This window comes from Odocoileus virginianus, unplaced genomic scaffold, assembly GCF_023699985.2.
Source record: "Odocoileus virginianus isolate 20LAN1187 ecotype Illinois unplaced genomic scaffold, Ovbor_1.2 Unplaced_Scaffold_19, whole genome shotgun sequence".
Taxonomy (NCBI): Eukaryota; Metazoa; Chordata; class Mammalia; order Artiodactyla; family Cervidae; genus Odocoileus; species Odocoileus virginianus.
This window is the reverse complement of record NW_027224281.1, coordinates 142,492-194,169: the sequence shown is the minus strand read 5'-3', so window position 1 is coordinate 194,169 and position 51,678 is coordinate 142,492. Positions and strand designations below refer to the sequence as shown.

General features: G+C 38.2%; 3 protein-coding genes and 1 pseudogene across 3 annotated transcripts; 1 reads left to right on the top strand and 3 right to left on the bottom strand.

The window, feature by feature from the left end:
* Positions 1–6,308: 6,308 nt before the first annotated feature.
* On the bottom strand, positions 6,309–7,253 carry LOC110147737 (olfactory receptor 8B3). Its single transcript, XM_070463004.1, has one exon. The coding sequence runs from the start codon at positions 7,251–7,253 to the stop codon at positions 6,309–6,311; it is 945 nt and encodes a 314-aa protein (XP_070319105.1).
* Positions 7,254–11,145: 3,892 nt separating this feature from the next.
* Positions 11,146–12,090, bottom strand: LOC110147736 (olfactory receptor 8B3-like; annotated as a pseudogene).
* Positions 12,091–25,795: 13,705 nt separating this feature from the next.
* LOC110147728 (olfactory receptor 8B3-like) lies at positions 25,796–29,031 on the bottom strand. Its single transcript, XM_070463002.1, has 2 exons — positions 28,108–29,031; positions 25,796–25,899 (listed from the first exon to the last, which is right to left on the bottom strand). The coding sequence occupies exons 1-2, from the start codon at positions 29,017–29,019 to the stop codon at positions 25,825–25,827; spliced, it is 987 nt and encodes a 328-aa protein (XP_070319103.1). The 5' UTR covers positions 29,020–29,031; the 3' UTR covers positions 25,796–25,824.
* Positions 29,032–49,206: 20,175 nt separating this feature from the next.
* On the top strand, positions 49,207–50,136 carry LOC110147735 (olfactory receptor 8C8-like). The gene has a single exon (XM_020909407.2). The coding sequence runs from the start codon at positions 49,207–49,209 to the stop codon at positions 50,134–50,136; it is 930 nt and encodes a 309-aa protein (XP_020765066.2).
* Positions 50,137–51,678: the final 1,542 nt, after the last annotated feature.

Here is a 51,678-nt window from a genome sequence, read left to right as displayed (position 1 = left end):
TGATTTCAGTATTGACCATCTGGTGATGTCCATGTGTAGAGTCTTCTCTTGTGTTTTCAGAAGAGGGTGTTTGCTATGACCATTGAGTTCTCTGGGCAAAAGTCTGTTAGCCTTTGCCCTGCTTCATTCTGTACTTGAGGCCAAATTTGCCTGTTACTTTAGGTGTTTCTTGACTTCTTGATTTTACATTCCAGGCCCTTATAATGAAAAGGACTTCTTTTTTGGGTGTTAGTTCTAAAAGGTTTTTTGGTTGGGTTGTCTATTTTTCTGAGAGTGAGTTGTATGAGTTGCTTGTGCATTTTGAAGATTAATCTTTTGTCGGTTGTCTTATTTGCAATATTCTCTCCCATTCTGAGGGTTGTCTTTTCATTTTGTTTAGTTTTATTTGCTGTGCAAAAGCTTTTGCATGCTTAGCTGCTCAGTCATCTCTGACTCTTTGTAACCTCACAGACTGTAGCCTGGTCTGGAGCCTCCCAGGCTCCTCTCCATGGGACTTTCCAGGCAAGAATACCAGAGTGCAGTGCCATTTCCTTCCCCAAGGATCTTCCAGACACAGGGATCCATCCTGCAATTTCTTCAATGTCTCCTGCATTGTAGGCAGGTTCTTTACCTGCTGAGCCATCTGGGAAGCCCTAGTTTAATTAAATCCCATTTTTTTATATTTGTTTTTATTTCAATTACTCTAGGTGGTGGGTCAAAGAGGATCTTACTGTGATTTATGTTACGGTGTTCTGCCTACATTTTCTGAGTTTTATAGTTTCTGACCTTACATTTAGGTCTTTAACATTTTGAGTTTATTTTTGTGTGGTGTTAGGAAGTATTCTAATTTCATTTTTTACATGTAGCTGTCCAGTTTTCCCAGCACCACTAATTGAAGAAACTGTCTTTTCTCCACTGTATAGTATATTCTTGCCTTTTTTGTCAAAGATAAGGTTCCCATAGGTGTGTCAGTTTATCTCTGGGCTTTCTGTCTTGATCCACTGGTCTATATTTCTCTTTTTGTGCCAGTACCATACTGTCTTGATTACTCTGGCTTTGTAGTATGTTATGAAAGCAAGAAGGTTGATTCCTCCGGTTCTATTTTTCTTTCTTGAGACTACTTTGGCTATTTGCAGTCTTTTGTGTTCCCATAAACTTGTGAAATTTTTTGTCATAGTTCTGTGAAAAATGTCATTGGTAATTTGATAGGATTGCATTGACTCTATAGACTGCTTTAAGTAGTATATTAATTTCTACAATATTGACTCTTCCAATCCAAGAACATGATACATCTTTTCATCTGCTTTGTGTCCTCTTTCATCGGTATCTTGTAGTTTTCTGCATACAGGTCTTTTGTCTCCTTAGGTAGGTTTATTCCGAGGTATTTTATTCTTTTTGTTGCAATGGTGAGTAGGGTTTTTTCCCTTAATTTTTCTTTATGATTTTTTGTTATTAGTGTATAGGAATGCAAGGGATTTTTGTGTATTGATTTTGCATCCTGTGACTTTACTAAATTTATTAGTATTAGTACTAGTACTAGATTAGTACTAAATTATTATTGATTAGCTCTAGTAATCTTATGATGGTATCTTTAGGGTTTTCTATGTACAGTGTATCACCTGCAAAGAATGAGAGTTTTACTTCTTCTTTTCCAATGTAGATTTCTTTTATTTATTTTTCTTTGATTGCCATGGGTGGACTTCCAAAACTTTTTGAATAACAGTGGTGAAATTGGCTATTAATTGTAATTGTTTTGTCTTGTTCTTGATCTTAGGAGAAATGTTTCCAGTTTTTTTACCATTGAGAATAATGTTTGCTGTTTTTTAATATTACTTTTTAAAGAATTTTATGAAGTCATTTTAACAGAGAAAAACAAATCAAAGGGAAAATCCATCATCCCACCACCACCACCAAAAAAGAAAAGAAAAACCCTCAACACTAAAATAATCATTGCATATGTATTATTAGATATTCCAGATATAACAGAAGCATTTGGGAAAGTCCCCAGTTTCAAAAGTTGTTTACTAGTAAGCAAACCCTGCTGGATCTTCTTATTGGCTCCTTCAGATCCCCACTCCATCCTTCTGCAACTTTCTCTGGACCCCTCCCTGAAGGCTGGCTTTTATGGGCTACATCAGTGGCTCCCTGGTTACCTGGTGTCTACTTGGGAACTGTCAGGGCAGGCACGAGCTGAGAGGGAAGGAGGGAGGGGCAAATTATATGCATGGGACTAAGACATACAAACTACTAGGTAAAACAGATAAGCAACAAGAATATATTGTATAGTAATTATGACTATTTATTAATTGTAATAATTTTTAACAGAGTACAGCATATGAAAGTATCAACATACCATGCTATACATATGAAATTAATATGAATATGTAAATCAACTATACATCAATAGAATAGGTAGGGACAGAGTTTGGGCAATGAATTGAGGGAAGACAGAATAATTGCTAAAGGACTATTGTCCAGCTACTGATGAAAGGTTGTTGCTGAAAGATTAAGACGTGGGATTCTTGGCCTCCAGAGGAGACGAATTCAATCCGGGGCCAGAGATGAGGCTGGATCGCTCAGAGCTTTTGTGTAATAAAGTTTTATTAAAGTATAAAGGAGATAGAGAAAGCTTCTGACATAGGCATCAGAAGGGGGCAAAAGAGTACCCCCCCCCCCCAGTCTTTTAGCTGTATGTTATATAGTCACTCACAATCTGTTACTGAAAAGAAAGGCATGTCATAAAATTTAGAATGGCACCAGATAATTCATCCCTGGCCATAAAACGATTCAGAAGGGCAGAATACCAACAAATAGTTTCATTTACATAGATTAGGGGAACAATACCTGAGTAAGTAATTTAGGCTGTTTGGTGGAACCAACTTGAAGATAGAGTCTGGGGTTCATTAACATAGCTTAAGACAACATTTCCATACGAAAAAGAAATGTATTGGTTAACTCGAGGTTTGAGAGTAGCTAGCTTCAGGTGAGACCAAGTGTCATGGCCACACCGCATGTTAAGGAAAGACATATCGCTGGTTTGTTTCTTCCTGCCACTTAAGAGAGATAAAAATGTCTGGCACCTGCAGCCTCTTTTTTCCATTTGGAGACCCCTGGCCTTCCTGCCTGTTACCCTCTCACTGAGTATACATCTAAGGGGCTGCACCAAGTTAAGCATATTTCCATGTGCTTATTGGCCATTTACACATGCCATTTACACACACGGATGTGTCTTTCAAATGATTTGCAAATATATGAAACTGTATTTTATCATTGAAATATATCTTAGTTATTAAATTGCCATGTATTTTGGATAGAATAAATTTATCAAATCTATGTACTGCAAATATTTTCCCAGTATATGGTTTGCTTATGAATATTTTTGATAGGTATTCTAATTTGAAAGAAGTTTATCTTTTTTCTCTTCTTTGGGATCTTCTGTTTAAGAAATGTCTAAGAAATCTATGCCTACAGGAAGACATTTTCTTACGTTTTCTTTTAGAAGACACATTTAAGTTTTGTGTTTATTGTTTTGATCCACTTTAATTTTTGTGTATGCTGTTAAATAGAGATCAAATTTAATAGTTTTCTCATGAAAAGTTAATATTTCCAAGCATCAGGTTCTTAGTTTTTCTTTCTCTCTGGAATTGTCTTATCACTTGGTTAAAAAAAACAATTAACTGTATTGATGAGGATCTTTTTCTGAATATTCTATCTGTTATTCATTTGTCTGTTTTATAACAAAAAACTCAATCTTTATTTGAACATTACACTAAGCTTTAAAATCAGTAAGTTCTTTGTGTCACTTAAAGTTCTCCAAGAAGCAAATGCCAAGAAATATTAGACTTGCAAGACATTTATTACTTCCCTGATAGTTCAGTTGGTAAAGAATCTGCCTGCAATGCAGGAGACCCTGGTTCAATTCCTGAGTCCAGAAGATCCGCTGGAGAAGGGATAGGCTACCTACTCCCATATTCTTGGGCTTCCCTTGTTGCTCAGCTGGTAAAGAATCTTACTGGAATGTGGGAGACCTGGGTTCGATCCCTGGGCTGGGAAGGTCCCCTGGAGAAGGGAACAGTTACCCACTCCAGTATTCTGGCCTGGAGAATTCCAGGGACTGTATAGTTCATGGGGTCGCAAAGAGTTGGACACGACTGAAGGACTTTCACTATCTTTCACTTTTAAGACACTTACTATAAAAAAGTCTATGAAGGCTAAAATAGGGGGCTGAAAGTCCATGAGAAAGGCCTTCAGACCGCAATGAAAATCTGACATCTAAGAAGGAGACAATAGAGGATGAGATGGCTGGATGGCATCACCGACTCATTGGACATGAGTTTGAGTAAACTCCGGGAGTTGGTGATGGACAAGGAGGCCTGGCGTGCTGCAATTCATGGGGTCGCAAACAGTCAGACACGACTGAGCGACTGAACTGAACTGAGCTGAACCGAAGAAAGGAGAGAGAGAAGGAAAATCCCAGGCCACAGTGCAGTTCTATAATTCTCATTAATAATGATAGAAAGTCCCTAACCAAAGACTGTCTATCAGGAGATGCATGTATAATATATAATGTATAAAATGGCCAGCTCCTGTGTGACCCACCATGCCAAACTGTTGGCTGAGGACATCTCAAGTAAGCATGGACTCTGCCTGAACACTATGGTGGATCCAAAGTAGTATAAGCTACAGACAGTGACTGATGCTCCCCACAGCTACTTATCTTGCCTGGGAGCTGAGCAGCATGTCTAGAGCTGTGATAGTCCACCCTCAAAGAAATAAATGATACCCCAAAGTTCTTTCTGATTTATTTATTTATTTACTAGTATTTGTATTTACTATAATATTCCCTTAATTATTATTTACAGCAATAAAATTTATTATTGTTGTTACTCAAACAAGATAACACAACTTAACAAGTATTTCTTATCCTCCAAATACACCTGATATTCCAAATATACAAACTGAAAAGGCACTGGAGAAATAGGAAACTTACAGAAAACAGAAACTACTTTAAATCTGTAAATTACCTTATCAGTGAGACAAGGTGCTACAATCAAATGTTGAAATCCTAACCCCCCCCCAATGATAATGATATTAGAAGAAGGGACCCTCAAGAGGTACATAAGTCATGAAGATGGAACCCTCACAATTCAGATGAGTGCATTGAAAAAGACATTTCACAGAAATCACTAGCCCCTTCCACCAAGTAAGCATAGAATGAGAAGGGTGTAGCCCAGAAAAGTGCCCTCACTCTTTATGCTGGTATCCTGATCCTAGACTTCCAACCTTCAGAACTGTGAGAAATAAATTTCTGTTGTTTATAAGTCATTGAGTCTGTGGTGTTTTGTTACACTAGCCTGAATGCACTGAAACAGGTTTAAATAAGCTCAAGAACCGTTGAAAGGAATATAGTTTATTATCATTAGCATATGACTTTTTTCATGATAAATCTCATTAGATGAATAAAACAATGTCTAACATATTTCTCCTAACCTAATGTGCAATATTTTCCTTTACAGTGATAAATAACACTCTGCAGTAAGAACTATATGCTCTTTTTCAAAACATTTTATATCATTTTATATAATAACAAATGCAAGTTCTATAATAAAGCAGCCAGTCCCCTTACTGGGATCCTAAGGTACATGTGTATTATTCCTTTAATTGTATTCTGTTAATGCCTTCTTTGGCAATAAAAGATGGAACTACATATATTCTCTTTAGTATTACATGACCTGGGCTTATGGAGGCTCTCAAAATCAGGTGATACTATGGTACAAATTTTGCAATTTGCCAAGGGAATAAGAAAGGACAAAACTAAAAAGTAAGTTGATAAGAAACATAGAACAAAAGGAACAGATCAGAGAATATGATAGCACTTTAAGCTATATACTAGTTCATATTAAGACAATTTATTGAATCCTGTTGCTTATACCAGCAATATTATCAACAAGCATGAAAATGCTTCTATAGTATTTGGCACTTCTGTGTTTAGATAGGCAAAGTGTAATTTTAAATTTCTATGATTTATACTTCCTCACATTTGTACAGAGTAGGAATAACACAGAAGACCAAAGTATAAAAAATTATATTTAAAAAGGTCAACATATTTGTTTTTTTTATAAACAAGTTGCTATTCAGTAAACTGATATGAGGTACAAGAAATACAGGGGACAAATATGAGATAAGACCAGAAGTAATAAGACAAGTCTATTATTCCAAATATAACACAATCTGTGGAAGTAACATGGTGATAAACAAAGACTCTTCTTGAAAAATACCAATAAAAACTAATAAAAACTTGAATTGCTTTACAATATTGCCTCTTCAAATTAGAACATAGCTCTCCTCGGGGTTTTAAACAGGGATTTCCTCAGTGTCACTTTGATATCCTTGTTCCTCAAACTGTAAATCAAAGGATTGAGCATGGGCACCACATTAGTATAAAAAACAGAAGAAATTTTTCCCAGGTCCATAGATCCAGGAGAAGAATATTTAAGGTACATGAATGCCGCTGAACCAAAAAAAAGAGAAAGAGCAATCATGTGGGAACTACAGGTACTGAAGGCTTTTGACCTTCCTTGAGAAGATTTTATATGAAAAATACTAGTGAGGATGAAGATGTAAGAAATTAGGATGGTGAAACTGGGTACTGTGATGTTAATACCCACAACAATGAGAACTACCACCTCATTGACATAGGTGCTGGTACAAGAAAGTTGGAGGAGTGGGAGGATGTCACACAAGTAATGGTTGATGACATTAACACTGCAGAAGGTTAGTCTAAGCATGCACCCTGTGTGGGCAGAAGCTCCAGCAAATCCCATCACATATGCAGCCAAAGAGAGCACCAAACAGACCTGATGGGACATGGAGACCTTATACAGCAAGGGATTACAGATGGCCACATAGCGATCATAGGCCATTGAGGTCAACATATAGCACTCAGAGATGACAAAAAAGAGAAAGAAAAACAGCTGAGTCATGCACCCCACATAAGAGATGGTATTCTCCCTGAAGACAAAGTTCATCAGCATCTTGGGGGTGAAAACAGAAGAGTAACAGAGATCAATGAAGGACAGGTTGAAGAGGAAATAGTACATGGGGGTGTGGAGGTGAGAATTTAGACCAATAAGAATGATCAAGCCCAGGTTGCCCACCACGGTGACAACATAGATCGCTAGAAACAGGTAAAAGAGGGGTTGCTGGAGCTCTGGACGGTCTGTGAATCCAGCGAGAATAAATTCAGTCACTAAGGAGTCATTTCCAGCCAGCATTCTATTCTCGACTTCAGAAATCTGTGAGAACAGAAGAAAAGTTCATTAGTAGGGAACACAGCTCTGTCCTTACAAAATCACTTTTATATGAATTTTATTTATGAGACAGAGTCTCAGACTGGCAGAAATCATGTACGCCCTCCCCTGCTTCATAGTGTTTGGAGGCATGCACATCTCAACATTTAAATCACTCTTTTTTATTAAATTTATTTATTTTTAATTGAAGGATAATTGCTTTACCATATTGCATTGGTTTCTACCAAGCATCAATATGAATCAGCCATAGGTTTACCTATGTCCCCTCCCATGTCTTATGCTTTCATGAGTTGCATGGGACAAATCATGGCTCTAACTTTATTTTTACTAAAAGATAAAGGGATGGGGCAGCTGAGAAACAAATCTACCTGTTGACAAGTTTCAGTGGTGGGAATGAATACCCATCTCTCTAACCTACTCATCTGACTGGTCACTTTTTCATTCCTATTCAAGTTTCCATCACTCTACTAGATATCTCAGTTTCCCTATGATGACCTTCAAAAAAGAGGGAATTCCATACAGCAGAGGCCACACCAATATTCTGCTTCCTGGAAGGAAATTGTTAAGAGTCTATAGGAGTTACAGACACTTTACCACAAGATATCATGAACAACAATTGGTAACAGGTATGGAGGAGAACCTTGGTGGCCTAAACATATACTCCATTGTTTCTACACATCCTCCTGCTCTATTCCATCCTAGAAGAACAGAGAATGAATAAAACGAGGTGGATGTGCTTTACCATGTTTTGTAGGATGGCATGAAAGAGAAATAAATTAATTTGGGTGCTGATTAAATTAGGTGTTAAGTTAGTGAAAACAAACCAAGCTGTATTATTATAATGACATGTAAAGTTGTATAATACATATATTTCAACAAAAAAAGTCTTAGGAGAAAAATATTTTCTTCTTCTGATATTGCTATGTTCTGGATTTGTCACTTGGAATTGCTATAGTTCCCCTGCTACCAGAATGAGGACAAAGCCAACACAGAGGATATGCTCAGAACAATACAAGCAGTTGAGTCAGAGATCCAGACCTTGGAGTTTCTTGTTATTCAATATAAATACTTTTCCTCATTTTTTAGCAACAGAGAAAAAAAGAAACTTGGTTAGCTCACATTCCTTTCATTGAGGAAACTCAGTGCCAAGTAACTTCGTATGTATTTCACCTCCACTGTTCTAGAAGAACTGGCTTTGGAGATATCGACACTGAGCAGATGCAGTCACAGAATCTTCTCCCTGTGTTGGCAAGAGTCAGAGCATTGATACAGCAGTCGGAATGTTACAGAAGTTAATCTAAGGTTCAGACTAAAGTTGTAGCTATAAATCTATTAGGAGTCTGTAAAGGGAAACCACAGACTAGGCAGCTACAGCTATGTTGTAGATTTCATGGCATTTGCTTAAGGCTTGTAATTTTTTTATACCGGATTAGCAATCCAGGAATAAGTCTCCCCTAAGACCTTCCCATTGTGACAAGCTCTGCAAGCAAAAAATTGGTGTCTATTTTTACACCCTAATCATGACAATAAATGTTAGTTTTCCTTCAGGGAACGTACATCTCCTGGGACACAGAAAAAGATCCTCTCTGTTCTTCATTAAAAATGAAAATAACTAATGTCACTGAAAATTTCATTAACTGTCATTCCAGGTAACATATTAATTTTTTTAGAAATTTATAAATGCTTCAGTAAACATTATTTATTTGCTTTGTAAAATAGTTTATCTTTAAATATTTATGAACATTTTATAGACATATAGTAAAAGGATATTTTTATTGCTTTTAGACATTATTATTGCATTTAGACATTATTGTTTCAGTAAAATGCTATTAGATATAATTCTAATCCAATATTCCATGAAAATTTAGTTTGGGCTGTTCTGACTCATATGTCTTTGCTTTTAATAAATTAAGTCTATAAGAAAATCAGAGGCTTCCTTGGTAGATCAGCTGGTAAAGAATCCGCTGGAATCCAGAAGACCCTGGTTCAATTCCTGGGTCAGGAAGATCCCCTGGAGAAGGGATAGGCTACCCACTCCAGTATTCTTGGGCTTCCTTGGTGGCTCAGCTGGTAAAGAATCCACCTGCAATGTGGGAGACCTGGGTTCAATCCCTGGGTTGGGAAGATCCCCTGGAGGAGGGCATGGCAACCCACTCCAGTATTCTTGCCTGGAGAATCCCCATGGACAGAGGAGCCTGGTGGGCTACAGTCCATGGGGTCGCAAAGAGTCAGACATGACTGAGTGACTAAGCATAGAGCATATAAGAAAATCACTGTTCAAAGACTTCTATTTCAAGAAAATATGACTTTAGAATTCCTAGATATGTATTAACTTCTATTCATGCTTATGAGCAGCTAACATTTATTTTGAAATAAGTATAGATCCACAGGGAGTTGCGAAAATAATGTAGAGTCCCTTGAACGCCATGTAGCTTCCTATCATGATGACATCTTTCACAATTGTTGTGTAACAGTAAAACCAGGAAATGAACACTGGTTTAGTAATGGTAACAAGACTTCAGGACTGCAGACAGTGAGAAGTGAGATTTTAGCAGTTTTATATGCACTGAGTGTTTACACTGTGTGTGTGTACATGTGTGTAGATCTACACAATTCGATTCTTTGTATATATTCATGTACAACACCAAGACTGGATACAGAACTGTTTCACTACCTTTAGAAATTCTTATGCTACTCTTTTATAGTCACACCCATCCCCTTCCACCTTCATTTCTGTTTTGTCCATCTCTATCTCTTTTATCTCCACCTCCATAGTCAAGGAGGATAATAAATGAAATCAAACAACATGCAATCTCTGAGATTGGCTTTTTTTACTAGCCATGATGCCTTAAAAGTTCATCCCATTTGTTGCATGTATCAATAGCCATTTCCCTTACTATTGAGTAGCATTCCATTTTTTACAATTTAAGTTTATTCCACCTTCAGCAGTAATTTAAATATTACTGTATTCTTGTATTTATACAAAAGTAAATCTGTTTTATTTATGGAAAATGTTTCAGGGACAGAGGCTAGAAATCACAGTTGAAGCTGGTTCTTCTCTGAATCCTCTTTAAGCCAATCTGAGTCAAGGCTCTCATTCTTCTTTCTCTACGAATAAAGACTGAGACATCCAGATTCTCAGCAGGTTTTTAATAACCAGTCAAAGACAAGGGGAAAGCAAGGAATGCCCTACCACTACACTTTGTGAGAGTGTACAGCATCATTATCAGTCATAAGCAACTTAGTCAGGAAAAGGCATTTGGTTATAACAAAATTTCTATTATCTGAATTTATTATCATTCATTCAATCCCAGTACACATGTGATAGTTTCAGAATTGCAAATCAATACCAGTGTAAGAAATACATTTACCATCTGGAGTACATTGCTTGTACACAGTTTATTTTTCCTCCTTTTCTCCTTACAATGTATAGTCAAACAAGTAGGTAACACCATCAAAGAAAGAATTTACAGATACACAAAAGGGAAAGTCTACCATGAATCCTATGATGCTAGATTAGAGTCAGAGATAACATGTTTCTATCAAATATATATTAAGATTCATTGTTATTCAGTCACTAAGTCATATCTGATTCTTTGAAACCCCAAAGATTTGCAGCACACCATAGGAGCCACAGTTTTAGGGAACGGCCACACTTTCTTGGATTTTACCTCCAAAACACCCCAGCAGGTTCTCACAGTGAAGATCTGAGAAAGAACCACCTTGGCTCTCACAGGGGAGGGAAAGAGTAATATTTGTAACAATTACTAGTAACAAATAGTACTAATTATTGGTAACAAATACTATTAATTACTAGTAACAAATAGTACTAACAAATAGTACAAAAAATTTTCACTCAGAACACCCTTTTCCTCAAAGTCTTAACCAGTGCAACTTGGACATCTTTGTTCCTCAAACTGTAGATGAAAGGATTCACCATTGGCCCCACAATGGTGTAAAAAACTGTGGACACTTTATCTTCATCCAGAGACCCAGCAGGAAAAGGCTTGAGATACATGAATGCAGACGATCCAAAGAAAATGGAAACCACGATTATGTGGGAGCTGCAGGTGCTGAAGGCTTTGGACCTGCCCTCTGCAGAACGGATGTGGAGGATGTTGGAGAGGATCAAGGTGTAAGAAACGGAGATGGTGACACTGGGCACTATGACATTGACACCCACCACAATGAAAACCACCAGCTCATTGATGGAGGTGCTTGTGCAGGAGAGCTGGAGGAGAGGAGGAATGTCACACATGTAGTGATTGATGATGTTTCCATCACAGAAGGAGAGCCGCAGCATGCACCCAGTGTGGGCCATGGCACCCACAAGCCCCATGGCGTATACACCCACCGTCAGCATGAGGCAGACCTGATGGGACATGGAGACCTTGTAAAGCAGGGGCTTACAGATGGCCACGTATCGGTCATAGGCCATTGACGTCAAAATATAGCACTCATCAATAACAAAGAAGGAGAAGAAGCAGAGCTGAGTCATGCACTCTGCATAAGAGATGATGTTCTGGCTCACAAAACTCATCAGCATTTTAGGGGTAATGACAGAGGAGTGGCAGAGATCAATGAAGGAAAGGTTGAAGAGAAAGTAGTACATGGGAGTGTGCAGGTGAGGGTTCAGACCAATAAGAATAATCAAGCCAACGTTCCCCACCACAGTGACCACATAAATTGCTAAGAAAATGAAAAAGAGAGGCAGCTGGAGTTCTGGCTTCTGTGTTAAACCCAGCAGGATGAACTCGGTCACTGAAGAGTCATTCCCTGGGGCCATTCTTCCCTAGGACATACCTGGAGAGCAGGACAGAGGGTGACGTTAAAATGAGTGCCCCGCTCTCTCCACCCAGCCCCACTCTAATGAGAGAGACCCAGAACGCGAGAAGGAACCCAGCTCACCCTTCTGTGTGCCTTGGTTTTCTCCTCTGTATAAAGGCTGAGGGAATTTTTAAAGACGTGAATTAAAAACACTAATGGGCAAGTTCTACAGGGGTAAGATTCAGTAACCCTGTGACCTCGTGACAGTAGCCTCTCTGCTCCACTTCTGCTCTGACAGTTACCAGGCCCACCCGATGATCAGTGGTCATCTCAGCAGAGAGAAGACGTGTCATTTCAGGGAGTCCCAGGCTTCCACAGATGAGGTGTGGAAGACGAGTAACACGACAGATAAAATTCAACACTCACCTCATGAGGACCTCAGTCCTGCTGGGTTAATTGAGCTCAGAGAAATAAAGTCACTTTCATCCTTCCCGAATGTCAGGTAAAGGACTTCTACAAGCTCTCAGAAAGGTCCTAATGTCTCTCCTTGCTAAATTCAGCACAGAATCAGATCCAAAGTCAGATTTGGATCAGTTTTGGAAGCTTCTAAATGACAAAATCATGGTCAGCTCACCTTATTAATTAATTCTTCTTCATTATTTGCATGGAAGGGCAAGTGGCTTTGATGAATTTTGAGGGAGAACAACATAAAACAGAGTTTTCTGTTGTTTTGTTTTCAGTGAGTTTTAGACTGATGAAGCCAGAGCACAGACCTCAGTAGCTCTGGCTCTGAGGTGCCACGAGTTACAAGTCATGTTTCCTGATGGTGGCTCTGCAGAGTGTCCCTCTCCAGACTAGAGGGTGTAAATAGCATCTGCTGGTGCCCAGGGAGCCACCTGCTAATATGACTCACGGGTTTTTATGAATTGGGAAATCCTAGGAACCTGATTAAAAATTAAAAGACCTATGTTTTCTTAGTGTTTTCCCCAGAGGTCAGACTTTGAGGCAAAAAGAAATTACGTACTTTGCATATTCAGCCTAGTTCATGAAGTATACCATTTTACTTACTTTTTGGAAGTATACCATTTTACAGATCTTTTAGTTTCTTACAAAACAGGACACATCCCCAAATAGAAAAGCAGAATCTCCCCTCCATCCACATGGTTTCTTTCTAGCATCTATCACTATATGAAATACTATACATTTATTTGTTCCCTGCATGTTCCCACCACACATAAACACACATTTATGTACTCACAAATGTTTGAATCTAAGCTATATTTTTTTCTATTTTCTTCAGAGTTATTTCTGCAGCACCTCAGAGCAATACTCGACACATAATAGGCACCCAATAAGTATTTGTATAATAAAAGAATAAAGGAATGAGGATCACTTTCCCATCTTTCCTGGAACCTATGTTGGACACCACAACAAAATTCTTGCCCTGCAGGCAAAGGCTTATGTAGTGCTGGTGTTTTTCTTGGCAGACCTGAGTGTAAGACAGGAAAGACATCAGTAAGGCATGTAAGGTCACTGCTAAACTCTTAGATCTCATCTAAGAGCACTTCAGATCAAAGCTGCTGAATTCAGAGAAAATAATGTAATTTCCATCTTCCCTGAATGTCACAAAGAGGATTTCTACAAATTCTCAGAAATGTCTCAATGTCTCTCCCTGACAGCATAGATCAAAAGGCAGATTTGGGTCAATAGAAGAAGCTTTCAAATGCCAAAATCAAGGTCAGCTCACTATCGGAAGCCATTAGGAACCATTCGAGATTTTTATTTCTTTTTTGACATGGCATTGAAATCATTTAAGTGCAAGCTTAGAAAGATTAATATGGCAACAGCTGGTAGAATGGCCTGGCATAAGAGAGACTGGAGACAAGGTGACTCACAAGAGGCAATTAAACTGGTCAATGAATGATAAAAATGCCCTGAATTAACTATGCTACTGTGAATAATTCCAAGGAACAAACACATGCAAGAGATACTGAAAGGAAAGTCAGTAGAGCTTCTCACAAATGGGATAGAAATAGACAAAAATCCCAAAGATATTAGCCTAGGTGCTAGGTTAAACTGTGATGTTACTACAAACAGAAAATTCAGAAAGAGTAGAATGTTCATAAACATTATGTATTCAGTTGTGAACATGCTGATCTTGAGTTCCCAGCTGGACAAGCAGGTAGAAGTATGGGAACAGACTGCAGTATTTTTGCCTGAAAAATCCCATGAACAGAGAAGCCTGGTGGGTTTCATAGTCCATGGGGTCACAAAGAGTTGGACAAAACTGAGCAACTAAAAAGAAGTATACAACCCAAATAAGGCTAACTAATGCTCAAGAGGAAGACAAGAATCTGATAAAAAAAAAAGATCTGGGGACCATTTCCACAGAGGTTAATGTCATGGAGTCAGGGGACCTCAATGAGAAAGAATAAAGAGAGCAGAGACACAAAAAAAAATTTGTAAAATCTTTCATATGGATTACACATAGGACATTTGAAAACCCAATCATTACTAAAATGAGTCACAACTATTATTACCAGATCCTTAGAAATAACAAGAGTACCAAAAATTACTCAGGACAAAATTGAAATGTGTCCCACAAGATAGACATTTTTGGGCTAGTCTTGATGAGGACCTTAGAGATTCATTAAAACATGTGTTTTCTATGAAAATGTTAGAAGTCTTATTTATATTATGCAGGAAACAGAAACACTCTTTCCAAGTTTATATTACATGAAGTCACATTACAAGAAAGTTTATGGCAAAGTGCTAAGCTATGGCAAAGTTAAAGGTCATTCTTTCATCTTTAATACAACCAGTGTAAATACAGGCAGAGAAATGATTGTAGAGATACTCAGCTCATTCGTAACATTGCAAAACTAACTCATTACCCTTCTTTCTTCTATCTACATAATGGTCACAGTAGCCTGATTTAGTTATAACAAAACCCATCAAACAGTTATCCTTTTCACTGAGCTATATCTTTTGCTAATTCCTGGTTCCTTTTTTTAACTCAAGCCCAATATGTTCTAACTTAACAAAGTCAGCAGTAGATTAAGTTTCATACTAGTGAAAGAAGAGAGTGAAAAAGTTGGCTTAAAGCTCAACATTCAGAAAACTAAGATCATGGCATCTGGTCCCATCACTTCATGGCAAATAGATGGGGAAACAGTGGAAACAGTGGCTGACTATTTTGGGGGGCTCCAAAATCACTGCAGATGGTGACTGCAGCCATGAAATTAAAAGACACTTACTTCTTGGAAGGAAAGTTATGACCAACCTAAATAGCATATTAAAAAGCAGAGGCATTACTTTACCAACAAAAGTCCGTCTAGTCAAGGCTATGGTTTTTCCAGTGGTCATGCATGGATGTGAGTTGGACTGTGAAGAAAGCTGAGTGCAGAAGAATTGATGCTTTTGAACTGTGGTGTTGGAGAAGACTCTTGAGAGTCCCTTGGACTGCAAGGAGATCCAACCAGTCCATCCTAAAGGAGATCAGCCCTGGGTGTTCATCTGGAAGGACTGATGCTGAAGCTGAAACTCCAGTACTTTGGCCACCTCATGCGAAGAGTTGACTCACTGGAAAAGACCCTGATGCTGGGAGGGATTGGGGGCAGGAGGAGAAGGGGACGACAGAGGATGAGATGGCTGGATGGCATCACCAACTCAATGGACATGAGTTTGAGTAAACTCCGGGAGTTGGTGATGGACAGAGAGGCCTGGCATGCTGCAGTTCATGGGATCGCAAAGAGTCAGACACGACTGAGCAACTGAACTGAACTGATACTATCATAAAAGTGCATAAAATGTAAATATTTATTAACTAAATAGCATTTTAATTTGCAGTATTATGTCACACTAAGCTAAGCTGCTGCAAAAATCCAGAATCATTGGCTAATATACTTTCAAATGTAACTCTGTAATAAAAAGAAAATTAACTCTACAAGTGCCAGAAAGGAAATGGGAAGGCAAACTCTAATTCAGCAGATCTGAGGTGGGGTTCTAGAATCTTTTTTTTTTTTTTTAAGGTGTAAAGTCTAGTCTAAATTCATGTTTTTGCATAGGGACATCTGGTCTTTCTAGCACCAATTGTTATGAAGACTATCATTTTTCCATTGATTGCTTTTGCTCTTTTGTCAAAGATCAGTTGACTATATTATGTAGGTCTACTTCAGATTCTCTCTTTTAATCCACTGTCTTTTCCTTCAACACCACACTGACTTGTTGTCTACAGTTTTATAGCGAGTCTTGGGCTTCCCAGGTGGCGCTAGTGGTAAAGAACCCAACTGCCAATGCAGGAGACATAAGAGATGCAGGTTCATTCCCTGGGTGGGGAAGATCCCCTGGAGGAGGGCATGGCAACCCACTCTAGTATTCTTGCCTGGAAAATTCCATGGACAGAGGAGCTTGGTGGTCCTCGGTCCATAGGGTCGCAAAGAGTCTGACATGGCTGAACTGAATTAACATGCGCACACACACATAGAATCTTAAAATTGGACAGTCTCTCTCCTATAACTCTCTTCTTCAGTACTGTATTTGATATTCTGGGGCTTTTGCCTTTCTATATAAACTTTAGAATCAGTTCCTTTTTTATTTCTTGATTTTATTTATTTGGTTGCTCCAGGTCTTAGTTGCTGCATTGTTGTTGTTTAGTCGATAAGTCATGTCCAACTCTTTTGTGACCCCAGGCACTGTACCCCACCAGGCTCCTCTGTTCATGGGATTTCCCAGGCAAGAGTAATGGAGTGGGTTGCCATTTCCTTCTCCAGAGGAGCTTCCCATCCAGGAAGCAAACCCACATCACCTGCATTGCAGGCGGATTCTTTACCACTGAGCCACCTTTTGTTCATTTGTTTGTTTGGTAGTTATTGCTGTCAATTTTGAGGGACTGTCTACAGAGATAATCATGTCATCTAAGAACAGAGGCAGCTGTATTTCTTTTTTTCCAGTATGTATTTAAAAACTATTTAAAGTTATCATTCCAAGACAGGCTCAAATATTAATATGTTTGAAAAAATGTACCTCAGCATCCTTTGTCCCAAGGAAAATCAAATCAAAATTATAATGAGATACCACTGCATATACACTAGAATGGTTAAAATTAATAAAACTGTCTACACCAAGTGTACATTTGGATGTGGCACTTCTGGAGCTTTCATATACTGCTGTTGGAAGAGAAAAATTGGATTGTTACTTTAGAAAGCAAACTGATATTTTCTAATAAAGTTGCACACATATGTATGCAACACACAGCATCTGATCCAGACATTCCACCACTCTTATACATCATCCAGAAAAATTAGTGCATGTAAAAAAAATACTTGTACAAGAATGTTTACCGAGGTTTTACTTTATAGCCAAATTTCCATCAAGATGAGAATATAATAGATAATAAAATTGTAGAAAATACATTCAATGAGCTATTTCTCAGAAAAAAAAAAAGCCCTATCACATGTGCCAATGTGCTTGAAATACAAAAATCATTATGCTGAATAAAGACAGAAGACCCAGAAAGAGTATAAACAGTATGATTTTATTCATACAATTTTTAAGAACAGGAAAAATTACTCTGAAGTGACAGAAATCAGAGCAATTGTTACCTCAACTGGTGCATGGGAGTTGGCTATTGATTAGAAAGTGACATAAGGGAAATTTCTGTGGTCATGGAAATGTTCCATATCTTTTTCTGGGTGGTGATTAAATAACTTTATACTTAGGCAAAAAGTCTAATCTGTATATCTCATATTTTTATATTTTATTATATGTAAATTAGATCTCATAAATGACAATTTGAAATGCTTTTGTAAAACTTAATAAGTAAAATTTGTGTAAAAACTTATGGAGCTTAATATTTTAAACAATATATTGTTCAGTAGACCACTAAGTAATTATTATGGAAGACTAGTCTGTGTTTCAGTAATACATCTCTAATCTCTAATATCAGTATGAGGTAGACTCATCCACTGCTTTCCATACCACCCTTAGAGACACTGCTGTACCAGATGGGTCAGTAGTCTTACACGGGATTTGGCTTGGGTGTTTCCATAAAGGATATTCTGACTTATATTGAATCCATGTCCCAGACCTGAGGAAATTCAGTGAAGTTGACATAAAGCAAGAAACCTTGGGAAAAGAAATAATCAGACTCAACTGGGACATTAATTTCTTCCCATTTAAGCTTGTGCTCCATGAGCTCTGCCAAATGTCATAGTTTGTTTGCATTTCTATCACCAAGAGTGACAGTCAAGCTTGTCTCTTTAAAAAAAAAAATTACAAATAATTTTAGTTTAAAAATATGGCAACCTTAATGTTTAACAGGAAATCTAACTGAAAACTAGCTTAAAACCAAGTGTGCAAAAAGCAGGAAAGCTCAATCCAATGAGGAAAAACCTGAATCTGTAGAAACATGCTAAAAATAGCATATATTTTAAAGTTAATAGACAAGAAAAAAAGAGCTGTTATTAATATATGTTATACATTCAAGGAAAAATTTGCATGTTAAGGAAAGACACAAAGATATGAAAAAAAAAATGCTGATTTCCATGATCTGAAAAATACAATCTATGAAATGGAAAAATGTTCCAAATCCAAAAAACAATACATAATACCAAAATAATCATGAGAGAAACACTAGAAATCCCAGTTGAGGGATATTCTACAAAATGTTGGTGTTATTTAGTCGCTCAGTCTTGTCTGACTCTTTGTGACCCCGTGGACTGTAGCTCGCCAGACTTCTCTGTCCATGGAATTTTCCAGGCAAGAATACTGGAGTGGGTTGCCATTTCCTTCTCCAGGGGATCTTCCTGACCTAGGATGGAACCTACATCTCCTGTGTCTCCTGCATTGCAGGCAGGTTCTTTTACTGCTGAGCCACCAGGGAAGCCCATTCTACAAAATAACTAATACTCTTCAAAACTGTCAAACTCATCCAAAATACGGGAGGTCTGAGCAAATGTGACAGCCAAGAGGAATCCAAGGAGACATAATTAATCAATGCACTGCAGTATTCTGAATGGGATCTTAGGACGGAAAAAGAACATTAGATAAAAACTAAGAAAATTGGGATAAAGTATGGACTTTACTAATAGTGTGTCACTACTGGTTCATTAACTGATAAATGTATCACACTGCTGAACCATTAAGGAAGCCTGATGTAAGACAGCAAGAGGAACCAAACTCTGTACTACATTAACAATTTTTCTCTAAATTTAAAACAATTCCAAAATTTAAAAATGTGTGTAAAAATAAACGTGTTGAATGCAGTTAACACCACATCAGAAGAAATGATGAGCTGATGAGTAAACTTAAAGAAGAGCAATAGAAACTACCCAAAATGAAATCCAGAGAGAAAAAAAGAACAACAAAAATATCAACACAGCATCAATGAGCCCTAAGACATCAAGCAACCTCGTATGTATGTAATTGGAGTTTCAGGCCACAGGGAGGAGGAGTGGGAGAAAATTACTTGAAGATGTTAACAGCTGAAGACATTCACCTAAAGTATACAGTGAATACCCCCAACCACCTAATCTAATTTGAGAACAAAGTTGACTAAATAAGCTATTTAACAATTGTCATTTCTGGTATTGTTGGGCTAGGTTATTGGATCTACCACCTACCCAAAACCAGCTAAAAATACTGAAAAAAATATTGTATTTTATGACTGGCTTTTGATCACATAAATTTTGTATTATTTATTAATTATAAATGCATGTTTTTAGGAACTATTTAGGGTCATATTTGATGGTAAAATCAGAAAAATCAGTATATTCATTATATGCTATAGTAACATAAATTAATCAAAAAACCAAAAACATCTCTTAAATGAAATGTATGATTTTTTATTAAATAAGAAACCCAAATAAAATATATTCATAATTCTAAATAAAAATCTGTACTTGCTTTCAGAATATATTTTTGTATCAGGCTTTGTACTTGAAATAGTCATTTGCAATTCTTGATCAATAATTTTTAATTTCTTCTAAAACCATCTATGAGAAACTTTGTATGTGTAAGAGACAGAGTTTAAATCATTCTTATCACCATTGAAAACTTTGCCATCAAAATTATATTTAAATAATATGAGTTATTTTCTTTTTACTTACAAATTTAATGTTCAACAAATTTAGAACTAATTTCATTTTTTCATTTCCAATATTTCAAAATAACAAGTCTAACTTTCAGAAGGCTATGCATTCTTAGAGCAGTCACACTGCATCTAGTTTGCTGCTGCTGCTAAGTTGCTTCAGTCGTGTCTGACTCTGTGCGACCCCATAGATGGCAGCCCACCAGGCTCCGCCATCCCTGGGATTCTCCAGGCAAGAACACTGGAGTGAGCTGCCATTTCCTTACATGCCATTAAAAGGACAAATTGGCTGGAGATAGATGGAAGTATCTGACATGGGAGACAGAGACTGCGGCACCTACTTGGAGAAGGAATCCCAAGCATCAGGATTCCCTGCCCAGCCTCCCACCACCACAAGTCTGAGCACCTGAAACAAACACCCCCAGCAGCTCTGTGGAACTCCTGACCACAGCAGGCACTGCCCCCTTTGTGTATGACTGTCCTAGCTGGTGACCAGGTGGTGGAGTACCTCTTTGGTTGAGCTGTTGAAATAGAGCAGAGAACGCCTCACTTGGCTAACCACGCTTGTCGCTGAACAGAGAATGGTGTATGCCATCACATCAGACACACTCTATTCTTACCCTTCTGAGAGCATCTATCTAGCATATACTTTAGGCTCTGTTCATCTAGGGATTCCATATGAATAAAACAAATTTTTTTTCCCCCAAAAAAATAGTATACATGAAGCATATACAGAAGGACAATAAAGTCATATATGACATTACCTGTATCTTCAAGAAATTCATCAATTTACAGACATGATACTTCCAAATATCCTAAATGCTTAATATATTGAAATAATTTTTGCATCAAATTCTATAGTTATAATTATTTCTAAAACACTACATTTAAAGCCTTAAGCATTTTAGTTTTATATGAGTTGTGATTTTAATATTTTTAAATGATCATTTTGGACAGGTTGATCTAGAGAATATAAAGTCATCCTGCAAAGTAAGCCTGCTGATTCACAGACCGGGCCAGGCATTTGCTGACTCATACTTCCAGCAGCGTGTTCTGGGTACTTGGATATCACATTCAGACTCCAAGCCATGTGTCATTCCTGCAACTATATTTTGCCTAGATAAACCAACATACTCCCCAAAAGTGTGTGAAACTGGTAAGCCACAAATATACATGGCCTTTTATTTGGTTGGACAGGGCCAACCACTCATGGAGGTGTGTCTCTCCCCCGATGTTCTATTTGCTTGGTTCTACTACAACCTCAGCTAATCTCTCCCATGCAGTGAAAATAGGACTACCAGAATACTTAGATTTAATCTTACCAATTCAGCAACTTCAAAGATAAAAGCCTGTTTAAACAATTTTGGCAGAAAAGACTATAGCCAAATAACTGTTCCTGATTAATCACTGTCATCAAGGTTAGGCTGGATATGCTTTGTGAGAGGGTCAAGTCAGTCCAACACAATCACATAAAATGTGTTCCCTGCATCAAATTCCAGTCAAAAAAAAAAAAAATAGCATACTACATACTTCCTACAGAGGACATTTTTTAAAAAGAGAACTGGGTCTATAGACATAGAGTATAGTAAGCAGCAGGGGAAAATATAAAGACTAATATCCTATTAAAAAATAGCTACTACTTCCAGGACTGATGGAACAAAAAGAAAGACTAAGAAGCATTACCAAATTCTAGAATCTCAGAGGAGAAGCTCTACAGGATTGCTGCTTGGATTAATGGAGGGTTTGAAGATGCCCCACAGCTGGTGCCTGGACCTCTGAAATAGAGACTCCACCAAGAGGTTGCAAGGTCTAACGTGGAGGGATACCCTGAAGAAGACCTGACAAGTGCTTGAACCACTCAAGGGGAAGTCTGGACAATGATGTGAGGGAGCATAGCACAGCTGGTAAGGGACTGTTGAACAGCTATCTACCATACGTAAGGGGTTCACCAAGTTAAGCACATTTCCATCTGCTTATTGGCCATTTACACAATTTGAAAATATATGGCATGGTCTTTTTATCACTGAGATAAACTAATTAAGTTGTTACATATCCTAGATATAATAACTTTATCACACATACATATTGCAAATATTCTTCCAATCTGTGGCCTGCCTCTAAATATTTTTTGATACATAGATGCTCTAATTTAAACGAAATTCATTTTATTTTTTTTTCTTTTAGGTTTAGTGTTTTCCAGAATATGTCTAAGAAATGTGTGCCTATATTAACATATTTTCTATGTTTTCTTCTAGAAGCTTCATGACAGTTTTATGTATATAGTTTTGATCCATTTAAAATTAATTTTGTGTATGATGTGAGGTAGAAATCAAAGTTTATTTTTCCTCGTGATTAATTAGCATTTTCAGCATCAATTGCTTAGATTTTTCTTTACCTCAAGATTAATGTAGTTGCTTGGTTAAAAATCAGTAAACTGTGTAAGTAAGGATCTGTTTCTAAATATTCTGTTGTGTCCCATGGATTTATTTGTCTATATTTATAATAAAACCAATCTGTTTTGATTACCATATCCTAAAACTAAGTTTTAAAATCAGTTAGTGTTATGTTATTTTGAGTTCTCCAAGAAACAGATGCTAAGAAATGATTAGACTTCCAAGACATTTACTGTGGTAAGTGCCTGTGAAAGATAAAATGGGAAGGAGTGGGTGTCAGTGAAAAAGCTTTCAGACCAGAATGAAAGTGTGACACCTACGAAAGGAGAGAGAGAAGGAAGAATTTGGTAGAAAAACCTCAGATTACAGTGTAGTTAAAAAAAAAAAAATCTCAAGTAGTATGATAAGTCCCTAAGCAAAGACTGCCTATCAGAAGAGATCTATGTTACAAAGATAATGGCCAGCTCTGTTATGACCCACCAAGCTAAGTCAATGGTTGAGGACATCTTGGAGGAAACATGGACTCTGCCTAAACACGATGTTGGATCCAAGGGAATATCAGTTACAGACAGTCAGTGATGCTCCCCACAAATGGTTCTACTGAAAAGTGGTGAATGGCACCTAGTCATGGCTGCCACATTTCACTTCCCAAAAGAAATTATACCTCAAAGTTATTTCTGATTTCTTATTACTATAATTTATTATTATATTCTATTATTATTTATAGCATTAAATTTATTCTTATTATCCAAACAAGATAATCCAATTAACAAGAATTTTGTGACCCACCACTACATATGATACTCTAAATATATGAATGGGAAAACATTGTAGGAAAAAACTATAGGGAGAAACATCTAGGTAAACATATTTATTATCTCATTGGTGAAACAATGTTTAAGTAATTTCAGAAAATGTTGACATGGCTTATTGTATTAATACACACCTTTGATGAAACTTCAGTGGATAAGTGAAACATAGCTAAAATGTTTCTCCTAACACTATGTGTAGTATTTACTAATGTGATGATGAAATTTAGAGTAAAACCATATGCCTTTTTTCAAAATATTTTGTGTTGAGTAGATAGTAATAAATTTGTATTTGATAACAAACTGCCCATCATACGTATTGGGATCCTGAGATACATATGTATTATTCCTCTAATCACCCTCTCTTAATGCTATGTTTGGAAATAAGTGGTAGAATTATATATATCCTCTTGAGTACTAAATGTATTTGCCTGATAGAGATTCTCAGAAGCAGGTGGCAGGTGAAACAGATTTTTGTCATTTTAAAAGAGAACAAGAAAAGCAAGATCAAAGGAAGTGTTACAAAAAATAGAACAAAATGACAACATCAGGTGGATCTGTTTCTACATTAAGCTGTTAATAATTTGCAATGAAGACATTTCTTTATTTTTTTTTCCATTTATTTTTATTAGTTGGAGGCTAATTACTTTACATCATTACAGTAGTTTTTGTCATACATTGAAATGAATTAGCCATGGATTTACATGTATTCCCCATCCCGGTCCCCCCTCCCACCTCCCTCTCCACCCGATCCCTCTGGGTCTTCCCAGTGCACCAGGCCCAAGCACTTGTCTCATGCATCCAACCTGGGCTGGTGATCTGTTTCACCCTAGATAATATACATGTTTCAATGCTGTTCTCTTGAAACATCCCACCCTCGCCTTCTCCCAGAGTCCAAAAGTCTGTTCTATACATCTGTGTCTCTTTTTCTGTTTTGCATATAGGGTTAACATTACCATCTTTCTACAGTCCATATATATGTGCTAGTATACTGTAATGGTCTTTATCTTTCTGGCTTACTTCACTCTGTATAATGGGCTCCAGTTTCATCCATCTCATTAGAACTGATTCAAATGAATTCTTCTTAATGGCTGAGTAATATTCCATGGTGTATATGTACCACAGCTTCCTCATCCATTCATCTGCTGATGGGCATCTAGGTTGCTTCCATGTCCTGGCTATGATAAACAGTGCTGTGATGAACATTGGGGTGCACGTGTCTCTTTCAGATCTGGTTTCCTTGGTGTGTATGCCCAGAAGTGGGATTGCTGGGTCATATGGCAGTTCTATTTCCAGCTTTTTAAGAAATCTCCACACTGTTTTCCATAGCGGCTGTACTAGTTTGTGTTCCCACCAACAGTGTAAGAGGGTTCCCTTTTCTCCACACCCTCTCCAGCATTTATTGCTTGTAGACGTTTGGATAGCAGCCATCCTGACTGGCGTGTAATGGTACCTCATTGTGGTTTTAATTTGCATTTCTCTGATAATGAGTGATGTTGAGCATCTTTTCATCTGTTTGTTAGCCATCTGTATGTCTTCCTTGGAGAAATGTCTGTTTAATTCTTTGGCCCATTTTTGGATTGGGTCATTTATTTTTCTGGAGTTGAGCTGGAGGAATTGCTTGTATATTTTTGAGATTAATCCTTTGTCTGTTACTTCGTTTGCTATTATTTTCTCCCAATCTGAGGGCTGTCTTTTCACCTTGTTTATAGTTTCTTTTGTTGTGCAAAAGCTTTTAAGTTTCATTAGGTCCCATTTGTTTACTTTTGCTTTTATTTCTAAAATTCTGGGATGTGGGTCATAGAGGATCCTGCTGTGATTAAGACATTTCTTTAAATCCCTCTGACTATCAGTTCAGTTCAGCCACTCAGTCATGTCCAACTCTTTGTGACCCCATGGACTGCAGCACACCAGGCTTCCCTGTCCATCACCAACTCCCGGAGCTTGCTCAAACTCATGTCCATTGAGTTGGTGATGCCATCCAACCATCTCATCCTCTGTCGTCCCCTTCTCCTCCTGCCTTCAATCTTGCCCAGCATCAGGGTCTTTTCTAATGAGTCAGTCTTCACATCAGTTGGCCAAAGTACTGGAGTTTCAGCTTCAGCATCAGTCCTTCCAATGAATATTCAGGACTGATTTCCTTTAGGATTCACTGGTTTGAATTGCTTGCAGTCCAAGGAACTCATGAGTCTTCTACAACACCACAGTTCAAAAGCAAAAATTCTTTGGTGCTCAGCTTTCTTTATACTCCAACTCTCACATCCACACATGAGTATGAGAAAAACCATAGCTTTGACAAGATGGATCTTTGTCTGCAAAGTAATGTCTGCTTTTTAATATATTGTCTAGGTTGGTCACAGCTTTTCTTCCAAGGAGCAAGTATCTTTTAATTTCATGGCTTCAGTCACCATCTGCAGTGATTTTGGGAGCCCAAGAAAATAGCCTGTCACTGTTTCCATTGTTTCCCCATCTATTTGTCAAGAAGTGACGGAACCCAAAGGCATGATCTTATTTTTTTGAATGTTGAGTTTTAAGCTAGCTTTTTCACTCACCTTTTTCACTTTTGTCAAGAGGCTCTTTAGTTCCTCTTCGCTTTCTGTCATAAGGGGTGGTGTCATCTGCATATCTGAGGTTATTGATATTTCTCCCAGCAATCTTGATTCCAGCTTGTGCTTCATCCAGCCTGGCATTTTGCATGATGTACTCTGCACAGAAGTTAAATAAGCAGGGTGACAATATACAGCCTTGATATACTCCTTTCCCAATTTGGAACCAGTCCATTGTTCCATGTCCGGTTCTAACTGTTGCTTCTTGACCTGCATACAGATTTCTCAGGAGGCAGGTCAGGTGGTCTGGTATTCCCATCTGTTGAAGAATTTTCCACAGTTTATTGTGATCGACATAGTCAATGGTTTTGGGGTAGTCAATGAAACAGAAGTAAATGCTTTTCTGGAACTCTCTTACTTTTTCTGTGATCCAACGGATGTTGGCAATTTGATCTCTGGTTCCTCTGCCTTTTCTAAATCCAACTTGAATATCTGGAAGTTCTCAGTTCACGTACTGTTGAAGCCTAGCTTGGAGAATTTTGAGCATTACTTTACTAGCGTGTGAGATGAGTGCAATTGTGCGGTAGTTTGAACATTCTTTGGCATTGCCTTTCTTTGGGATTGGAATGAAAACTGACCTTTTCCAGTCCTGTGGCCACTGCTGAGTTTTCCAAATTTGCTGACATATTAAGTGCAGCACTTTAATAGCATCATCTTTTAGGATTTAAAATAGCTCAGCTGGTTTTGCACAACAAAAGAAACTATAAGCAAGGTGAAAAGACAGCCCTCAGATTGGGAGAAAATAATAGCAAATGAAGCAACAGACAAAGGATTAATCTCAAAAATATACAAGCAACTCCTCCAGCTCAACTCCAGAAAAATAAATGACCCAATCCAAAAATGGGCCAAAGAACTAAACAGACATTTCTCCAAGGAAGACATACAGATGGCTAACAGATGAAAAGATGCTCAAAATCACTCATTATCAGAGAAATGCAAATCAAAACCACAATGAGGTACCATTACACGCCAGTCAGGATGGCTGCTATTCAAAAGTCTACAAGCAATAAATGCTGGAGAGGGTGTGGAGAAAAGGGAACCCTCTTACACTGTTGGTGGGAATGCAAACTAGTACAGCCACTATGAAAACAGTGTGGAGATTTCTTAAAAAGCTGGAAATAGAACTGACATATGACCCAGCAATCCCACTTCTGAGCATACACACCGAGGAAACCAGATTTGAAAGAGACACATGCACCCCAATGTTCATCACAGCACTGTTTATAATAGCCAGGACATGGAAGCAACCTAGATGCCCATCAGCAGATGAATGGATGAGGAACTGTGGTACATATACACCATGGAATATTACTCAGCCATTAAAAAGAATTCATTTGAATCAGTTCTAATGAGATGGATGAAACTGGAGACCATGATACAGAGTGAAGTAAGCCAGAAAGATAAAGACCATTACAGTAAATAGCTCAGCTGGAATTCCAACACCTCTACTAGCTTCCATGATGCCTGGTTCTTAGGTGAGTGATTATACCATTGTGGTTATCTGGGTCATGAAGATCTTTTTTGTATAGTTTTTCTGTGTATTCTTGCCACTTCTTCTTAATATCTTCTGCTTCTGTTAGATCCATACCATTTCTGTTCTTTATTGAACCCATCTTTTGTATGAAATGTTCCCTTGATATCTCTAATTTTCTTGAAGAGATCTCTAGTCTTTCCCACTCTATTGTTTTCCTCTATTTCTTTTCGTTGATCACTGAGGAAGGCCTTCTGACTATACCAGTAACAATATTGTTTCATAAGAGAATTACTCTGTAGTGTTTGGCACTTTTGTGTCTAGATCAGCAAACTAACTTTATGTTTATGTATTTAATAAACACCACACTTGTTCAATTTGGAATAGCCCAAAAGTCAAAGGTAGTTTAAAAAAAATCAATTCATATTTTCCTTTTATAAAGATCCCATTAGTTGTTTACTAAAACTGTTACAAGTTACAAGAGATATGTAGGAAAAATGAGACAAGAAGAGCTACAAGAGAAATGATAACATAAGTCTACTATACCACACATAATATAAGAAGTAATGAAATTTTGAACAAATCTCATCATGATAGATAATAAAAATTAAGTACAAAATTGAATGTCTTTACATTATTGCTGTTACTAATTAGAACATGTTTCTCCTCTGGATTTCAAATACGGATCTCCTCAATGCAATTTTGACATCCTTGTTTCTCAAACTGTAAATCAAAGGATTGAGCATGGGCACCACATTAGTATAAAAAACAGAAGAAATTTTTCCCTGCTCCATAGATCCAGGAGAAGAATATTTAAGGTACATGAATGCCGCTGAACCAAAAAAAAGAGAAAGAGCAATCATGTGGGAACTACAGGTACTGAAGGCTTTTGACCTTCCTTGAGTGGATTTGATATGAAGAATGCTAGTGAGGATGAAGATGTAAGAAATTAGGATGGTGAAACTGGGTACTGTGATGTTAATACCCACGACAATGAGAACCACCACCTCATTGATATAGGTGCTGGTACAAGAGAGTTGGAGGAGTGGGAGGATGTCACACAAGTAATGGTTGATGACATTAACACTGCAGAAGGTTAGTCTAAGCATGCATCCTGTGTGGGCAGACGCTCCAGCAAATCCCATCACATATGCAGCCAAAGAGAGCACCAAACAGACGTGATGGGACATGGAGACCTTATACAGCAAGGGATTACAGATGGCCACATAGCGATCATAGGCCATTGAGGTCAACATATAGCACTCAGAGATGACAAAAAAGAGAAAGAAAAACAGCTGAGTCATGCACCCCACATAAGAGATGGTATTCTCCCTGAAGACAAAGTTCATCAGCATCTTGGGGGTGAAAACAGAAGAGTAACAGAGATCAATGAAGGACAGGTTGAAGAGGAAATAGTACATGGGGTTGTGGAGGTGAGAATTTAAACCAATAAGAATGATCAAGCCCAGGTTGCCCACCACGGTGACAACATAGATCATTAGAAACAGGTAAAAGAGGGGTTGCTGGAGCTCTGGACGGTCTGTGAATCCAGCGAGAATAAATTCAGTCACTAAGGAGTCATTTCCAGCCAGCATTCTATTCTCGACTTCAGAAATCTGTGAGAACAGAAGAAAAGTTCATTAGTAGGGAACACAGCTCTGTCCTTACAAAATCACTTTTACATGAGTTTTATTTATGAGACAGAGTCTCAGACTGGCAGAAATCATGTAAACACTTCTTTGGCTTATAGTGTCTTGAAGGCACACACTTCTCAACATTTAAATCACTGTCTTTTGAACAAACTGCATATGACAAACAACTGTGCTCTATCTTCACTAGAAAATAGAGGGATACACTAGCTGAGGAACAAGCTTACTTGCTACTGGACTTTAGGAGCGGGAAGGTATGCCCAGTTCTCTCCATATTCATCTGATTTACCACTTCCTATTTTCAACTCATGTTTCCATCATCCTACTACATACTGAAGGTTCCTTCAAGAAGAGATTCCTACAGGGAAGAGACCATATAGTATTCTGCAACCAGGAAGTCTCTTATAGTCTCTAAAGTTTCAGATACTTCAAGAATCCAGGAAGTCAATAATTGATAACACATATTGAGGTGAACCTTGATATCTTAAATTTTATAATTAACCATACATTTCAGGGTTTCCACACATACTGCCCTCCTCTGTTCTATCCTAGTTGTACAGAGAATAAATAAAGGAATGTGGATGTGCTTTCCTGGGTTTTGTAGGATGACAAGAATGAGAAATAGAATTCATTTGAGTGCTGATTAAGTTAGTCATTAAGTTTGTGAAAACATTTCAAGCTGTATACTTACTAGCAAAAGATAACTTGTTATAATTCAGTGAAAAGGATAACTGTTTGACACATTTTGTTATAACTAAATCAGGGTACTGTGACTATTACATAGATAGGAGAAAGGAAGGTAATGAGTTAGTTTTGCAATGTAAGAATAAACTGAGCATCTCTACACTCATTCTCTGCCTGTATTTATACTGGTTGTATTAAAAATGAAAGAATGACCTTTAACTCTAGCTTAGTACCTTGCCATAAACTTTCTTGTAATGTTGACTTCATGTAACATAAACTTAGAGGGAGTGTTTTTGTTTCATGTATCACCTAAATAAGAGTTCTTAACATTTTCACAGAAAACACATGTTTTAATGAATCTCTAAGGTCCTCATCAAGACTAAGCCCAAGAATGTCAACTTATTATGAGTATTATGTGTATTTCCTATGTGTATAACTGTTGTTGTTCAGTCACCAAGTCATATCTGACTTTTCGTGTATAGTGCATCTCAATAAAAAATTTTTTAGAAAAAAACCCAAATCTCTTCTGATATTGCTATGTTCTGGATTCGTCACTTGGAATTGCTATAGTTCCCTTGCTACCAGAATGAAGATAATGCCAACACAGAGGGTACGCTGAGAACAATATAGGCAGTAGAGTCAGAGGTCCTGACTTAGGACTTCTCAGTTATTCAATATAAATACTTTCCTCATTTTTGGCAACAGAGGAATTTAGCAAAATACGGAAACTTGGTTAACTCACTCTCCATGCATTGAAAGAACTCAGTGCTGACCCTTTATGCATGTTTCACCTCCACTGTCCTGGAAGAACTGGCCTAGGGGATATCAAGGCGAAGCAGATGTACCCACAGAATATTCTTCCTTCACAGGCAAAGAATCATAGCATAAATCTCACAGTCTCAATGTTCCAAGAGTCAGTCTATGATTTAAATCAAACTTGTAGCTATAAATTTACCAAGAGATTGTGCAAGGAAACCACAGGCAGACAGCCGAACCACCAGGTCATAGAGCACATAGCATTTGCATAAGGTTTATAATTCTTTTGAACCTGGTTAGAAATACAGGTACAGGTGCCCCCAAGGGCCTTCCCATCATGATAAACTCTGCAGGGAAGAAATCAGTGTGTATGTTTACACTCTATCTGTGACAGTAAATGTTAATTTCCCATCACAAATTATACACTCCCCAGAGCATAAAAGAAATGATTATCTGCCCTCCCTTATAAAGATGCAAATAATTAATGTCATTGAAAATTCACCAATTATAATTCTAGGTAACATTAGTTTTAAGAATTTTAGTTCATATAGATATACGAACATTTAAGGAAAGATTACTTACTATGGCCCCTTACAAACTCCCTGGTGGATCAGCTGGTAAAGAATCTGCCCGCAGTGTGGGAGACCTGGGTTCGATCCCCAGGTTGGGAAGATCCCCTGGAGAAGGGAAGGGCTACCCACTCCAGAATTCTGGCCTGGAGAATTCCACAGACTGTAGAGTCCATGGAGTCGCAAAGAGTCAGACACGACTGAGCCACTAATAATTGAGTCTCTTTAAATAATCAGTTTATGAAAACTTTATAGACATAAACCAAAGGATTTTTTAATTGATTTCAGAGGTTATTGTTTAATAAAACACTATTTACTATAAGAATAATCCTATGGAAATTTACTTTAAGATATTCTGACTCAATATGTGTTTGCTTTTAATAGATTAGATCTATGAGAAAAATCCCTGTAAATAAGCCTCATTATAAAGAAGTATGACTAAAATTCCCAAGTATGTATTAGCTTACAATTATGCTTGTGAGGCCCTGAAGAAGGAAATGGCAATCCACTCCAGTATTCTTGCCTGGAGAATCCCATGGGCAGAGGAGCCTGGTGCGCTACAATCCACGGGGTCACAAAGAGTCTGACACGACTAAGCAACTAAAACACACATACACACATACACACTTGTGAGAAGAAATCTAATTTTTTATTTAGAAATTATTATACAGTCCCAAGAAATTGAAAAAATAATGAATAGATTTCTTTGAAATCCACCCAGCTTCCTACCACAGCAATACTGCAGTACAAAAGCAAAACTATAGATTTTATTTAGCTTTGAGCAATTTTATATGCAGTACATGTTTCTGTCTGACCTTTTATAGATTCATGTAGCTACCACCACAATCATACACAGAACTCATTTACTAACATAAAGGAACTCCCTTAAACTACGCTTTTACAGTCACACCTATCCCCTCCCACCTTCATCTCTGTCTTCCGATAACCACTAACTTACTTGTTCTTCATCTCTATAGTTGGGTTGTTAAAACAACAAATGAAACTATACAACATATAACTTCTGATATTGGCCTTTTCCCCTAAGCATGATGCTCTTAAGTCCATCCTAATTGTTGTATCAACAGCCTGTCCTTTTACTGCTGAGTGGTATTCCATTTTATACAACCCACATTTATTCAAACTTCTGTAGTAAGTTAAAAATTACTAGACTCTGGTTTAATAGAAAACTAAATCTGTTTTATTTATGGAAAATGTTTCAGGGGCAGGGGATATAAGATGTTCAGACTGGTTCTTCTTGTAATATTCTTTTTTTAATTAGTTTTATGGTGGAATAATTTAGATACAATAACACGCTCTCATTTTAAGAATACAGTTCAATGATTTTCAAAAGAATACAGTCACATTAAAGACCACCATGGTCAAGATCTAGAGCATTTCCATCACTCCCAAAAGTTCCCTTATCCCCCTTAACAATCCATCCCCTGTCATTTTTTAATCATGAAAGAATGTTGAAATTTCTCAAATGTGTTTGCTACAGTTATTGAAATATTATATGATTTTTATCTTTCATTATATTAATCTGATATAGCACATTTCTTGATTAGTGTATGTTGAACCACTCTAGAATTCCATGGTTAAATCCCACTTGATCATAGTGCATGATTTTTTAATGTGCTATTGAACTGGTCTGTCAGAATTCTGTTGAGAATTTTTGCATCTATATTCATCAGACACATTGACTTGTAGTTTTCTTTTCTTACAGTGTCTTTACCTGGTGTTGGTGAGAGGGTAATTCTGGTTGTAAAGTGATTTTTAGAGTGTTCTTTCTTACACTTGGGAAAAGTTTGAGAAGTTGTGGTATTTATTTTTATTTAAACGTTTGACAGGATTCACCAGTAATACCATCTAGTTTCTGGTCCTGGGGTTTTCTTTGTTGGGAGGTTTCTGATTATTGATTCAATCTCCTTACTTGTTATTGATCTGTTTAGATTTTTTCTGTTTCTTTGTAATTCAGTCTCAGTAGACTGTTTCTAAGAATTTATCCATGACTTCTAGGCTATTCAATTTGTCCGACTATAACTGTTCATAATAATCTGATCCTTAGTATTATTGTGGTATCAGCTGTAATGTTTCCTCTTCATCATGGTATCATTACCATCTCTGTCTCATTACAATTGTTGAGCTAAAGTTTATTTTGTCTGATATAAGTATGGTTACTGCTGTTGTTTTCTGGTTTCCACTTGCAGAGAACACCGTTTCTCATCCCCTCACTTTCAGTCTGTGTGTGTCCTTAATGCTGAAGTAAATCTCTTGTGGAAAGCACATAATTGGGTCTGGGCTTTTTGTTTTGTTTTAATCCATCCAGCAACTCTACTTCTTTTGATTGGAGAATTTGAATCACTTACACTTAAAATAATGATTGACAGGTAAGGAATAATGCCCTCCTAATTGTTCTCTGGCTGTTTTGTAACTCCCTTGTTCTTTTCTTTCTCTCTTGCTGTCTTCTTTTATGATTTGATGATTTTCTATAATGGTATGTTTCTATTCCCTTCTCTTTATTCTTTTGTATTAATGTAGGCTTTTGCTTTGTGATTACCATGAGACTTACATAAGATAATCTAAGTGTTATCTTAATGTGGTATGTGTTATCTTAAGGTGATAACAATTTGATAACACACAAAAACACTATGTTACTCCTTTCCCACATTTTATGTTTTGATATCACAATTTATCTCTTTTTATATTGTGTATCCATTAGCAAGTTACTGTAGTTATAGCTATTTTTAAATAGTTCTGTCCTTTAATCTTTACTAGAGTTGACTAGTTAACACATCACCATCCTACAGTATGTATTCTGAATTTGACTTTATTTTTATACTTGCCAATATTTTGTATATTTTATGTTTCATGTTACTAATTAGTGTCCTTTGTTTCAGCTTGAAGAACTCCTTTCATTAACTCTTATGAAGTCAAGTGCTAATTAATTCTCTCAGTTGTTCTTTGGGAAAGTCTTTACCTCATTTTCATCTTTGAAAGATAACTTTGATTGGCAGGGCAGCTTTTTCTTTCAACACTTTGAGTATATTGTCTCACTCTATCCTAGGCTGCAAGGTTTCTCTTGAGAAATCTCCTGGCAGTCTAATGAGGGCTCCTTTGTTTTTCCTCTGGATTTTCTTAAATTCTTTGATATCAGACTGCTTAATTATGTGTCTTAGAGAATACCATTTTGAGTTGAAATATTAGGGTGACCTATTAACTTTATAAGTTGGATGTCTAAATATCTCCCCATATTTGGGAAGTTCTTAGTCATTATTCCTTTAAGAATGCTTTCCATTCTCCATTCTTCTCCCTCTGGGACTCTAATACTGTCTATAATAGTCCTCTTGATGGCATCCCACATTTCACATAAACTTTCTTCACTCTTTTTCATTTTTTTTCTTTGTTCTCTACTTACTGCATAATTTCAGATGTCCTATCCTCTACCTCACAGACCTTCTGCTTGATCTAATCTGCTGCTGCTCTTATCATATTTTTTCACTTTATTCACTGCATTATTAAGCTCCAGGATTTCTTTCTTTCTTATGATTTCTATCAGTACCTCTTTATTAAGCTTTTCATTTTGTTTTCTGTTTCCAAGATTTCACTGCACTGTCTTTCTGTTTTCCTGTAGCTCACTGAGCTTCCTTAAAACAGCTATTTTAAATTCTTCATCAGGCAAATCACATATCTTCATTTCCTTGGACTTTGTCTCTAGAAAATTACTGTGACCTTTGTTGATGTCATGTTATATTGACTTTTCAAAATCCTTTAATATTTTGTTACTATCTTTGAAACTGAACAGTCACATCCCTCTGGTCCTTCTGACTAGCTTCAGGAGAGAATCACCTTCTGGCAGTCCTGCTAGTAAGTCTGAAGCTTTCTCAGATCTTTTTTACACGATACCTGCTATACATTTCTCATTTCAACTTATAGCAGAATTCTTAAGCTTGTATGCATTCTTTCAACCCTGCAAAGCTCGTTCAGTTGCTGATAGCCTCCTTTGTGCTTTCCCTAGGCTGGTGCTGCATGATCAAGTCTATGGTTTTTCCCAGACCTACACAGTTGGGCCAGAATTTGAGTTGGTCTCATAATTGGTCAAAGACAGGATATTCCCAATTATTAACTTTCTATAAAAATGCACATCATCACTTGTGTGTGTGTGCACCCTGTCAACAACAAAATGGGCAGAATCACAGTTTAGGCGATGTCTTATGATGCAAGATGTAGGAAGATGCAGACAAGAGGCTCTCAAGACCTTGACTGGGCTCCAAGTAAATGGCCTCTCCATGGGCAGAATGCTCCACTGCCTGTTACAGTTCTCCCTTAGCAACAGGTCTGGAATGGTCTGCTCAAAACAGTGACACACCAAGCTACATGAAAACAAAATGGCAGCAAGCACATTAAGGTCAAAAAACACTCAAGGTCACCTAGCACCCGGTGAGCTTTCCCACCTGAACAAAACCCCCTGCTGCCGCCACTCAGTGGGCAGTGGCACTGGTGAACAAAGAGCTGTCAGAGAACAAAAGTGCCCCCAAGCCCCACCACTCTCCCTCCTCCATGCTGGGAGACAGAACTGTGCTTTGACTCAGTGGCCTTGTTTCTTAACTTTTCTTTCTTGGGATTTCTTATAACTAAAATTAAAAAAAAAAATCTATAATGAAACAGCAGAAACTGTATTTTCACAGTGCTAGCACCTACGCGGCTGCAGTTGCGGCGGGGTGGGGGAGGGGGGGGTCTGTTTCCTAAACATTTGGTACCAAAAGGTATCATTCCAAATCAAAGTTATTCTCTGGAGGTGGAAAAAAAAAACACAAGAAAGGTAAGAGGACAGATTTTGTAAGTTGTTAACAAAGAGGAAAGGCTCCAAAAACAGGGTGGAGTTGGGATCTGCCAGGCACTTGTAAAAGCAAGGACCACTCCCACCTCCTGGGGTGCCAGGACCCCTCCTAGCAGTGTGCTGGGGCTCAGCAGTCAGCATTCTCTGCCTTCACCTATTCAACAACAAGTGCTCCACATTCAGCCCCTTTCCAGGCATGGCTGGGGGTGGTATCTGTGCGTCTGTGTGGCATGCCAGGGACTCTTCATGGGCTGGGACATCATCTATGCAGACCAGGTTTGATTGTGTGCAAAGCCTGATGCATCCACTCCTCACAACATACTGGCCAGAGCCTCGGGGGAGGAGCCCGCCAGGTGTCTTCATTTGGCCTGGACAGGGCAACCCCTTAATAAGCCCCTACTCCCTTGCCGAAGACCAGTCCTATTGTAATTCCCAAGAAAGGCATTTTCTAGTCTGGCTCCACCCCTCCCTCACAAACTGCCTGAAACAAGCTCTGCTTCTCACAGCAAAAGAATAAGCCATCAGGAAAGGAAATTAGAAACAACTGCTTCTAGGCAGGAACACTATGGCAAACCTAGGCAGTGTGTTAAAAAGCAAAAACATCACTTTCCCAACAAAGTTCTGTATAGTCAAGTCTATGGTCTTCCAGTAGGCATGAATGATTTTGAGAGCTGGACCATAAAAAAGGCAGAGAAAGAAAGCAACAAGAATTGATGGTTTCAAACTAGCTAGAGAAAACCCTCATTCAGAGTCCCTTGAATAACAAGGAGATAAAACCAATCAATCTTAAAGGAAATCAACCCTGACTGGAAGGACTTCCAATTTATTGGAAGGACTGATGCTGAAACCAATATTTTGGCCAGCTGATGTGAAGAGCAGACTCACTGGAAAAACCCTGACACTGGGAAAGATTGAAGGCAGAAGGAGAAATGGGTGACAGAGATGGTTGGATGGCATCACTGATGCAATGGACATAAACTTGAGCAAACTCCAAGAGATGCTGGGGGACAGTGAAGCCTTGTGTGCTGCAGTCCATGAGGTCACAGAAGAGTCAGACACGACTTGGCGACTGAACAACAAGCAGGAAAGGTGCCTGCACTCAGGCTGTAGACAGTGAGGAAATGGGAACACAAGCAGGACAGGAAGTGAGTCCTCGCTGCCTAAGATGCAAGTGGGAGAGAAAGGGCCTGAGGAGGTGGGAGGTCGCAACACAGAGGATGGTGGCTGCTAGAGACACCAAAAACACAAAGAAGAGCGAAAAAGCTGCAGAGTCAGTAAGTCACGAGCACAGGGAAACCTGAGAACACACAAACCTCAAAAAGGCGGCCTTGAGAGAATGGGGGACGGAAGTACAGAAAGGTGACCCGTACAAAATGGCGTACTGAGACACAAAGAGATGGGATCCTGAAGTGAAAGACGGCCCAAAAGGTGGCCTGAAGCCCAAAGATACGGTGGAGGCACACGCGTGTTAATGGGAGGCTGAGAGCCCAGACACTTGGGTGTGAAAAGAGACCAGAGCTGGGGCAGCAAGGCCTGGGGCAGTGAGGCTCAGACCCGCCAGACCAGAGAGGCCAAGGCCAAGGGCAGGGCATCCACTGGGTGGGCCCCAAGGGGAGCCACGGTCTGGCCGTGCTCAGCAGCTTCCAGGATCTTGCGTGTGAACTCACTCACCTTATGGTTCCTCGTGTCCTCCTCAGCCACGTCCTCTGGCCGGCCCGGGCCTTGCACCTGCATTTTGCAGAATCCCCCAGATGGCTGTGGGCGGGCTTCTCGTGCGCATGCTCCGTTCGACACCACATGGGGGTCCTCCCAGCTGGGCAGCCATGAGCAGATCAGCTGGCCTGGGATCCCCAGGCTCCACAGCATACGATGCACCTTTGTCCTTGTGAGACACGCCAGGGGCCAGGCTGCCAGCAGCCGGTGGGCGGTCTAGCTTGAGGTTGCTGTTGGCCATGGCGGATGGCGCTAGCTGCTGATCTGCCCGAGTCTCTTCTGTGCCATCCATCTCGCAGTTGCTGCCGTACAAGGCCTCGGTGGTGGCCCAGGTCATGCGTGCCCATAGGCCCCCACTCGTCTCCTTTGGAAGTCTTCTTGGGGTCACCCCTGTCCAGCTGGCCACCCAGAGCCTTCAGGCTGCTTCCTTTAGGGCCCAGCCCATGCCAGAGACCAGGGAGCTCTCACTCAGGACTGAACCAGGCCTCCAGCTGCTTCCTGCACCGTCCAGGTCTTCGGACACTCTCCAGAGAAGATAAGAGTGAGGCTGCCCCTGTGCTAAGACACAGGTCTCCGGGGGAGGATGTGGTGGGGCCTTGGGACTGCTTCTTGAGTTTTGGGAGGTTGTGATGTAGCCCCCTTGGCTCTCGCGCCGTGTCTAGCTGCGGCAAGCCTAAAGCTGAAGCAGCAGTGGTGACTGGTGGGTGGAGTCAGGCAGATGGAGCATGTGTCCCTTACTTCTCATAATATTATTCATCATAAGCGAATCAGCTAGGAAAAGGCATTTGAGTACAACATTGAGTACAATTTGAGATTTTTATTATCCATCATTTATTATTGTTCCATCAATCCCAGTACATATGGAATAAGGTTTCAGATTTGCAAACATTGTGAGAAACGAATTCAGCAATTAGAGTACAGTATTTAAACATGGTTATTTTATCTTTAACCTTAAAATACCCAGTCAAAATTTGGCACTGGGAGGAGTCCTTTGTAAAATATCACAGTTCAGTTCAGTTCAGTTCAGTCGCTCAGTCGTATCCGACTCTTTGCAACCCCATGAATCGCAGCACGCCCGCCAGGCCTCCCTATCACCAGCTCCCAGAGTTTACTCAAACTCATGCCCATCGAGTCGGTGAGGCCATCCAGCCATCTTATCCTCTGTCGTCCCCTTCTCCTCCTGCCCCAAATCCCTCCCAGCATCAGAGTCTTTTCCAATGAGTCAGCTCTTCGCATGAGGTGGCCAAAGTATTGGAGTTTCAGCTTCAGCATTAGTCCTTCCAATGAACACCCAGGACTGATCTCCTTTAGGATGGACTGGTTGGATCTCCTTGCAGTCCAAGGGACTCTCAAGAGTCTTCTCCAACACCACAGTTCAAAAGCATCAATTTTTCGGCACTCAGCTTTCTTCACAGTCCAACTCTCACATCCATACATGACCACTGGAAAAACCATAGACTTGACCAGACGGACCTTTGTTGGCAAAGTAATGTCTCTGCTTTTTAATATGCTATCTAGGTTGGTCATAACTTTCCTTCCAAGGAGTAAGTGTCTTTTAATTCACGGCTGCAGTCACCATCACAGACTCCCTTTATTCTTACATAAACTTAAACACTTTCTAATGCATCAGCATTTCTGATTGTTGTGTGCATTGGTTGATTTCCAGAATGTTGGAATCATTATGTTTGCCAATTGTGTCCAAATTTATAGATGTGCTGTGGGGATTTACTGACCTGCCCATTCAGCTATAACTGGACATTCCACTGAAGAAGGTCCTTTTGATTTAACTTACCTATCATATTCAAAAAATATAAACTGTATTTGCAACTTCTGATATTTTTGGTGGAAAAATCCAAATTCATTTGTTGCGAATGAATTTATGTTACATGAAACAGAACTTCTGGGGAAAACCACTAGTGACATTGTTTGCCAAAGAAGAAACTAGAGCCTTCTCTTTTGAGAAGTGAGGTACAAAGATTACACAAATTTCAGTGATTGATTAAAACTGAGAGAATTTTGGAAGAATTAAAACTTCCGAAAATCTTATATTGCAAAGTTTATTCATATTTCTAACTTCGAATTTAACCCATTTGACAGCTAAGTGTTTTGTCAGTTCATATTTTGGCTTGTATATGTAAGGAAAAAATATTGTATTAGAGTTTATGTGGATAAATAGTAGAAAGTGACTCTTTTTTCCTTTGAGAATAATTTTATTATTTTTTTTTCATTTATTTAAAAACCACTACAATATTGTAAAGTAGAAAGTGACTCTTAATGCACTACTGTATGTCAACTATATCTCAAAAGTAGAAAAAAATGACTAGCTCTTTTAAATAGAGTTAATTAAAAGAAGATGGGAATTCAGACAATTGGTTTGAGATTATAAAACCAGGATTGGAGAACAGAGCATCTTACAGATGTGGACACCAGGTTGGTAGACAGAGGTTCTGCAAGTGTGGGGCAAGCCAAAGGACTAGCAGCTGTGCTGCTACTGACAAAGGATGTTCACCCAGTTCTGAGCAGTTGGCCACAGTTATATCATGTAGTGTAGTTGTGAATATGTTTTGCCCTCACTGTCAGGAGAACAAAGGGAGTCAATGGTTCTACTCCCTGAAGTTTTGACTTGTGGGAAGACATTTAAAAGAAGAGACTGTCAAATCAGATGATCTGAAATTTAAATCCAGATTGAGTCTCCACTTTCTAATTGTGAGATTTTAGACAATTTATGTGACCTCTTTCACCCTTGGTATCCACATCTGTAACATGTTAGTAATTGTCCTTTGCGTTAAATAACTTACTACATGTAAAATAATGAAACACTGCCTGAATCATAGAAAGAGCCTGACAAGTATTTGCTCTCCTTCTGCTCATTCATATTCACCAGTATGTATCACCTGAACCTGTCCCCCACCTGCCTCCTGAACAATTCTGTTTTATGTCTATTTCTGTGCCTCAAGTTAAAGTGCCCCAAACTGCATTCAACATTTACTTGTGATTCTCAAATGCTGCTCCTCCTCTGGTCATCATTTTCTAAGCTTTTTTCACCCCTAGGCAACAAACTAAATTCATAAACTAAATGTAGACATATTCGTCTCACTCAACTTTATCCAGCCTCCAGTCCCAGAGAACATATTTCTTTGAAATCCTGGTCTGGCTTTCCCTCTCAGTTACATTGATTTGATAAGCTTCTTGTCTCAAGTTTAAATTACTCTAATAGGGATAGGCTACCCACTCCAGTATTCTTGGGTTTCCCTGGTAGCTCAGACAGTAAAAAATCTGCCTGCAATGTGGGAGACCTGGGTTTGATCCCTGGGTTGAGAAGATGCCCTGGAGAAGGAAATGGCAACCCATTTCAGTATTCTTGCCTGGAGAATCCCCATGGACAGAGGAGCCTGGTGGGCTACAGTCCAAGAGGTCGCAAAGAGTCAAACACAACACAACTGAACGACTAAACCACACAATAGTTTCCAGTGTGAGTTCCTATGGAATCTTTTTCACCTCACTCTCAGCAGACACACATACACACCCACACTCTCCTTATTGCAACATGGTTATAATTAAATTTTTAGGTAAATATTGGCAGTTAACATTATTAAGACAATTTTAAACACTATTTACAGAGGTACATCAAATATAATTATTACTTTCATTTGATTTGTTGTTTTCCTTGAAGGGAATATTTTTAGATGCTTTCATTTGCTTAATATTCCACAGATTTCTCTGATTTATCCCTTTTGTACAGCTCTCCTTTCAGTATATTCAGCTGCAGCTATATGATGTTAGCGGCTGTTCTTAAAATGTTGCCTTCCTTAAGAAGTCTTTCTAAGAAATTTATAATCCACTTGAGTGTTGATAGACTGTCCTCTTACTCTAGTGAAAATCTAACATCTTAAGATCCCTGTTCACCATCTTTCTGAGGATTCTCTTCACCTCTTATGTATGTTAGATCCTCTGTTTTCTGGATCCCATATTTTCCTGTTTCTTGGTTTCTTCATTTTTTAAATGAACTTTATTTTTTAGGACAGTTTTAGATTTATAGAAAAAATTGAGAGCATAGTATAAAGAATTCCCATATACTGCAAACTATTTCCCCCATTATTAGCATTAACATCTTACAATGTGTTTGTTACAATTAGCAAGCCAGTGTTGTTATGTTATCATTAGCTAAAGTCCATACTATACACAGATTTCCTTACTATGTACTTAATGTTCTTTTTCAGTTCCAGGATCTCATCAAAGTTATGTTACATTTAGTTGGTATGCCTCTTTAGACTCTTCTTGACTATGTCAGCTTTTTTCCTCATTTTTGATAGCACAAATGCTCCATTAATTTCCTTAGAAAAGGTACATGGAATGCAAATGTTAGAGACATTGCATTTCTGAAATTTCTTTAATTTTGGCTTCCTATTTTTTTCATAGTTTAGTAAGGTATGAAATTCTAGTTTAAATGTAACTTTTTCTCAGCATTTTGAAGACATTGAACCCGTGTTTATTTGGAATGCATTGAGTCTCTAGATCTGTTTTGGGGGAAATGGAAATGTTAACAATATCAGATCTTCCAGTACACAAACATGGTGTATCTCTCTTTATTTGTAATCTTTTTATTTCTCTGATCAAGGTTCTAAAGTTTTCAGTTTAGAGGTTTGCACATCTGTCATTAAATTTATTCCTAAGTGATTTTAGTTTGATGCTACTGTAAATGGTATTTTTATTAATTTCATTTTCCAAATGTTTGTTGCTAGCATTTAGAAATGCAGTTAATTTATACTTAATGACTTTGTATCTTGAGATCTTGGTACATCTGCTTATTCTAATATTTTTATTTTGTGGATTTTCTACATTAATAATCATATTTTCTAAGAATAATGCTAATTTATCTTCTTTTTCAGTCTGATGTTATTTTATTTTATTTTCACATCTAATTTCAATAACTAAGCTCTTCACCAAATATAGAGGAAAGAGGACATTCTTCACTCATTTCCAATCTTACAGGGAAAGCTTTTAATTTAACCATTAATTATGTAAGATTTTTTAATAAATTCCCTTTGATAAATTCAGAGAATTCTTTTCTGTTCCTGTTTTTCTGAGATTTTTATGATAAATGGATATTTTTTATCATATGTTTTTTCAGTATCTATTTATCTAATGATACCATTTTCTCCTTTATTCTGTTAATATTATGAGTTATATTGAATGATTTTCAGAGGTATAACCAACCTTGATTTCCTGTGCTGAATCCCACTTAACTACAAAGCATTATCATTTTTATAGAACACTGTATTAGATTAGTAATGTTGTATAAGTGATTTTTGCACATATGTTTATGAGAAATATTGGTATATATTTTCCTTGTAATTCTATGTTTTATTTGGATATCTAGGTTATGATGCCTCATAAAATATATTTGAAAAATGTTTTCTCTTTATCTCTTTTCTGAAAGAATTTGCTTACACTTGGTATTATTTCTTCTTTTCATGTATGATAGAATTAACCAGTGAAGCCATTAGGCTTGTGATCACAAGATGTGAGCACATGTGTGTGAAGGATTGCTTACTAATTCAATTTTTTTAATAGATAAATGATTTTTCACATAATCTATTTTGACCTAGTAATTCTTTACATTCTTTCAGCTTTTCAGTTTTATAAGGAAAAAGTCTGTATTTTGTATGACAATATAGTTATTTCCAGCAAGATGGTTGGCTTGAATAAACTAGCCACCATATTTCCAGTAACAGATCTAGTAATCTTCTGAATATTTACTTTTTCTGAAATAACACAAATCTAAATGATGAATGGTGTTTTTAACAAACTAAAATGAAAAAAGTATTTTTGAGTTCACTGAGAAGTGAATCACCTCTGCCATGCCATGTCGTGCTAAGTCGCTTTAGTTGTGTCCAACTTTATGCGACCCTATGAACGGTAGCCCACCAGGCTTCTCTAACCATGGGATTCTCCAAACAAGAATACTGGAGTGGATTGCCATTCCCTTCCCCAATACATGTATCCATTCTCCCCCAAACTCTCCTCCTATCCAGGCTGCCACATCTCTAAATCAATACAACATACCTTTTTAAAATATGCAAATATCTTAAAAATACTATTTTTGAGAAGACTTTCAGGAAACCAAAAAAAAAAAAAAATAGCAAATGCCTAGACCTGCACCTCCCAATAATTCTGGTAAGAGCAATACAGAACAATAAGAACAAGTAAAACTCCATAAAAAACAATATTCACAGCATAATCCAAAGACAAAGAAAATGCTTGCACTTCAAAATAACTGTAAATTAAGAAAGAAAAAGCAAATCCCAGGGAGCAATTTCTCTCACTTCTACAGTGGAAGCTTCAAGCTTTTGCAACAAACAAGAGCAGGTGAAAAATGCTGCTGGGAAGATGAAAGAGTTTTGATTGTGGTGGATCTAATTTGATCCAAAGCCACAGTCAGAAAGAATAAGTTCACACTAAATGTGAAAAGAAAAATGTGTCATGAGAGATCCCAGCAAGATATACAGGAAGGGAATAGAAAGGATATGCAGTTTGGAGTGTCACCTCTTGGTACCTCAAGAGAAGAAAAAATTAAAATTATGAAAATAATGTGTGTGGAGTAAAGAGATAAAAGACACATAGCATAGAGGTCAAATACAGAATAAAATCTGTGTTATAATGGTCTTAAAAATAAAAATCTTAAAGACTGAAATAAAGAAAAGAAGAAACAGAAGCAAAATCAAGCAAGGAGTGAGATTCTTCGCTGGGTTGGTTTCTCTCCAATCACTTTGTGAGAATGATACTCTCTTGAAATCTCACCCAGAATTATGCAATTGAGGGTGAGATCATTATCTTGGCGTTGGTCATGTTTGAAAGATGCATCTCTTTTAACAGAATACTAAAGTTAAAACTATGGATAGTGAACAGCAGATAGTGAGTCTTTTCCTTTCTCTTTATTTCCTCTCCTCATTTTGGACTTTAAAAGCTCAAAATATCTGTTGGGTAATCTTGGGTAAAGGGCAGTAATGTTCATGCCTGCCATATGTTGACACTGAAAGTTGACACATCAAAGTAGGTACCTAGATAAGAGCTACATAATTTCATGTGATCTGAGCATATGGTGGAAAATATAGGCAGAACACTGTCTGACATAAATTGTTGCAGTTTCTTCTTCAATCCATCTCCCAAAGCAGTGGAGATAAAAACAAAAATAAACAAATGGGACCCACTTAAACTCAAAAGCTTTTGCACAGCAAAGGAAACAATAAACAAAATGAAAAGACAACACAGAGATAGTGAGAAAATATTTGTAAATGATGTGACTGAGGAGGGATTAGTCTCCAAAATTAACAAACAGCTCATGATGCCTAAAAGCACCAAAACGAACAACCCAGTCAACAAAGGACAGAAGACCTAAATGGACATTTCTCCAAAGAAGACATACAGAAGGTCAAGAGTCACATGAAAGAATGCTCAACGTCAACTCGTTGTTGTTGTTGCTCAGTTGCTCAGCCGTGTCTGACTCTTTGCGACCCGATGGACTGCAGCACGCCAGGTTTCCCTGTCCATCACCAACTCCTGGAGTTTGCTCAAACTCATGCCCATTGAGTCAGTGATGCCATCCAACCATCTCATCCTCTGTCGGCCCCTTCTCCTCCTGCCTTCAATCTTGCCCAGCATCAGGGTCTTTTCCAATGAGTCAGTTCTTCACATCAGGTGGCCAAAGTATTGGAGCTTCAGCATCAGCCTTTCCAATGAATATTCAGGATTGATTTCTTTTAGGATTGACTGGTTTGATCTTGCAGTCCAAGGGACTCTCAAGAGTCTTCTCCAACAACACAGTTCAAAAGCATCAATTCTTCATCGCTCAGCCTTCTTTATGGTCCAACTCTCACATCCATACATGATTACTGGAAAAACCATAGCTTTGACTATACAGATCTTTGTTGGCAAAGTAATGTCTCTGCTTTTTAATATGCTGTCTAGGTTGATCATAGCTTTTCTTCCAAGGAGCAAGCGTCTTTTAATTTCATGGTTTCAGTCACCATCTGCAGTGATTTTGGAGCCCAAAAAATAAAGTCTGTCACTGTTTCCATTGTTTCCCTATCTATTTGCAAATAAGTGATGGGACCAGATGCTATGATCTTTTTTTGAATATTGAGTTTTAAGCCAACTTTTTTTACTCTCCTCTTTCACCTTCATCAAGAGTCTCATTAGTTCCTCTTTACTTTCTGCCATAAGGGTGGTATCAGCTATGTATCTGAGATTATTGATATTTCTCCTGGCTACCTTGATTCCAGCTTGTGCTTCATCCAGCCCAGCATTTAGCATGATGTACTCTGCATAGAAGTTAAATAAGCAGGGTGACAATATACAGCCTTGATGTACTCCTTTCCCAGTTTGGAACCAGTCTGTTGTTCCATGTCTGGTTCTAACTGTTGCTTCTTGACCTACATACAGATTTCTCAGGAGGCAGGTAAGATGGTCTGGTATTCCCATCTCTTTAAGAATTTTCCATAGTTTGTTGTGATCCACACAGTCAAAGGCTTTAGCATAGTCAATGAAGCAGAAGTAGATGTTTTTCTGATATTCTCTTGCTTTTTCTATGATCCAACAGATGTTGGCAATTTGATCTCTAGTTCCTCTGCCTTTTCTAAATCCAGCTTGAACATCTGGGAGTTCTTGGTTCACATACTGTTGAAGTCTAGCTTGGAGAATTTTGAGCATTACTTTGCTAGCATGTGAAATGAGTGCAATTGTGTGGTAGTCTGAACATTCTTTGGCATTGCCTTTCTTTGGGATTGGAATGAAAACTGACCTTTTCCTGTCTTGTGGCCACTGCTGAGTTTTCCAAATTTGCTGGCATATTGAGTGCAGCACTTCAACATCATCATCTTTTAGGATTTGAAATAGCTCAGCTGGAATTTCATCACCTCCACTAGCTTTGTTTTGTAGTGATGCTTCCTAAGACCCACTTGACTTCAAATCAAAACTACAATGAGATCACCTCACACCAGTCAGAATGGCCATCATCAAAAAGTCTACAAACAATAAATGCTATAGAGGGTGTGGAGAGAAGGGAACTCTCCTACACTGTTGGAGGGAATGTAAATTGGTGCAACCACTATGGAGAATAGTATGGAAGTTCCATAAGAAACTAAAAATAGATATACTATATGATTCAACAATCCCACTCCTGGGCATATATCCAGAGAAAAACATAGTTTTTGATAAAGATACATGTACCCCAGTGTTCATTGCAGCACTGTTCACAGTAGCCAAGACATGGAAGCAACTTAAATGTCCATTGACAGAGGAATGGATAAAGAAGATGTGGTACATATATACAACAGAATATTACTCAGCCATAAAGAAGAATGAAATAATGCCATTTGCAGCAACATCAATGGACCTGAAGATTATCACATTAAGTGAAGTAAGCCAGACAGAAAAAGACAGATATCATATGATACTGCTTATAGGTAGAATCTAAAAACAAATGATACATACAAACTTACTTACAAAATGGAAAGAAACTCATAGACTTAGAGAATGAACTTATGATTACCAAGAAGGAAGGGCTGGAGGGAGGGACAGATTGGAAGCTTGGGGCTAACATTTAAACATTTAAATAGATACATTTACATTTACATGCTACATTTAAAATAGATAACCAACAAGAACCTACTGTATAGCGCAGGGAACTCCGCTCACTACTCTGTAATAACCTGAATGGGAAAAGAATCTAAAAAGAATAGATGCATGTACATGTATAACTGAATCACTCTGCTATACACCTGAAAGTAACATTGTTATTCAACTATACTTTATCTTTGGAGGAAAAGGTGGAGAGGACCAGACACTTTTTACTTGATATATGTGTCAGTCATCTATGGTTTCAAAAATAAGCACATATTACTTTTATAATTAGGGCATCAATAAAAGTAGTAAAAGTTAATTTCAAGATGTTCCTGTGATACTGTTTCTCAAATGTATCTAAATAAATTTAAATATGTCTCAATTAAATTTTTAAAAAGGATTCAGTGTTCCATTTACTGCCAGATTGAAGACAAGAGGGTCACATGATGATAAATGCAGGCAGCCTCTACAAACTGAGAGTGACCCCAGCAGACAGTCAGCAAGAAAATGAAGCTCTCAGTTCTGAAACCACAGGAATTGAGTCCTTCCAACAACCTGAATGAGTTTGGGAAAAAAATCTTCCCCTGAGCCCCCAGAAGAAAATGTGAAGCTTGCCCACACCCTGATTTAGCCTGAGCAGAGAATCCAGCCATGCCATACCAGACTTCTAATTTATGGAATAACTGGGTATTTAATTTACTATGTTTATGGTAATTTATCATACATCAATAAATTTTTAATGTGAACTGATACTTGGAGAAGAATATTGAATCCCAAAAGTATCAATATCATCTTATTGATGAAGTATGTAAACACAGGCTCAATAATTTTTTCCCTAAGGAGCCTGATCAAACTTTGATCCTAAATGAGGCTCATTTTCCAAGCTTCCAGACAGGTTGCTGAGATCCACAGGGAATGAGACGCCTTCACATTATCAGCCAGATGATGGTTTGGAGACAGAAAGCAGTTGCATTTGCCTGACCCTGAAGACATTATATGCAAATCCACAAATAGATGAGTGTTGCGTCCTTCATTGTCAGAACATTTGTATCCTTCAGACCAGGGAAAGGAAAAGAACACTTAAGGCCTAGGAGACCTCCGGGTAGAAGGAAATTGGATGAGTCTTCTCTGTTCTGATGTTTTCATTCCCACCACTACAGCAGTGGAGAGGTGTGGGAAGCCACCTGCCCTTCTTAAACAATTCATTGTGATTTTGAGGTAGGACTGGATAAAAGGAATAGGTAGGAGAAATGCAGAATCATATGGGGACAGTCTCAGCATGTTCACTAAGTCTGGTGCTGACTTTCTAAAAGGTAAGAGGGAGAGACCCTGATGCTGGGAGAGACTGAAGACAAAAGAAGGGGGTGACAGAGGATAAGATGGTTAGACAATATCACCAACTCATTGGAGATGAATTTGAGCAAACTCCGGGATGTAGTGTTGGATAGAGGAGCCTAGTGTGCTGCGGTCCATGGAGTCGCAAAGAGTCAGAGACAACTTGGCAGCTGAACAACAAACAAACATCAAGAGGGAGAGAGTGAGTGGAGCCGTGAGCACAGTGGGCATCACACGGACTTCTTTGTGCAAGCTTCAGAAATTTCCATAGGGACTGGTCCCAAGCTCCACTCTGGACTCCTTTCCTCTCTTGCTGTATGACTTTGGCCATCCTAGTCATCTCTTCAAAATATTGTTTCTTTATCTCTCAAATGTGAACATTGCTTTAGGCCCCTGCTAGTCAGTCCAGAGGAGGTGAGGAGTTGCAGCTGAGATTTGAAAACATGAAAAGACAGTTGCAGGAAGAAAGTTGAAAGATAGGGAGTCATCACTCACTGTCCCAACAGTCACACTTGAGCCCCAGTGGAACAAGTCTTCAGCCTAGAAACAAAGGGTCTGAATCCCTCTCTGATGTAACATTCTTTTCTTATTTCCACACAGATCACAGCACTGTCGATAATGGCTGTGGGAAATGACTCTTCAATAACTGAGTTCATCCTAGTGGGATTTACGGACCTCACACAGCTCCAGTTACCTCTCTTCTTACTCTTCTTAATGAACTATATGGTCACTGTGGTAGGGAATTTGAGTTTAATTAATCTGATATACCTGAATGTTCATCTTCATACTCCCATGTATTTCTTCATCTTCAATCTGTCTTTCATAGATCTCTGCCACTCCTTGATCATTACCCCTAAACTGCTGATGAGCTTTGTGTCAGAGAACACCATCTCCTTTGAAGGATGCATGGCTCAACTGTTTTTTTTCTGTTTCTTTGTCCATTCTGAGTGCTATGTGTTGACAGCCATGGCCTATGATCGCTATGTGGCCATTTGTAAGCCCCTTTGGTACACAGTCACTATGTCCCCTCAGGTCTGTTCTCTGCTCATGTTTGGTTCATATGCAATGGGGTTTGCTGGTGCCATGGTTCACACAGGGGACATGGTTAGGTTGTCCTTTTGTGATTCCAGCATCATCAATCATTACATGTGTGACATCTTCCCCCTCCTCCAGCTGTCTTGCAGCCTTACTGATGCCAGTGAGCTGGTGGATTCCATTGTTGTGAGCACAGTTGTAATAATATCTAGCTTCATCATTTTTGTTTCTTATGCTTTGATCCTCTCCAATATCCTCCACATTTCATCAGCTCAGGGTTGGTCCAAAGCCTTCAGTACTTGTGGCTCCCACATAATAACTGTTGCCCTCTTCTATGGCTCTGGGTTGTTCACACATCTCAAGACCTCTTCAGATGGTTCCATCGGCCAGCAGAAGTTCTTATCAGTATTTTATACCAATATAGTCCCCATGTTGAACCCCCTCATCTATAGTCTAAGGAATAAGGATGTCAGACTTGCAGTGAAGAAAACCCTGAAGAGAGTTGCAAACTAAGCAGAATCAGGTGTGTGTGTGTGTACCCGTGTTTTGTGTATGTGTGAATGTGTTTTTCCATAATTTTCTTCAGAACAAGGTTTTTGCCTGAGATCCTTTTTGCTCTCTAATCGTACATTTAAACATGCAAATATTATTGAGTCTCATGATTGTTCTCAGATCCGTGCTTACTCACTGAATGAGCTTTATCCTTTAACAGTGGCCTCAGTTTGATTCCTCCTCTTTTATAGACCACCTTGCACTTTGCCTTTCCATGTACTTTTCCTATATCAGCATGAATGTGGAATGCTGACTGATGCGGCCACCCCTCTTTGTTTTCCCTGAAAACAATATGGACCTTTCTGTTTTTAGCCATTTTAGGGATTTCTTCTGTATAAGTTATAAATTTTCTAGAATTTCAGAGCTGTTTTAGTCATGTTTTCTATAATACTGCCTTTCCAGACTCAGCAAAGCTTCAGTTGCATCTGTGAAATATTTATGATTAGTCAACAGGGATCACAAGTATTCACTTATAAGGTTAAGTAAGAAATGTGTTAGTACCAAGTAGGAACTGAGAGGAATGAACCTAGTTACTTTAAAATTAACTTAGTATGACTTATTATAATAGTAATAGCATCAAGGATATGATATATATGTATATATGCATGTATTGTGCATGCTCAGTCACTGTATCTGATTCATAATTTTGTTTACATCTCTACCTCATCAAATAGAATTTGACCATCTATTGTTTATTCCTTTCTCCTGCACGTGGTTAGACTAGAATCTGACAAAAATAAATATTGATGAAATTAATAGCTTGAACTTGTTTGATACAGGTTTTCTCTAAAGCAAACTGGGAACTTCCCTGGTAGTACAGTGGTTAAGATTCTGTGTTTCTACTCCAGAGGGTGCAGGTTTGATCCCTGGCTAGGGAACAAAGATCCCTCATGCTGTGTGAAGCAAACTAAAAGTTTATGTTTGTAAAAACTTTCCTTTTTTTCCAGAAATGAGTTTTCTTAAAATCTGTGGCTATAAATCTTCAAAATTGAAAAAAAGGTGTGTTTTGATACAATAGAAAGAAATGCCATTCTTTTGTCAGTTTGAAGTACAGCCTGTTGCATTTCTCATAAAGCAGGTCTAGGGATGATGGAATCCCTCAGCTTTTGCTTATTCCTGAGTCTCTTGTAACATAGGTGTCTTTCAAACTGACTAATGCTTCAAGTAATCAGCACTCCTGTTTGGAAAGTAACATGTTCCTCCTGAAGAATTTAGATTCCTTCTGGAAAAAAGAACTGCTTGGTTTGGTTGCAACATAAACTAGGTAAAGCATGCAATTTTACCTTCAGAAACTGAAGATAAAATAAGGATGTGTTGCACTACTTGTTTTATACATGAAATTTAAAACCTGTCTCCAAAATGTAACCTATACCTACATTAGTTGTTGTTGTTTAGTCACTGCGTCGTAGCCCACCAGGCTCCTCTGTCCTTGGGATTTCCCAGGCAAGAATACTGGAATGGTTTGCCATTTCCTTCTCTAGAGGATCTTCCCTACCCAGGGAT

Coding starts and splice junctions, on each gene's coding strand:
- LOC110147728 (XM_070463002.1), bottom strand. CDS start 29,019: ATGCTGGCTGGAAATGACTCCTTAGTGACTGAATTTATTCTCGCTGGA. Junction 25,900..28,107: donor AAATTGCATTGAGGAGATCC/GTATTTGAAATC, acceptor AAAGTGAAAAAG/GTGAGTGAAAAAGCTAGCTT.
- LOC110147737 (XM_070463004.1), bottom strand. CDS start 7,253: ATGCTGGCTGGAAATGACTCCTTAGTGACTGAATTTATTCTCGCTGGA.
- LOC110147735 (XM_020909407.2), top strand. CDS start 49,207: ATGGCTGTGGGAAATGACTCTTCAATAACTGAGTTCATCCTAGTGGGA.